Here is a 71321-nt window from a genome sequence, read left to right as displayed (position 1 = left end):
CCAAGAGTTAAACCCAAATTCCATTCCTGCTCCAAGACAAAAGGCCCACTTACACCAGCTCTCCTTTCTTTCTAACGTAGGCCCCAACGTTAGCACCCCACCCCCAGCCACCCTCCCTGTTCTATCACTGAGAACAGGTACCTAAAAGAAGCAACCCAGGAAAAAAAAAAAAAAAAGAGTTTCTTCTGGATCATGGTACAAGGTTAAAGTCCATCACAGTGGAGAAGGCTTGCCGAAATCAATGCCATTGCTGGTGGGGCATGAGCTGCTTGTTCTCGGTCAGATCAGAGAGTTGAAATGAGCACGGAAATGGGGCCCCGGGCTAAGCCCAAGTCCCCAGAAATCTGCCTCTCACAGCTAGGCTCCACCTCCCAAAAGATTCACAACCTCCCAAAACAGCGCCACCATCTGGCAAGCTAATGCTTAAACATGTGAACCTGTGGGGGACATTCCTGCCCAAACCCTAATGGCTCACATGTCTGTTGACATCACCAGCACTTGCTCTTCTGGAAAGAACTAAGCCAAAAATAAAATTACAGAGGGAACCTGTTTGGCAGCTTATTGGGGTTTGTCTGAGTTTATGCACCTCCTCCAAATTAATGCTAAGTAAGGGTTCTTGTGCCATGTGTGGCTGAGTAGAACTCTTCAGCCATTTTGGCTAACTTTACATGTTCCCGTAATAGAAGCAAACTGAAGATCCCCATTGCCTATGACCAAAGAAAGAAACAGAGAACAAGGACATTTGAGCCAGAACAGAAACAGCGGCCAGAGGAGGTCCTGGGCTCCCCCGGGGCTGAAGCATAACCCTCCAAAATGAATCTTATCATCATGGCTTCAATTCATCAGATCCTGGCAAGTTGCAAAACAAGCTGAATCTGCTTGCAAGGGGTTTTCAGTCTGCCAAGGAAAGGGATTAATATGCATAGCCGTCCTTCCAAAACTATCGGGCATGAAGAGCCACGGTAGACGCTTTGTCCAATAAAGCCCTTGCCTAGAGTTCTGCCTAATAGCTCTGTGCTTTAGTTTGTGGATTAGCTTCAAGGACAGTTTATCCCTGCATGCAGATGAGAATGTCAGCCGACTCACCTCCACCCCTGTGTCCTGCACCTGATGGCACACTTAATCCTGCTGCTAAGTCAAATATAAAATGCAAAAATGTCAACCCAGAGGGGTGGATGTGTTGGAGACCAGGAGCTATGAGAGAAAGAGTTAACCTCTCCAGGCTCCCACATCCTTACAACTGTTCCTTGATTCTCCAGCTGTGTTCTTCCACTCTCCATAATGCCCGACTCCAGCCACCTGGCTCCAGTAAGGCAGCTGGTCATTGCCTTGGAGTGAAAAGGCATCTGCTGGGGGCTAGCTAGGTGGCTCAGAGGGTACAGGCATATGCTTCCAAGTCTGGCCATTATAGTTCAGTCCCCAGGACCCACAGGGTAGAAGGGAAAAAAAAGACTCTGGTGGGTTTGACCTACACATGTGTACTATGGCATGTGTGCCCACATATAGACATAAATAAATAGATAAGTAAATAAATAGGGCTGGAGAGATGGCTCGGCAGTTAAGAACACTGACTGCTCTCCCGAAAGGTCCTGAGTTCAAATCCCAGCAACCACATGGTGGCTCACAACCATCCATACGGAGACCTGATGCCCTCTTCTGGAGTGTCTGATGACAGCTACAGTTTACTTACATATAATAAATAAATAATTTTTTAAAGTAAATACATAAGTAATTTAAAAACTGTGTGATGCTTTTTTAAAAGAGAGCCATCTGCTCAGAGTCAGACACTGAGAAGTTTATGCAGGGTTATAACCTCACACCAACCCTGGGAACTGCAGCTTTCTACTCGGCAGAGATAAAAACCAAGGCTGGTAGGTTAAAACATACCGCGCACGCCTTCAATCCCAGCACTTGGGAGGCAGAGGCAGGCGGATTTCTGAGTTTGAGGCCAGCCTGGTCTACAGAGTGAGTTCCAGGACAGCCAAGGCTACACAGAGAAACCCTGTCTCGAAAAAAAAAAAAAAAAAAAAAAAAAAAAAAAAAAACATACCCAAGAATGCCCAGGGGCAGCACTCGCCACCCAGGTGAGGCCAGAAGTGACAGAGAGTAGTATAGCTAACCTGAAATGGATGACATCAGATTCAGTCACTGTCATGGGGCCCTCCCAGAGCCTGTTAAGACCACTGAGCATGAGAGATGTGCTCTGGACTCTGCTGTGATCTAACTAACTCCTCACACCCAGAAAGCTTCCTGGCACATAGCAAGCATTTGGATGACGAGAAGTTATCTCTGTGAGACGGTTGGGATTATGTTAGGCCTTTGTAGGAATAGACATACGTAGTAGATACTTTTCTACTGCTGTGAAAAAATCCCGTGGCCAAGCCAATTTATAGAAAGAAATGTTTATTGGGGACCATGAGGGATAAGAATCCATCCTGGCAGGGAACAGAGTGGCAAGCAGCAGGCTTGGTGGCAGGAGCAGGAAGCTAAGAGCTCACATCTTCAAACTGCAGGCACAAAGAGCAAACAGGAAGTAGGCAAAGCATTTTTACTCTCAACGCCCGCCCCCAGTGACCTACTTCCTCCAACAGGCCACACCTCCTAAACCTTCCCAAACAGTTCCACCAACTGGAGAGCAGGCGTTCGAATTTCTAAGCCCATGGGGGACATTCTCACTCAAACCATATCTCATCGACTGCCTCATATGTACATAACTAGGCAGTTAACGTCTCTCCATTCTTTACCTTTCCTCAATTGGCTCCTCTCTGTATCCCTGGGCTCCACATCAGCATTCCTGAGCACTATCTGCCCATTTCTGAAATGTGGGTAATCAATGGCCATGTATGTCCTGCTCAATGGGGACCATCTGGAGTGTGATCCAGGGTTTAAGCTTTGTACTTCTCCATCACATCACATTCCTAGCCTGTGACTGGTCTGAACGTCAGTGACCATTGTTAAGGCCCAACCATAAAACCAATTTGAGCAGCATCACCCAGATCTTCAACGTGAGCCTTTCGATGGTCCAACATAAGCTGTCAAAATAGACGTCAAGATACATACAACCCTCTTCAGCCCCCTCTCTCCTTTCCTTGACACAGGACCTTGGACACACTGCTTTTCACACTCTGTGTGGATGGCTGTGTTGCAGGAAACATAAGCGTCCATATCATCCCTGCATCTCCAGCCCCCATGCCTCAGGTTCCAGGCTGTGGAGGCATGATAAGGCATCTTCAGCCAGTGCTGATCCGTATTAATGCAGATACCCAGAGAGACCCTACTCATCTATGTGCACAGAGAACCTGACATGAAAAAGAAAACCAGCTCCCAGCCCAAGAGGCTCACAGGGCGCTCATACTGCAGAGACCACACAATCTACATTTAAAACTGGAGGAAGAAGCAAGGTGAGGCTAGGATCCACCACGGCTGCTGTGTGCTGCTACCACTCAGCACCTGCGTCTGTATTAAGCAGTGCAGAAATTCCCTGTGCTCCACGGAGATGCTTCACAGGGTTCCTAGTGCCACCCACAGGCCCCTGGGCCACGCTCAACCCCAGGAAGAAGACAATGCACACCGAGTGGACACTGTGGGCTGGGCGAGGGTATCTAGCACAGTGAATGAAAGATGGAGATGAGACTTGTAAGTGCAGGCTGGGGGTGGGATGTGAAGCACTCTAGGTTCTTTGCGTTCCAAGAATGGCCAAGCTGTAACTCTCTATCACAAGCTGTGAAACTTCAAACAACTCGCTCATCCCTTCCAGGTCTTTATCTGTAACGGGAAGACTGGCCCTGTGTCACAGGGATGCCATGAGGATTGGGCTAACAAATGTGTTAGGGTAAGACATAACACATCATGGCAAAATTTACAATTATTTTTTTTTAAAGATTTATTTATTGATTATATGTAAGTACACTGTGGCTATCTGCAGACACTCCAGAAGAGGGAGTCAGATCTCGTTACGGATGGTTGTGAGCCACCATGTGGTTGCTGGGATTTGAACTCCGGACCTTCAGAAGAGCAGTCGGGTGCTCTTACCCATTGAGCCATCTCACCAGCCCAAAATTTACAATTATTATTATTACTATTACCTAGACCTTGGTCTTTTTTATCATCTTACCAGGGAACATGCCACTCCATCATTTGCCTAGATTTCATCAATTTCTTCAGTGAATACCTTTTGTGTACACCTTGACCTCTGTGTGGCCCAAACCAAGCTCTTTGAAGGCCCAGCTGTCTGTCCCTGAAGCTCTCCTGTGTGTCCATGCCTCCTTAATTCCAGAGCACTCCGTTTCCTCTCTTGTAGCCTTTAATACTGTCTACTTCAAACCGTTCTTCAAAGCTCCCTCTAGAAAGCACCGGTGGCTAAGCCCCATTCCTGTTCCCCACAGCATCGCCTGTTACATAGAGAGTGGCTAAGTGTGGAATAGGCAGGCCCTTAGGACAGAAACCGAAAGAGGAAAACCTTCTCACTAAAGCCTGTTTGAAAAAGATAGACAGGAGGTGATCAGAGAGGTGTCATGTAAAATAGCATAGATGTGTGTGTGTGCGTGTGTGTGTGTGTGTGTGTGTGTGTGTGTGTGTAGGTTAGAAGACAACATATAAATGTTGGTTCTCTCTCTCCGCCATGTGGATTCAGGGGATTAAACTCTCAAGCTGTCAGCCTCCGCAGCAAGTATCTTTATCTGCTAAACCACCTTGCCAGCCTCTAGAATTATTTTTGTAAAACAAACAAGAATTCTTCCCTGTAAATACAACTGAGGGGAAAAGAAAGCCCCCAGTACTATCCACAGCTTTGAAAACCTTCTCTCCCACCTCTGGTCCAGGGTGGGCAGGAGGTTAACATCACCAAACCAGCACCCAACTGCAGCCAGCATCTTCCTGCGACCCTGCTCAGTCCTTCCTGCAGCTAAAAGCACTGAAGTCAAATCTCCCTCGTCCTCCTAAAAATTCCAACACCCCTCCAGCCCTGCTTCACCCCGTCCTCTGCCTCTCTGACACCTCAGTCCAGAGGCCTTCCAAAGGCTCAAGACCATGCCTTCTCAGACCTAGATCTGTGCTTGGGCAACCGCAGGCAGTCCATTTAAGAAGCTCTTCCACACTGAGAAGTTAATTTGGAAAGTACTCATTTCTCAGACTTTTACACATTTATATGTGTACAGATCAGCAGGGTAGAAAAGGCCTGTTTTCATGTCTTCCTGAAGGCAGACACCCCACTTTTGTTTCTGCACAGAGCATGTCCTCAGTGACCGTGTAAAGTCAGTATTCCAGAGATGAGAGAAGAATCAGATGAACGGGAGCGACATCCCAGGACGAGGGACGCAAACTCCAACGTGGGTTCCACTTATTACTTTATCCCTACGTGAAAGTGAGACACCTGGGCACTTATTGCCCACCAGGCATTAAAAAAGAAACTCTGTTTCCTAGAACAGAGATCTTGAGGGTCCACGCTAATGTGAGGTGACCTGGGGAACAGCATCCCACAGCCTGGTTTCCAGTATCTCCAGCTGGAAGCTGCACTGTTGGGTAGAACTGAGATCCACAAGCATCATCAATTTGTAGAGGCTTCCATTATGAGCATTCGTGAAGCAACATGTGTCATCTGCAGAAGAAGATCTGTATGCTGCTGTGGAACTCAAATTTACTGATTCCTTTATTCGGGTCTATAAATTCTGTTTGTCGATTGTCCTACTGACTTACTGCTTTCTCGGGCCTGTGACCAGTGGCTCTTCAGGAACCCCTAGGAACAGGGAGTGGCATACACCCAAAGGTCACCCACATATTTAAGAAACAAAATTCTTTGCTTGGGAGCACTGTCTTCTAGGCACGACATGGTAATTACATGTCTGAGCTCACAGCGGTTGGGATGACCTCCACAGGATAAGGCCATTGGCATCTTAGGAGGGAAGAGGGGCTCTAGAGACCCAACTCCTCTCTGAGGAGTTCTGAGCAGCTCATGGCTACTGGGGGAGGGAAAATACTTTCTTCAGTGGTGTGACCAACACTAAGTTGCCTGTGTTCCAGTAAACAATCTTTCATCCTCTAAGCATCCTAGTGAAATGCACCGGGCCAACGACAACAAAAAAACGACATGAAAGTTGAAAGGGGGGTGTTAGGAAGAGGGAGGGGACCAGGTTGGATGGGGTGGGAACAAGAGAGAGTGAATATAGCAGATGCTTTAGATGTGTGTATGGAAATACAGTGAAACTATTATGTATAATTAATATATTATTATGTTACTATGTATAATTGATATATTCCTACCACCCTGCTGTGTATTTAGCCCGCCATCTTTCTCCTCCCCTTTCTTTCTGTCAAATCTGTGCTATAATGATCGGGTATTTAACTCTCTCAAAATACCAGAACCTGCTCTGCCCCATTTTCCAGGAACATAGTTCTCAATATTGGGGAAACTTTTCTGCAACATTTCAACCTGCTATTCGGGATCCTTTTTCTTGAGTCTTTTGCTCAGTCCCCAGTCAAGGAAGCAGAAACCATTATCCAGAAATAGCCTGATCACGTTAAAGCTTCAAGTCTACTAAACAGTCACAAGTTGGGGTCGGTCCCAGCATCAGCACTGACAGCGAAAACAGGGGCCTGGGTGACAGAGCCCTTCCCTCTGAACTGTCACCACAGAAGACTGTCCCGGCTGGATCTCATTCTTATGGCCGGGCACCAGATGGCTCAGATTCACCTGTGAGGCCAGGCCTGCTGAGAGACTTCGTCTACGTTTGTGTTTTGACCCTTTGGAATCTGCAACCAGAGCCCCTGGCAGCAAACGTCCTTCTCCGCCAGTTCAAGCAAGAAAATGTACCTGCCGTGGTCGTGCTTGCTTCACTAGGCTGCTGGCTTATTTTAAGAACTAAATCTCTCCTGTTACTCTATTTTCCTCTCTCAGGAGTGTGTGCGCGCCAAGACTGATTTGCAGCCAGAGCAGGCAATCTCTTATGTGGTGACCTAGCGCCACCTACTGAATACTCACTTAACAGCAGCCAAGAGGACAACGAGGTCCTTCCTCTTTTGTAAGGGAAAGTTTTCTCCAAATTCTTCTCCACTCATCAGACTTTGCCTGGCAGTCTTGTGCTGTGCTCTTTTTATCTTTAATGTAAACAAGCGACGACCGTGTCACCAACAAGGAAGCTGGGCGAGTTCTTCGCTTGCCAGCCCTGCCCCACCCTTTCTCCTTAGCAGCTGTTGCTTACAAATGATGAACTCAAGGCAGAGAAGCCGATGCGGTCTCCAGGTGTCCCCAGCACAGACACGGAGAGAGGTGGCCCTCCCATGTGACCTGATGCAACTGTCTTGTCTTTATTTAGCCTTCTTGACCATGGTCTCTGAGCTTGGAGTACAAGAATATTCTCCCGGTGCTCTGCTCTTCACGTGCAAGAAAGAGGTAGAAGGTGTTTTCCACAGTAGCCTCTCAACGCCTACTCAAAATAGAAGTCTTATTTCTAATAGATGCAGATGTCTCTCTTGTGCTCAGGTTCACACCAGGGACATCTTATAAAAGCAAATACCATACAAGCTTATACACATGTGCCGGAAGTGCTGCTGGTTGGCTGATTTGGGTCAAAGCTCATTTTGGCTAACTATACAGAGCAGTTCCAACTAACCTCTGTTGTGCTTAGTTTCCAAGAGCAAAGAATTTAAGAGAATATGCAATCAACTTGCACATAAGGAAGTTTCCTTATAACACTAGTAACAGCGCAAAATGGCAGGCTAGCCACATTAAGAGTTACTTAGGCTTAACATTTTACCTAGGCCTTAACATTCCATCTAGCCCTTCAGTTCTACCTAGTCCTTAACAGTTCAAATGCATCCTCTGGTCTCCACATGTATGGCACTGCTATCAAAGGAAATTTTTAAAAATACATGATCATGAGAGAAAAAAAAAGAATAGATAGGCTTCTGGACAGGTAGCCTCTACAGCCCTTGCTCTGATGCTCTGTCCGCTGCATGAAGCCCACAGCCCTTGCTGATCCCCTGTTGCTGCATAAAGCCCACAGCCCTTGCTGATCCCCTGTCGCTGCATGAAGCCCGAGCTGGAAACCCTCACCATTTAGCACTTCCAGCTCCAGACTTCCAGTGCCTTACAGATCTGTAGAGACTGAGATTTCTTGACCTTGGCACCACTGGGTCAAAGCGGTCTGTGTTACTGTGAAGCTGTCTGCTCACCACAAGCATCTAACAGTACCCCTATCTTTTGCTGAGGAAATGCCAGTCGCAAACCCAACCCCCGACTCCATCCTGTTACAACTATCAAAATATCTGCAGGTATTGCCATTGTTTCCCTGGGGTGGGAGGTGCAAAACCACCCCTGAATGAAAACCCTGGGTCTGGAGCTCAGGTTCCTAAGCTTGAATATAAAATGCCCCCCATAGTCTCTTGTATTTAAACATTTGGTCCCAGTAGGTGGCACTGTTTGGGAATATATATATATATATCAGAAAGATTCTGCATGGGTGAATAACGCTGCCCCCAGAAGACGTAAGTTATAAATGATGATCTCAGAGCCAGGCAGGCAATCCCTCCCTGTGAGTTATGGTGAAGGGGGCCCCCAGAGGCACCCAACACAACACAGGCTGCTGCCATTGCTCTTGGTTGCCCTCCAGAACTAGATGGCGAGACCCCATTACTGAAGGCACCTCTCCCTTATGATGCACAACATAGAGAAACAACCCGAGCTGACCAGGGAACTCTGCTGGCTAGCTTACCCAAGCCAGAGGTCCTGTGCCAGTCTCTGGAGGAGAAAAGTCACCAGCAGTCTTACACAGCTGTGATCCTCACTGCACTGACCTGGTGGCTGGAAGTGCTCGCTGGAGTGAATATAGAGACATGACAGCTAAGCAGGTAACCAAATGTTCTCAGGTCGGACGTGAGGCCTGCTCCACAGAAGGAACTTCATCCTGGACATCCTTGGTGCTGTAAACCCGGTCAAAAGCCCAAGACTGAGGCGATCACAGGCCTGTCTAGGGGGTGTGGGCTACCTACTGTTGTTGTTGTTGATGATGATGATGATGATGATATGATGTTGTTTTGGTTTGGCTTGGTTTGGTTTGGTTTAGTTTGGTTTTTGCTTTTGTACTAAGTGGTCATACTATCACACTACCTTCTAAATATGTATGTCTGTGCCCATAGATTCCTGCTGCCCTCACCTTTAGTCAGAGGAGCTTCCTTTGGCCGTGGGTCAAGGTCCATGTAAAGATTCATAACAGATCAAAGTGCCAAGTATAAATAACTGGGCACTCGGCTATAGATGGATCATCCACACCAACCTCCCACAATCCAGTGCTCAGGGAACTTCACAGAAGGGGCAGATGGAATGTCAAAAGCTGGCGACTGGGGGCGGGGGGGGGGGGAGAAGTGTGAAACACTCACTTTTTAGGCATGAAATGGCTGTTGCATGCATCGAATCACATCAGCTGTGGTTACCTGCACAAAATCGAGCCAGTCAAAATTACAGCATGGGCCCCACCACCACACAGGAGAAGCTATGAGGTAACTGCTGAGGGACCCGGCCACTGAACGGTTGCTCATGCCCTAGTGGGTGGTCCACGTACATGTGCGTACGGGCAGCACCTGTTGTGTTCAAGAGGTGATCGATAACAAAAATAAATAAAAGACGCGAAGGGGGAAGGAGAGGGGTCGAGGCCCTAGAGAGAGCTGGAGGAGGCGGTAGGTGACTGGATATAATTTGGAACTCTCCAAGAATAAAAACATCACTTAAACGAGCAGAAAAGATTCAATGGAGAAAGGATTCCTAAGATGTTAGCGCCTGGGGATGCTTCCAAAGAAATACACATGGATGCCAGGTATTTTAGAAGTGGCGCAGCGAGGGGCAGGGGAAATCCTGGAATATAACAAAAGCAAGAGGAAGGTGGATGGAGTTGGGGGCTTACCACTGAGCCAGGTTTTTACTTGGTTCGCCGGAAATGGAGCTTTGAAGTTCCATCGTCTCTTTCTGAGGGAAAGTGCTCCTGGAAACAAACTTGGCCTCTGGCAACCCGGAGGCGCCAGGCCTGCAGTTACGCAGGTCGGTCGGTAAGAGGCGCTGTGGTGCCACTCTAACCATGGCTGAGGACGAGGACCCGCTGAGCCTCCCACACTTGGCCTTGGGACTGTGGCCCGCTGGACCCAGATACCGCCCTGCGCTGTGGCCGACACGTGGCAGCTCCAGCTCGCCAGCCCAGTCTGGCTCCAAAGTCCTGTCCTGCCAAGGGTAAGGGGTGGAGGAGGGACTCCCAAAATGAAAGTTCCCGAGTGCTTTCCTGGTTAGAGCCGTTCTCTGTTTTGTTTTGTTTTGTTTTGTTTTGTTTTGTTTTGTTTTGTTTTGTTTTTTCCTTGGATGCTAGAACACCCTCTGAGCTGGGACACTTGGGGTAAAGCGCCAAGAATCTTTTCTGAACTCATGAATTTTCCCGGGCTAGGGATTTTTCACCCAGATCTCGGGGCCAGGGCTTGATAAAGGATACACAGACTGAAGGCCGTTTGAAGTATGACCTTACGGAATTAAGATGAGAACAACCATAACTCCACTTAGAAAACTCAGAACTAAAGAAGAGAAAGAATGTAAACTCTGTCATTAGGAAGACTTAACTGCTTACAGTGTTTGAACATGCTGGATGAAATAAAATGTATAATTATAATTAATTTCCCCTCTTTTGCTAGTGTGGTTTTAGCTTATCAGACTGTAATGCTATCCAAGGTGTCTCAGGAACTCTGTGTACCCATTTACCAAAAGGGGAAGAGGAAAAATATAGTTCCCAAGAAAGCTTTAATGCATTTTCAGGAGCCACCGCAATCGCGCACAAGGCTGTAACCGAGACCCCCGGGCCCACGCTGTGTGTCAACCGACCTTGCTCTAAGTGTCCAGCCTCCTCTAACACCCATGCTTTAATCTGTGTTAAAAGCCTCTTCATAATAAACCCCAGCTCTGCTCCTTAGTGTCCTCTCCTAAAGTGGTTCTCTGCACCACAGCCAAGCACTCTGGCTTCATCCGAGATGTCTCCAGCCAGAACTCGGCGAGGCTGTTGTGGGTGCCTGCATGGCGCTGTCCCCAGCCACGCCCCAGCATCACCTCAGCTGTCAGGACCACCTTATCATTCTCCGGTCGCTGCTACCCCCGCCCCCGTCCCCGTCCCCACCAGATGGTCCTTGTTTTTTGTTTTCTTTCCCTCCTCAGCCTTTCAACTCCATAAATTTTGAGGAAACGGAACACACGTTGGCCTCACTGTGCCCTTCCGTGAAAGCTCGCTGCATGACTATCCATGATTAGTTCGGCAAGAACTCTGGGCCAGGGAAACTCTCCGCCCCTCCCCACCCCCGCCCAGCTTCCCAGAATTTCAGAGAATCCTTTCACTTCTGTTCTCTAGATCCACCCACCATCGTCCCATTCGAACAGAGTTCAGAATAGGGCTGAAAAAATAACGCTCCACGTTCTGCTCTTGCAAATGTCCCAGAATCCCCCTTCAGTTCTCAGCACCTGGAATCCTGACTCCCGTGACTCCAACACCCTCTTCTGGCCTCCGTGGACATCTGAAAAATAAGAGGTCTGAGATCTCAGAGCTACAGCCTGGAGTTTATTTCTAACCTGCAGAGTACTTGCGAGAACTGTTAATAAGGAAAGGGGTGCGGGTGAACCTAGGAGAGGGGGAGGAGTGGATAAACAAGACCTGAAAATGGAGTTCGAGAAGAGATGGGTAATACTGGGAATCTTCCATAAAGATAGAAGAGCAAGAAGCGGAGAGGCTCCGGAGTGTCGATCCAGTGAGTGTACTTACGGAAGAGAAAGGTAGGGCTTGTTTCTATCAGAAAGAAAAGACCCTCCACAGTATGTTCAGCCCCATTAGAGCGGTGCCCACATCACCTCTAAAAGCCATAGCAGCCCTGGTACACTACACTGTGTTCTCTTTAAACTAAGCATCCATGCTGTCCTGGATGTTGTTCCTGATTTAGAGAGAGACCTGCCAGAATTCTGCTCCCTCTCTTAGTTATATTTTTAGTGGGTACGGATATTTTGCCTGCATGTATGCATACATATCCCATGTATATCAGATCCCCTGGATCTGGAGTGAGAGGCAGTTGTAAGGTGCCTTGTGGGTGCTTGGGACTGAACCCAAGTCCTCTGGAAGAGCAATAAGTGCTCTTGACTTCTGAGCCATCTCTCCACCATCACAGCCACCCCTCCACACACACACCCTATAGTTCTCCATTCCTCCTTTAGTTCAAGAGCTGCAGGCTTACTGTTTTGAGATGGAGCACTGCCTGGCTGCTCTGTGACACTTCCTCACTGTGAAGTCCAGTCAAGAAGCCCCCACCTTCCTTATCTCCCATAGAGTTGTACAGCAAGGCTAAGCAAGATCAGGAGAATTCAAAATGAAGCATACAGAGAGGGCAAACAGAGGACCCCAAATGGAATGCAGTTGTGTTTATTGGCCATTAGCTGAACCCAAATAACAATTGCTGGAGGATGAGAGGCAAGCCTGCTTGTCTTCAGTTCACAAGCTTCTGTTGGAGGAAAGAAAGAGGCCATCTATCTTCCAGAGGGCTTACATAGGAGCCAGTCACAGGCAGCAGCAGAGAGGAGCGAGCTGCTGAAGCAAGCCGGCTGAAACATGCTAGATTCCCCATTGCCAAACACTGAGATCAAAGGATGTGTACGTGTAAGCCAAAGGTAATTTATTACCCCAGGTAGAAAGGATGTCAGGTGGGATGCCAGGCAGGCATGCACACTGGACATGCCATAAGCCAGGTGCAAGGTCCTGTGGGCTGTGGTCTCTCCACAGAAATGCTGTCTACAGACCAGGCTCATGGTTCTTCAGTAGACAACAAGATTTCCCAGGGAGGGAAAAGACCACACAGAAAACAACCCACCGCCACCCAGGCTTCTTGACTGTCTGAGACCCAGACTCAGTATGGACAGCAGTATGCACTCAGTGAAGCATTCTCCTGTCTCAGGTCTCATCAGCCAAGTTGACCAAGAGGTCATGGGCGACTTCTGCCTGCGGCCTGTCTCATCCCGACACCACGGCTGTCAAGATTGGGCTTCCTCTTGCCCTGGGGACGTGGGTACCACATTCTGCTTTTCTTCTTGGTACCAGGCCTTCGAAATGTTTTCTTGCTGCTTCGGGAAGAAGCTGGCTTCTTGAGGGAGCCCTTCTGAGATGCAACCCTGTCTGAGCTAGAAGTGAAGGTTGCGTTGGATGGTTTTCGGGCTGCTTTCTGCGATTCCTCCTTCAGCATGTCCAAGACTGTGGCTGGAAGGTAAGCATGGATTCAGTGAGAAAGGGACACCCCCAGGAAGAAGCTGTAAAAGGAGCCCTAAGGAACCTCACAGCGCCGGGCAGAGTTCTCTGGGCTGGCCTCCAAGTCTGGTTCAAGCAATCTTCCTACCTCAGCCTCCTGAGGAAGTGGTACTGTGAGTGCCGCCACACCCAGCTTGCCATAAGGGAACTGTGATATCAATTGTTTGTATTGACATTGTTTTAATACCCCTATCAGGCCTGGCAGTAAATGCCTTCCTTTGTGGATTGAGATCACTCCAGAGATAAGTGGTTCCGGGCTGTCTGCCTAAGATTGCATCTTGCCTCTTAAAAGTCTTCCAGGACTCCATGTTTTACCATGAAGAATTCCTCACCTCAGGCTCCCTCACAGTAACCTACATAGCCTCCAAACCAGAACCTCACAACTAACTTATTTCTCTATGTCCCCCTCCCATCTGACTCCAAATTTGCCTAGGTCAGAGGGGTTGAGTACCTGTTGCTATATCTCCAGGCTTAGCACAGAACCTCCCACAAAGTAAATACTGAATAATTATCACCAAATGAATGAATACATAAACAATTGCATGCATGCATGGACGGATAACTAGAGGACAGCAGATCACGGTAGAAGCAGGCATCCCACTAATTCCGGTCTGCAGAAGAGATGCATACACTGAGCTACAAGTTAATAGTCCTCATAACCCTTTAGAGAGGAATCAGGACCCCTGGAGCTCAAGACAACTCAGCCATTGAGAGCACTATCTGCTCTTGCTGAAGGCCCAGGATCAGTTCCCAGCACCACCCAGTGGCTCACAACCAACAGGAACCGGGGTTACAGGGCATCTGAAGCCTCATTCTGGGCTCTTTAGGCTCCTGCACACACACACACTCACACACACACACACACACACACACACACACGCACACGCAGTGCACATATACAAATGCAGGCAAAGCATGCAGACACAATAAATATTACAAGAAGAAAACCAGGAAAGTCTGACCCTCCACCCAGGGGATTACCACGTGTTTGCTAAGGATGTGGCTGTACCCATGACTAAGCCAAACCTCAGGAGGGGACTCACCGGCGAGTGGCCGGAACCGGACCTTCTTACTCTTGGTTTTCACGGGCACTGCCTTATATTTGCACTTGCCTGGTGGGGCTCGCCTATAAACACAGGCAGAGAGGGCAGTGTCACAAGATGGTGAAATCACAATCAGACATCGCCTCGGGATGTACATTTACAAGAGCTGGGCTTGGCCCTTTCTTGTCCATGGGCTGGGTAGCTATGGTAGGAGCGTGCGCTGAGCTCAGATGGAAAGGAGGAAGGGTCCCCAGTGCCATCAGGAAACAGTGGGGAATGGAGGTCAGCATGGAGTCTGGTGACAGGCACTACTGGGTCCATATCAGAGTCGCCCAGGACATCTTACAAAGCCTCAATTTATGCATCTATGAAATGAAAAAAGAAATGGTTTTCAATGGCTCACAGGGAAATAGTGAAGGTTAACTGAGAGCTGTGTCTCTGCCACACCATAAGTGACTGGTGAAGAACGGAGTTAAAAAACTAACATTTGGACAAGGTCCAACAGATAGTAAGTGCTGAGCAGATAATGGAGAAGATGGTGATGGTGGTGATAGTGGTGATGGTGGTGATGATGGTGGTGATGGTGGTGATGGTGGTGACAGTGGTGGTGATAATGGTCATGTGATGATGGTGGTGATGGTGGTGATGATGGTGGTGATGGTGGTGACAGTGATGGTGATGGTGATGATGGTGGTGATGGTGGTGATGGTGATGATAATGGCGATGATGGTAGTGATGATGGTGTTGATGGTGACGGTGGTGATGATGGTGATGGTGGTAATGTTGGTGGTGATAATGGTGATGTGATGATGGTAGTGATGATGGTGATGGTGATGGTGGTGATGATGGTAATAATTGTTGCAATGGTAATAATGAATCACTTTAAGAAAAATCCCTTCAAAGGGACAATGGGACAGAAGCTAAGCATAGCCCACCCTCACCAGCTAGCCTCACCTTGCAGTTAAGTTTCATGTCCCCATGTGCAACGCCTGAAACAAATGGGGCTTTGGGCACTGAACTGGAACCTCCCAGCCAGTTCTCTCCACATTCATCGCTGATGTCACTGCCACCCCGTGATGGCCAGTGGCTGAGCTTACCCAGTGTCAGTCTCCTTAGTCATGGCTTGAGGCCCATATCTGTCTTCTCAGCACTCTGGCAACGTGTGCGTGTGCATAAAGCCAGGCTTTGTGACTCATACCTACAAGCCCAGCACTCAGGAGGGCAAGGCAGGAGGACTACCTTGAGTTCAAGACAACTAAATGAGTTCCAGGCCAACCTATAATATGAGACTCCTTTCTCAAGAAAGCCAACAATGAAGTTCACAGTCAACCGTTTCTGACTGGTTGTGTTTGGTTCCTCAGGCTGTTCTGAGGAAAGAGAGGGGCTGGATTATCTCCTAACCAAACTTAACTATAAAGGAACCAAAGGAGCAGGAACTAGGTTCAGCCTGGAAACTATTAGCAGGAAGAGAAGTCCCTTCCCAGGCTAGTTCACCCCACCAGAGCACTCTGAAAGTGGGACAGCTTCAGTAGAGACTGCCCAGACAAGGCTCACCCTGTGGCAACCCACACCCTACTTCTCTGCAGGGCATCTAAGGCACAGCCTTGGGGACCAACTAGACCTCCCCCAGGAACTTCTGAGGTCACACGGGTGGAGAACCCAGCTGTTAGGTGAAGCTGTGCTGGGCCCTGAACAATGGTTAGATCCATTTGTCACATATCCACTGAACCACACTTCAAAGTCGAGAAGCAACCTCAGTGGGATCTGTCTGCACATCTGTCCATGAACCAATTCCTGAGAAGATGACACCAAATCTCACCTTGAAGGATCGACAAACTTGTAAATAGATCCATGTGGCGCATAGGCACTTGGGTAGGAGGTGGCCAGGAAATACAGCTCTCCTAAGGAGACAGGAGGCAGGAACAAGGACACCACATCAGTAGGGCTGAGAGACACAGCTGGACACACAGGAAAAACTAGCTTAACTGAATGAAGCTACCAGTCCTAAAGTGTCGTGACCATCACAGGTGAGCGCTGGATGCCTGACAGCCAGCCCTGCACTGGGCTGCAGGTGCAGGCTTCTTAGGGGGAAGGAGTTCACCTTTGAGCCTCCAGTACGGTTTGAACCTCTTAGAAGGAGGCCCAGTGGAGGACACTCCATGTGTGTGCTGCTGGATCTGTCAGACTGCTCTCTGTCTCCTCTTTTCTCCTAGAAATGTCACCCCAGTAAAGCTCCACCCCTGAGGCTCTTAGGTGCAGGCTGCAGCCTGATGGCAGTCACTTTGCTCTGTCACTCCATCCCTGTTTCCTGTCAGCCTGACTTTGGCATTTTCTTCCTCGGTGACAGGTGACAGCATTGTTGATTTCTTTCTGGCCTTTCCCACCCTATCAGCCTTTCCTCTTGCTCCTCTGCACACCCCCATGCCAAACACCTCCAACCACACCCTCCAGGATCACATTTAGAAAGAGCTGTGCTTCCTCCCAGTCCTTCCTGCCTGGCTTTCGGAAAACATCTCCATTACTTCCTGGTGGAAAAATCTACCTCCCAGCACCCGGTGGTCGTCTGTGCCAGGCATAGCTGTGCTTGAGGATGGGCCTCAGCCTCAGTGCTACCTGGGTAATTCTAGACATGAGCTCTCATAACACCGTTTCTGAGCTGTGCTACCCTGAGAGACCTCCCAATCTACGTAACACCCTGCCCCCCCCCCCCGCCCCATATTCATTCGCTCATAAAAGAGAGTCACCATGCTGCAGGAAGCATGGAATAACATTGAGAGTGGCTTGTCATGGGGAAGGGAGGGAGGATGTGTATGTATGTGTTCATATATGTGAGGTGCACACGTATGTGTCAGCATACAGAGGCCACGGGTTGACGTTGAGTGTCCCCCTTGACTCTTCACCATCTTATGTTTGAAACAGGGTCTGGCTGGGCTGGCTAGCTGCTGAGCGCCAGGGTCCACCTGCCTCTTCCTCTCCAGCATAGAGGTCACAGCACACTACCACACCCAGCTTATACCTGAGTGTTAGGGAACTGAACTCGGGGTCTTCGTGCTTGCAGGGCGACACTTGACAACTGGGCCATCTCTTCAGCCCTCTACTCTTTTTTATCTCTGGAGCAAGTGTCTCAGCAGCTCTGTCAGCCCAACACAATGCTAGCGGGTTACACAGTATTCGACTCACTCACAAGGCTTACGTGACTTCTTAGTAACAAGTATTGTAAATACTGTGGCTTCACATACTGATAGAAGATGTGTTTATAACTGTTCTGAGAAGGGATGGGTCCAGGGAGTCAGGATGCATCCTTCTCTGGATTCAATTGTACTAATTGACTGGAAACACCAAACACCATAAGATAAATGAGCTGCCTTGCAATAGCCACACAAACTCAGGCCACTCTGACAGGAACCTTCTAGAACACACGCGAGCTCCAAAATGGGAAGCAGGGGCTATCTTACTGCATGTTTACTTTATCTGCTACAGCCTATGTAATGTGCATGTTTTGAACATACCCAAAACTTCCAGTTCTATATTTAGGAGAAAATACAAAATTTTATCAATGGTATGGAGTTAACATTTTGAGTATCTATTTTACATCTTACTTGTGAATTTGGAGTATATCAGAGGTGTGTGTGTCATGGCCCATGCATGGAGATTGGAGGAAAGGCTGCAGAAAGCAGATCTCTCCTTGGGTCCCTGGATGGAATCCAGGTTGTCAAGCTTAGTGGCACCTTTACCAGATGATCCATCTTGCCATCCCCTTAATGTCTGTTTCAGGCAGAGAGCTAACTTTAATGCAGCAGGACTTGCGCAAGCATCCTCCTCAAGCCAGCCTTTACTTAGGTCAGCTCGCAAAATGGCCCAGGGATTGCTCCAGCCAGCCATCCACTTAGGCTCTCTTCAGTTAACAGGCAGTGTCAAGGCTAAGTGCTCCAGTCTAGTTCCACGGAAAGACACCTTACCCAAAGCTAGCAACTGAGGGAGGAGACAAAATTCTGCTCTGGAAGAGTCTCAGTGGAAAGGAGAAAGGAGAGCACCTAGAGGCGGCTTCTCTGGCCTCAGGGCTGACCCAGGGCAAAGCCTTGGCACAGTCCCACTTCCTAGAGGACACTAGCTGTGAAGTGACTGTTTCCAAAGGCAGCCTGTTTTCCCCTTCTGACTGTGGTATCTACAGGCTCTGCAAACCAAACCTCCAAAGCCAGGATTCTGTGTCACAGAGAAGCACCTTTCTGGGGGCTTCCAGTAGAGAGGCCCCATCAGGGTGGATGAATGGCTTGCACTGATCCACCCTCTCTTCCCTGAGCAGCCTCTTGTCAGCCTGTGGGGTTTTTTGTTGTTGTTGTTGTTTTGGGGTTTTTTTTTTCTTTTTTCTACTCCTTTAAATGTTTGGATTCCCAATTTGCAACTCTCATAGTCTTTATTCTATTTAAAATTCTTGAATTTTCTAAAATACCCTCTGTTGGGCTGGGACCCCTGCTCGTCCCCTGCACAAGCCGGGAAACTTCTATCTGCCCTCCCTCCCCCAACCTTGCCCACTCTGAGAAAACCTAACCTCCTCGTTTCTGACAACCCACCCAAGAGTGCACGCCCAGGGGCTCAGTTCTGGGCCATGAATGGATATAATCGCAGCTCCTAGCTGGCACGCCATCTCTCCTGCCCTAAGCTCTATAAAAATCCCCTTGCTTCAGCCTGGATGTGTGGCTTCACTAACCTCTGCCTGTGAGACTGGTTAGCCCACCTGAGAGCTGCCTCCTAATAAACCTGCCTTTATTACTTTATATCCGGTCTAATCTGACCGACATCTGAGGAGAAGAAAATATACACCATTCTCTGCTGCTATTGAATGTTCCTGTCAACGTGTCTATCCAGCAGCTAGCTGAGAGGAGAGGAAAGGGAGATGACTAGATTTCCTTATTACCTCCTCAAGATAGGGTCCTGTGAAGCCACCCTGAGGCTCTGAGGGAGAAGAGCTAAACTCAGGGACTCTCCAGGCCCTGGCAGCCATTTATAAAGAATCCCAGGTATCTGGGAGATGCTCAGCGATGCTGGGTTTTGCTCCTTTTCAGTTTCTCTGTCTCTGTGTCTGTCTCTGTCTCTGTCTGTCTGTCTGTCTGTCTGTCTCTCTCTCTCTCTCTCTCTCTCTCTCTCTCTCTCTCTCTGTGTGTGGGAGGGTGTTTTGAGATTAGTCTCCAACTCCCCGTAAGCCAAGGATAACCTTGAGTTTCTGGATTCCCCTGCCTCATACAGTCTTACAGATATGAGCCCAGCGCCTCAGGCACTCTAGCAACAGAGCCACATCCCCAGCCTATGACATCATCTTATTGCCTTTTTTACCACCTAAGCATGGCTAGACAAAAAAGATCCTGTGCATACTTAGGGAAACAAAATGGAATTTCTTTAAAATTTGAAACTTTAACCTTTCAAACTGAAACATTAACTAATGGAACGCTGAGACTAAAAATGAACTCTCTGGGGATTGGAGAGATGGCTCAATGGTTAAGAACACTAACCGCTCTTCCAGAGGTCCTGAGTTTAATTCCCAGCAACTATATAGTGGCTCACAACCATCTGTAATGGGATTCAATATCCGATGCCCTCTTCTGGTGTGTCTGAAGACAGCTACAGTGTACTCACATGCATAAAATAAATAAATCTCTTTTTAAAACATGAACTCTTTGGTTATCTATTCTTAGGAACAAACATGTTCCTTAGACATGTGTACAAACCTTGGCTTCAATGGCCAATGATGCAATGGTGCCTTCTGTAAAATAAATAACCATATACCTTGCTCTTGCTGTCTCTGTCTCTCTCTCTCACTGTCTCTCTCTCTCTGTCTCTCTCTCTCTCACACACACACACACACACACACCTTTTACATCCAGGTCTCTTTCCTTACATACTCTTGGCAGAGTCAGGAAGACCCTAACCCAATCAGCGAGCACACATCTCCTCTTAGAGCGCCCAAGAGGATAAGAATGGGTTACACTTTTAGCCTGGCCCGCTGGGGCCTTGACCACACTCTCCTAATCATCTCAGTCTAAAAGCAGCTGATGGGGAGGACACAGACCTCTCCGAAGTCAGAGATGAGTCCACAGATCTTGAAGTGTTCCTCACAAGGAGCTATATTTTGCACCATGACAGAGGTTGGGGATTGGGGGAACAATCAACAATCAGTCTGTCCCACCACCACCCCATGACACTGAAAATAGTGACTACATCCCCTGGGTGTTGTGGTTACTCATTACCCAGTGTGCTGGGAAACTCACTCAAGGATCGTCATGAGAGAAGTGACAGTGATGGCTTAAATGACAAGACATGCGCAGCTGATAGCCGTGGTTAAGGAAGAGCAATCAAACAGCAGGGGTTACCTGCTTCATCTTCAGCAAAGGAGATGATGAACCTGCTGTATGTGCTGATCAGCCCCGGGAAGGCGCAGGTCGAGTTGCCCAAGCAGATGTCTCGCTTTGTCCATTTCTGGGTTTTCCTATCTTCCTGCAAAGCCATAAGTCGACTAGATGAAAAGGAAAACCTTATGTTGTAGGAATCCGTATTTTCCACTCCACGGTTTTATTTTCCCTCCAAGAAGCAAGGATCCTCAAGAACTAGCACTGAGCGTGGTAAAACACACCTCTAAGAGACAGGGGAATTACCTTGAGTTTGAGACCTATCTGTTCTACATGGTAAGCTGCAGGTTGGCCAGAAATATCAAAACCCTGCCTCAGAACAAACAAAAAACAAAAACAGGGGCTGGAGAGATGGCTCAGAGGTTAAGAGCACTGACTGCTCTTCCAGAGGTCCTGAGTTCAACTCCCAGAAACCACATGGTGGCTCACAACCATCTGTAATGGGATCGGATGCCCTCTTCTGGTGTGTCTGAAGATAGTGACAGTGTACTCATATACATAAAATAAATAAATCTTTAAAAATAAAAAAGAACAAATAAATAAATACTTCCTTACCCACTCATGAAGTCCCCGAAGATGTAGAGTCCATTGAGATTGGGGGATTCACACCCACGGTAGACATACCCTCCAGTGACTGACTTTCCTACCCCATGGCCGTAAGCATAGATGGGCAGAATGTCATCTGTCAGGACCAAGAAAAAAAAAAGGAGCAAAGATCAGAGCCTGAGTGAATAGTTCTAAGGAATCAAAAGTGGACTTCTCAATGCAATTGTCTTATTTAGTTTTGGGTCATTAGTGAGACTGACAATGGAATGCTTCCTTTTCCTCAGCAAACCAATCATGGATGCAACTTCCCTGTTAAACTCTTATCTCGACCCCAAATCCCCTCCCCAACACCTGGTTCCCCAATTAGACTCTCAGGGCAGATATACCAGAAGTCTTGAGACACAGGTGGAGACAGAAGGGTCAACGGTCATAAAGCCAGCCTGGGTTATATGAGACCCTGTCTCAAAAGGACGCTCAGGGAGAGAAAGAAGAAGGGGAGGTGACCGTCAGTCTCTGGCTTTGAAGCAAGTGGGGCTCTCCAGCATCTTGATTGATGATTTTGAGGTACGCGCTTTCTTCCTCTTGTGTATGGGGGATACCATTTTAGCAGAATGTTCCAACTGGTAGACTATTTTTAAAGCCCACCTAGCCACCAAGTTTGCCCTACCAGTAGTTCTTAAAATAGTATGCCTAGAAGACACTCAAGTAACCTCTTTAAAGTACTAGATAGTCCCTATTACCCAGCTCACCCAAAATGTAAATGCATGTGGCTGGCATACACCATATGAATCAAATGGTCCTTTAAAAGTATTGCATTTATGTGTGTGAACATTTGCGATGAGGACAGCTTTCAGGAGCTGGTTTCCCATCACGTGGGTCCCAGGGTCAACGCTGCTCATCAATTTGGCATCAAGCATCTCTATCTACTGAGCCATCTCACCGGCCCCAATCAATATCAGTTGGCTTCATTTTCCATTCCGTAAAACAGAGCAAGTGTTCCAGTGACCTCAGCAAAGTAAATTGCTAGAGAGAAGGGTTTGTATAAACAGAAAGGGCTGAGCGTTCCCAGCAAACAGTTGGCTAAGGCTGGAGGATCATGGGTTCAAGACCAGAGTCAATCTAGGCTTTATTCAGACCCGGTCTCCAGAAGAGGAAGCAAAAGCAAGCTGCCCTTACAGTATTCAAAGTTCCTGGTTTCAATCACCATGCCTGACCTAAAGCTGTACTACAGAGCAATTGTGATAAAAACTGCATGGTACTGGTATAACGACAGACAAGTAGACCAATGGAACAGAATTGAAGACCCTGAGATCAACCCACATACCTATGGTCACTTGATCTTTGACAAGGGAGCAAAAACCATCCAGTGGAAAAAAGACAGCATTTTCAACAAATGGTGCTGGCACAACTGGCGGTTATCATGTAGAAGAATGCGAATTGATCCATTCCTATCTCCTTGTACCAAGGTCAAATCTAAGTGGATTAAGGAACTCCACATAAAACCAGAGACACTGAAACTTATAGAGGAGAAAGTAGGGAAAAGCCTCGAAAATATGGGTACAGGGGAAAAATTCCTGAATAGAACAGCAAAGGTTTGTGCTGTAAGATCGAGAATCGATAAATGGGACCTCATAAAGTTGCAAAGCTTCTGCAAGGCAAAAGACACCGTCAATAAGACAAAAAGACCACCAACAGATTGGGAAAGGATCTTTACCTATCCTAAATCAGATAGGGGACTAATATCCAATATATATAAGGAACTCAAGAAGGTGGACTCCAGAAAATCAAATAACCCCGTTAAAAAATGGGGCTCAGAACTGAACAAAGAATTCTCACCTGAGGAATACCGAATGGCAGAGAAGCACCTGAAAAAATGTTCAACATCCTTAATCATCAGGGAAATGCAAATCAAAACAACCCTGAGATTCCACCTCACACCAGTCAGAATGGCTAAGATCAAAAATTCAGGTGACAGCAGATGCTGGCGAGGATGTGGAGAAAGAGGAACACTCCTTCATTGTTGGTGGGATTGCAAGCTGGTACAACCACTCTGGAAATCAGTTTGGCGGTTCCTCAGAAAATTGGACATAATACTACCAGAGTGTATTAGTTAGGGTTTTACTGCTGTGAACAGACACTATGACCAAGGCAAGTCTTATAAAAAACAACAACATTTAATTGGGGCTGGCTTACAGGTTCAGAGGTTCAGTCCATTATCATCAAGGTGGGAGCATGGCAGTATCCAGGCAGGCATGGCGCAGGAGGAGCTGAGAGTTCTATGTCTTCATCCAAAGGCTGCTAGTGGAAGACTGACTTCCAGGCAACTAGGGTGAGGATCTTATACCCACACCCACAGTGACACACCCATTCCAACCAGGTCACACCTATTCCAACAAGGCCACACCTTCAGATGGTGCCACTCCCTGGTCCAAGGATATACAAACCATCACATTCCACTCCCTGGTCCCCATAGACTTGTTAAAAAACATGAGTCTATGGGGGCCATACTTAAACATAGCATAATGCAAAATGCATTTAGTGCAACTTTCAAAGTCCTCATAGTCTATAGCAGTTGCAACAATGTTAAAAGTCCAAAGTTCAAGGTCTCTTCTGAGATTCATTCAACTTAATTAACTGTAATCCCCAAAGCAAGGCAGGAAACCAGCTGGGCAAACTCCAAACTCTGCATCTCCATGGCTGATGTCAAAGTGGTCTTCAGATCTCCACTCCTTTTTCATTTTTTTTTGACTGCAACAAACTGCTTCCTCCTGGGCTGGTTGCACTCCTTGTTAGCAGCTTTCCTCAGCATGTATCCCATGGCTCTGGCATCTTTGACATCTTTGAGTCTCCAAGGCAATTTCAATGGTACAGCTTCTTCTTTCAGTGTCTGGGATTCCACTTGATCTTTTGGACTCCTCCTAAGGACTGGCATCACTTCTCCATCTCTGTCCTCTGTAGCACTCTATGCTCAGGTTGATTCACTCCATTACGGCTGCTGTTCTTGGTGATCATCCCATGGTACTGACATCTCCAATACACTGGGGTGTTCCACTCCAACTAGGCTTCACCAATAGCCTCTCATAGGCTCTCTTCAGGGTGACAAGCCTCAAATCCTTTGCATGACCCCTTCAATCCTGGGCCATCAACTACAGCTGAGGCTTCACCTTCTCCAATGGGCTTCCCTGGCCTCTCACAGTGCTAAGCCTCAGCTTCTCTCCATGATCCCTTCATTCCTTCACAAGCAGTACCACCTGAGTGATTCTTACACATTACCAAGTCCAGCCGCAGCATGAGGTACAACCTTGGGTATCTCTGGAACACAGCTTCTTTGTGCTCCCAGAAAACAATTTCCAGAAGATTTCACCTCAACGATGCTGGTCTCTTCTTAATCACCGCTAATTCCTTAGCTCCAGCTAACCAGCATCAATTTTCCCAGTAGTTCCTTCCATTCTTAACTCTAGAGCCAGAGGCACATGGCTGAAGCTGCCGAGTTCTGCTGCTTACAGGAACTAGAACATGATCCCCTTGTATTATTACATTATCACTAGCTTTATGTTTTCTAAATCCTTCACTGCCTAAGCTTGGCTATCCTGGTTCTTGCTCTGTAGATTGACCTTGAATGTAGAGATCAGCATGCTTGTCTTATGGGATTAAAGGTGTGTACCACCATGCCTGGATCTAATTTAGCTGGGTAGGATCTTGCCCCAAGGTCCCACTCCCTTAATCTTTATCTCCTAGAACACAAGATTTTGCTCCATTTCACTTCCTGGTACTCCTTTAATACTCAAACCATATATTTTATAGTTTTCCTTTCTAAGCTTGCTATGCTTGTTCAAACTTTCCTTCATAAGACTTAACCAGAGAACAAAGTCTCTGCTGGGCTTTTTTGAAACTTCTTTTGTCAATGCAATTAATCCAAGTCTCATCACCTTAGCCTCAGGCAAACTTTTCAGACAAGGGCAAAAAGTAGCCACATTCTTCACCAAAATACCACAAAACCAGTCTTTATGCCACATTCTGAAATTCTTCTCCTTTGAAATCTCTTGGGCCAGGTCAACACAGTTCAAATTACTCCCAGCAACAAAGTCTTCCATATTCCTACTAGGATGACCCATTAAGCCCCATTTAAAGCATTCCACTGCTTTCCAAATCCAAAGTCCCAAAATCCACATTCTTTCAAATAAAAGCATGGTCAGGCCTATCACAGCAATACCCCACTCCTGGTACCAACTTCTGTATTAGTTAGGGTTTTACTGCTGTGAACAGACACTATGACCAAGGCAAGTCTTATAAAAAACAACAACATTTAATTGGGGCTGGCTTACAGGTTCAGAGGTTCAGTCCATTATCATCAAGGTGGGAGCATGGCAGTATCCAGGCAGGCATGGCGCAGGAGGAGCTGAGAGTTCTATGTCTTCATCCAAAGGCTGCTAGTGGAAGACTGACTTCCAGGCAACTAGGGTGAGGATCTTATACCCACACCCACAGTGACACACCCATTCCAACCAGGTCACACCTATTCCAACAAGGCCACACCTTCAGATGGTGCCACTCCCTGGTCCAAGGATATACAAACCATCACACAGAGGATCCAGCAATACCTCTCCTGGGCATATATCCAGAAGATGTTCCAACCGGTAAGAAGGACACATGCTCCACTATGTTCATAGCAGCCTTATTTATAATAGCCAGAAGCTGGAAAGAACCCAGATGCCCCTCAACAGAGGAATGGATACAGAAAATGTGGTACATTTACACAATGGAGTACTACTCAGCTATTAAAAGGAATGAATTTATGAAATTCCTAGGCAAATGGATGGATCTGGAGGGCATCATTCTGAGTGAGGTAACATATTCACAAAGGAACTCACACAATATGTACTCACTGATAAGTGGATATTAGCCCAAAAACTTAGGATACCCAAGATATAAGATACAATTTGTTAAACGCATGAAACTCAAGAAGAACGAAGACCAAAGTATGGACACTGTGCCCCTTCTTGGAATTGGGAACAAAACACCCATGGAAAGAGTTACAGAGATAACGTTTGGAGCTGTGAAGAAAGGATGGACCATCTAAAGACTGCCATATCCAGGGATCCATCCCATAATCAGCTTCCAAACGCTGACACCATTGCATACACTAGCAAGATTTTGCTGAAAGGACCCAGATATAGCTGTCTCTTGTGAGACAATACCGGGGCCTAGCAAACACAGAAGTGGATGCTCACAGTCAGCTATTGGATGGATCACAGGGCCCCCAATGGAGGAGCTAGAGAAAGTACCCAAGGAGCTAAAGGGAACTGCAACCCCATAGGTGGATCATTATTATGAACTAACCAGTACCCGAGAGCTCTTGACTCTAGCTGCATTTGTATCAAAAGATGGCCTAGTCGGCCATCACTGGAAAGAGAGGCCCATTGGGCTTGCAAACTTTATATGCCCCAGTACAGGGGAATGCCAGGGCCAAGGGGTGGGGGTGGGTGGGTGAGGGACTGGGGGGGGAGTGTATTGGGGACTTTTTGGATAGCATTGGAAATGTAATTGAGGAAAATACCTAATTAAAAAAAAAAACATATAAACACACTTAAAAAAAAAAAAAAGTTCCTGGTTTTGTAAGGCAGCCGCAGAGAGAGAGAGAGAAAGGTAAGAAAGTTGCTGATCTGCTAACCTTAGGGAGCTACTCCCTGGCCTCTGCAGGATGTGCAGCAGAACTTGAACTCGGTGTGGATCCCAGGCTGGCTCTGAATTCACAGGGATTCGAGCTAGGCAACTACTACTGACTAGCAGGGACCGACTTTCAAACAAATATCACCAAAGTGCCTCTGGTGTACCTGATTGGGGCAGCGGAGAGGTACCATCCCATAATCCAACAAGCTACCATGGAGACAGCTCTCAGAATATTCAGATTGTCTCCGCCCACCTCCCCTGCCAACCTAGTCAACTCACTCAAACCACCCAGACAGCACCCTGCTTACCCAAAGACGCATTACGGCAAAGTCTCTTGTCATAACATTCAAACCCTTCCTTGGCTCTCCAGCCATAGTTCCCGCCTTTAACTATAAGGTCGACTTCCTCGAACTTGTTCTGGCCCACGTCCCCACAGAACATCCGACCTCGGCCCTGGTGTGTGACGGGGTCTCCTCGGTCCACAGCACAGCGCCACATGTTTCTGACCCCGTAAGCATAGACGGCAGGGTGGGCACCTGGCTCAGAGACAAACGGATTGTCCAGGGGCACTCGGTACCGCTGGCCATCCACGTCTGCCCCATTCACATCAATCCTTAACACTTTCCCCAGCAGAGAACTTCTGAAAGACAAGATGGCAAGAAAGAGGCCTGCCAGGTGAGCAAGGATACAAGTGAGAAAGGCAAAAGGGTCAGAGGAGAGGACCAGGCAGGCTACTGAGAGCTGACGCCTCCCAGGAGACTGCTAGGAACCCCGCAGGGGAGGGTGACCCACTCAGGAAACTGCTAGGAACCCCTGCAGGGGAGGATGACCCGCCTGGTTCTTTTAAATATATAAGAGATGTTTAAGACTCCCTCATCTCCGCCTCAAAGAGCTCTACCCTGGTACGCGATCCCGTACCATGTGACCCTTAGTACTTTGACGCTCTGGCTTTCTATTTTAATGATGGGTGCTTTCCAATTTGGCCTAATATTGTAAACTTAAAAATAAATAATGGTTTGTTTGTTTGTTTGATTGTTTTTCCCAGAGAAAGCAGTGTGCTGGGGGGGGGGGGGCAACAAACCTTTTTTTTTTTTTTTTTTTTTTTTTTTGACTCTTCTAATGAGTTCGAGTGCTGGGCTGTGATGCGGTATTGCACTGCTGGTGTGAGAACACATTTAATGGGCAGGCATGCACGTGGTACGTAATGAAATCCCTGAATGACAGCATTCAGCAGATACCAGCTTAGTGTGACTGACATTAATGTTTCACTCCTAGCACTAGTGAGAGCAAGCGCTCCCTCGGTGCAAAGGGCAGGATACAGCAACCCTGACAGGCGGCACAGATGGCTCCAATGGGCTCTCATACCAGTGTCCAAGTCGCAGGTTCTGTGTTTTTCGTGGCAGGAAAACGGAAAGCATAAGCCCTACATAGGAATCTTTCATACATGTTTACAGTAGGCCTGGTACTGATGGCATAACAATTAAAACAGATTAAAGTTTCCTCACCCTTTAAGCAAGGATAATATGAGACGCGGTCACTGCCAACACTGTGGGCACTCGATATATCTCAGCTCTTAATATCTGGCTTCTCCTGTGTCTCTGGGCCTCACACAGAGCCTGAGGTATACTGAGATGTAAGTCAAATTAGACGGTTGTTGTCCTCGAGTTTAATTTTAAAATTATTTTCTATACAGCATTATGATAGCTTGCTTGGGTTGTTGTCCTTGAGTTTAATTTTAAAATTATTTTCTATACAGCATTATGATAGCTTGCTTGCTTATTTATTTATTTATTTATTTATTGAAGAAGGGTCTCACTCTGTAGCCCTGGCTGTCCTGAAACTCACTATGTAGATCAGGCTGGCCCCAAACTCACAGAGTTCCACCTGCCTCTGCCTCCCAAGTGATGGGATTAAAGGTGTGTACTACCATGTCCAGTCACATTAAGCATTTATATTAGTTAGCACAGTGTTCTGTATGTATTATTGATAGTAAGGTAACCCAAAGAAAGGCTCCTCTCACTGGCTGCAGTGGGAGGGATTAGATCTTCTAAGTTTGACTCTATGTAAAGGAACAGTGTGCAGGGGGTACACGTGAAAGGAACAGGGGTACAGCCCTCCATACAGCTTACTTGTTCTGAGCATTTCCGAACTTGCCAAAGGGATCCCCAGCCTGCCCTCCGTCCCCAGTGAATATGTACAGATAACCATCCAGGCCAAAGAGAAGCTGTCCACCATTGTGGTTGGAGGCTGGTTCGTCTATCTCCAAGATGACCCTGGAAGAGAAAAAAGAAACTACGCATTGGGCTTTAGCATGGCTGAGACACCCAGAGGTTGGCTGGTCCAAGCCATCAAGATCTGCAAAGTTAGCCCAGCCTGGCTTCAGTCTCCAAGGACCACAATGACTAATAGCCTTAGACAGCTGGTTCTGGACCACACAAGGAAGCTTGTTGAATAGGATCCAGCTACCAAGCAGCCTCCTCTGTTGCTCCTGCTGTATCTATGCCTGTGAGTTGAGTCCCTCAGCTGGAGGTGATGCTCTATGGAATAGCAAGCTGGCCCACCTACAAGTTCCAGCTTGGGGTCCTGCTCTGCCTTCTCTTGGTGACTGACTGTGGCCGGGAAGTATAAGCTAAATAAATCCTCCCTCCTCTACCTTGTCACAGCAACAGAATGAAACCAGAGCATCAACTAGACATGGAAATCTCACACTGAAGGTAAAGGGTCTGGTATCTAGGGCCCACACAATTAATTAGAGGCTACTGATGTGTTTAATGTATTATCTATAATCACTCTAAAATCCCTTTTGTCTGTCAGCCCTTTGTAAACAGGAGCAAGCATGGCTCTAACTAGATTAGGTAAGGTGAGAGCCATATCCCTTAAAGATGCTCCACTCTGAAGTTACCCAGGTTGTCCTCATTCATCAGAAGTGACTTTCCTTAACATGTTTATGTGCATTGTTTTTTCCCCCCTGTGCACCAACCTGCATGCATTACCAGAAGCTGCCAGAAGGGGGAGTCCTATCCCTAGAACCGAAATTATAGAGGGTTGTGATGCTGTGTAGGTGCTGGGGCACTGAACAGAGGTCCTCTGCAAGAGCAACCACGGCTCTTAGCACCATCTGTCCAACCTGTTTCCTTAACATTTTAGTCTAGCACTCGAAAACCAGTGTCATCCTTCGCTACCATCCTAAGAATGGAGGGCATCATTTGAGAACATAGTTTCAGTTCTCATGGGATTGTCTTACCTCTCTGATTTGGGATCTGCTCTGTTGCCGTCAGACAGGGAAACCTTCATCTCACTAATCCGGATTTTCTCCACCTTCCTCTTGCCCAGGCATGAATAATAAATGTAGAACTTGCGGTTGTGGCGGAATTTGGGATGAAAAGCAAGACCCAAGAAGCCTCTCTCATCCCCGATCCACGGTGTGGTCAGCACCATGCTCTTGAGATCCAGGAAGGGCTGTTTCAGGCGGCTCCCATCAGGGAGGTAGACCCACACCACTCCTACCTGCTCAGCGACAAAGAAGCGGTGGGTGCCATCCCCAGCGTGGACCATGGACACAGGGTTCCTCAAGCCATTGGCCACCTCAGCCAGGCAGAGCTGCAGGCAGCCCTGCTGATCCTCAGCCACCACTCCCAGGTTGCGGTTGAGCTGATCATTCCTCAGGACATTGGGGAAGCAGTAGTCCTCGTCAGGAAGGTTGAGGAGGTGGCAGAAGCGAGCACCATCTTTGCCATGGGACTCCCGGAGGCCACGGTCATTGGTTAGCAAGGAGATGGCTGAGTGGCAGCTGCGGTGGAAGGCAGAGCAGTAGTCAGAGCAGAGGCCCGGAAGGTTCCGGAGCGGTGTCTGGGGGTTCTCGGCATCGTAGAGGTGAGCAGCGTAGGGAGAACACTCCTGGAAAAACAATGGGATGCTTGATCAACGTGAGCAAGCAAAGAAAATGGAGAAGCGGGGTAGTAGAGTGTCAGCATTCCGGAAGCTTGTGGACAAATGGTTGATAATTGTTTCTGTGGAACCCAAATTTCTGATACAGTTAATGCACCTGGAGAAAATCCCTTGCATAAAATGTGTGTTAGCATGCGTTAAGTTGTATGTAATAATGGGTTTCATCATGACGTTTTATGTCACATTGTATCATAACTCACAACACCTCTCCTGTCCCCTTCGCATTCTTACCAATCTCCTTAACAAGCACCCTATCTATTGTCCACGCGCGCGTGCATGCGTGTGTGCATGCGTGCATGGGTGTGTGCTTGTGCGCGCACGCACGCGTCTGTGTCTGTGTGTGTGTGCACGCGCATGCGCACACACCCATGTGCGTGTGTATGAAACCCAATGAGTTTTTTAGATCTGTTTGCAGAATGAATGAGGGTTTGTTTACAGGAACAAGGCACCTTATTTATGGTTATACCACTGAAGGAAATGTCTCTACCTCTATGATCAACCATAACTAGAAATAAATCCTGAGGGGTGGGGTTCCATGAGACACCCCCCTTTCTGTGACAGGCTTGCACAAATATAACAGCTATCACTAGCTTCGTTCCTTTTTTAAAAAAAGGTTTATTTCATGTATGAGTACACTGTCACTGTCCTCAGACACACCAAAGAGGGCATCAGATCCCCATTACAGATGGTGATGAGCCACCATGTGATTGCTGGGAATTGAACTCAGGACCTCTGGATGAGCAGTCAGTGCTCTTAACCACTGAGCCATCTCTCTAGCCTAATAGCTTCGTTCTTGACACCTATGATTATATATTAAATGATGGATGTTTTAATAGATTTCTCTTTATGTATGTATGTATGTATGTATGTATATATGTGAAAGTCTATATGAGTTTATGTACACCACGTGTATGTAGGCATCTGCAGAGGCCAAAAGAGGGCGTCAGAGCTGCAGATGGTTGTGAGCCACCATGCGGGTGCTAGGAACAGAACCTTGGTCCTCTATAAGAGCAGCAAGTGCTCTTCACTACTGAAGCGCCTCTCCATCCCTGGGAGAATATTTTTTAAAGAAAATGGTATTGCATTTTTCAATCCTTCCTTTCCTAAAGGTGAAACACGACAACGTTCCTCGCCTATTAAATCTGGGTACCTAGCGCTAGCAGTTCATATTCTATGCTCCTTTGTGTTTAAAACGTTTAACAATTCGAATGTACATAATCAAAATGCGTACTTGATGTGTCTCTCCCAGAAGTTAAGATGGTTAGTGATTTCTTCATACATTAGATATTGTGTTTGATATAAGCAAGGCACTGTGCGGGAAGCACAATTCTAGCTTTTCAGTAACGAGGCTGTCCCATACAAAAGTATACAAGGATTAAATGTCCAAAGGGGTAGCTGTTATTTGACCTCCTAGACTGCAGCAATTTCAGGAAGCAACAGATTTCTGTGGGTGGATCCTCAGCGCCCTGCAGTGATAACAGAAGATGAAAAGAGCAGTTGGATTGAGAGAGAAGGGCCCTATTAGCTCATTCACATATTCCAGGATTTGGTCCCTAATCAGTAGGACTGTTTAGGTTTCGGAAGTATTGTGTCTTGTTGGAGGAGATGTGTCCCTGAGTGTGGGCTGTGGGGTTTCAAAAGGCTCCTGCACTTCGCAGCATGCCTGCACTTCTGTGCCTCCTGGTTGTAGATCAAGAGGTGAGCTCTCGTGTGTTCCTTCACTCCCACATCATGGACTCTCACCCTCTGAAACCATAAGCCACATTAAACGGTTTTTTGGTTTTTGTTGTTGTTTTTATTTTTTTTAACAAGTCACCTTTGTCGTCACAGTGTTTTATTATGGCGATATAAAAGTAACCAACATCTGGTTTAAAGGAGAAAATCTGACACCAGGCAGTGGTAGTTCACGCTTTTAATCCCAGCACTTGGGAGGCAGAAGCAGGTGGGTTTCAAGGCCAGCCTGGTCTACAGAGTGAGTTCCAGGACAGCCAGGGCTACACAGAGAAACCCTGGAAAGAGAGAGAGAGAGAGAGAGAGAGAGAGAGAGAGAGAGAGAGAGAGAATGAATAAATATCTGGAGCGGTAGGGTAGAGGTGAGTCTGTCAACCAAGCACCCAGATCACTTACAGCTCTCACAGCCAAGTACCCTGAGTGACTGGAGTCACTCACAAAGGGACCAGCTGCACTTGTGTGAGTTTTAGAATCCCACTCTTCTCCTTTCCCCTGGCTGGACAAAAGAGAGCAAACCTTTGGTTACGAGGCTACGGAAAGCAAAGAAGCCCAGAGATGCACAGCGCCACCCCTCAGACTGCCTAGTTCATGTCAACAGAGACTACATATCAGAGGAGCCGGTACAAAGCACAAAGCGAGAGGACCCACTTGCCTGAGTGTCAGATTGCCTGGGTCCATCAGCTGGAGAGCGGGAAAAAAGCTGTATGAAGGTATATTAAGGAAATACTTGTAAACAGAAGCTGGCTGCAGAAATATAACCGTCACCCTGGCACACCCGTAGGCATCCGTTTTAGAGCTTGCAAAGTTGTTTTGACTCAGTTCGGGAACCAAACCAGTATTTCCCCACGGTGGGGAGACTCAGACCCTAAAGTGGCCCTACCCTCTACCGTGTGAGCATTGCACCCCTCCCGTGGGTGGGCCCCACAAGCAGCGGTGGGCAAAGGGCACACTTGGGTTTTCAAAGAGCTCACACTTGCTAGAGTTCAGAAAAGCACTGCGGAAATGGGCCCTACGCGGTGCTGTGCTTAACCCTGATGTCCTGTAATCAAGAGGTCCTGAGACCAGAAGCCAGCATAGGATCCAGACGGGTGGGGGTCGTGACAGTCTGCAGCAGCACTGTCAGGATACCACGGTGCTGGGAAGTGGCCTTGTCTATTTCAACAAGTAGATGGGTTTATTACTCTTCAGGTTCATAAAACAAGGGAGCAGCTAAATGTGACTTTCTGGATCCGAGAGGAGATGGGAAGGGAGCAAGATTTTCAGCGGAGGACATCTCAGAAATAAAGTTTCCATGCTGCTCAGAAAACCTCGCGTTCTGAGGCGGAGATGGCTCAGCTACTAATGTGCTTGTTCGCCGGCAAGAAGACCTGCATTTGGATCCCAGCCAGTGCCACAGCACTGAGCCAGAGACAGGGAAGCTTTGGAACTGGCAGGCCAGCCGTCCTACCTGAATCAAGGGAATCCAAGTTTTATAAGCCCTGTTCCAAACAAGGTAAAGAGAGATAGAAGCCACCTAACACTGACCTCGAGCCAATACATACACACACACACACACACACACATGTACACGCGCGCACACACAACACGCACACGCACACATGCACACATGCACACCCCTTGCTCATCTCAGAGTTAAATTTCCAGGAAACCCCTGAGGGACGGTGCCCTGTCCTGAGAACACAGCCCCGAGGCGATGCCACCCAGGTGTCTGTCCTCTGAGTGCTACTGCACTGATTCCTGCCTAGGCTGTCTGTACCCACGCTGAGGAGAGCCATATACTCGAAAACAGTGGCCATGGTGGGATAAAGATACCCTGGGACAGCCACACACTAGCACTAAAATGCCCCAGGATGTCTGTCACATCATTAGAGCGCTTCTTTCCTGCGGAAGCTTCCCTCGTTGGACCCTCTTCCCTAAGACCGGTGCGTGTGCGTGTGCGTGTGCATGTGCGCATGCGTGCACGTGCGCAGCCTGTACCTTCTCCTGTTCAAGCTCAGCTCAGCTAAGGTGACGCCTCCTGCCTGTGGATTTTGGCTGCTGCTGAGCGTGGAGAGGAGAAACTCTGGGTCATTTCCTCCCAGCAACTTGAGGCTCTCTGCATCCAGCTTAGGAGTTCTGCAGACAGGACCCCAACCCCTGCCACCACCACTGTCACAACCAAAGCCCCCATGGCAAAACACCCTCTCAGGCAGGTGTCACAACCCCTCCCCGCCCCACCCCCTGCCCACTGCACAATGCATAATTGCCACAGGGATGCTGTGCCCAGCTTTCTGGTCCTTGTAGGCAGGACGGAGCAGCTGCACTGAGAACCCCATGAACACCTCTTTCATTCTTCGTTGTCTGGAGAAAAAGCCCAGAGGGAAGAGTATGGAGAACCAGGGCACACCCTCACCTCCAGCTCTCCAGGGAGACACCTGGCAGAAGCAGCCTACTCCAGGATCCCTCACTGTTCAGCCAAACACTCTAAAGCCACAAATCGCTTTCCAAACTGACTCCCTCTCCTCCTCCTCCTCTTCCTAGGCTTACACTCAGACCCACCTGGCAAAGGATGTCTTTAATGTAACCTCCACACAGCTCGTGAGCCTTCAGGTCAAAGTAGCTCATGATGTCCCAGTACCTGGCAGCGATGCGGCGGTCTTTGCGCTGATCACAGCAGCCGAAGGAGTCATAGTCAGAGCAAAAGTCCAGGTGCTGAGGAGGTCGGAAGGGTGGTCCATAATCCAAGCACTGGGGGTGTCCCTGCAGCAGGCCCATCCAGCCCAACAAGAACGGGAGGCCCAGGCAGAAAATGCCAGGAGAGAGCCATGGGGCCCGATGGCCAGGAACAGTGTGTGGGCTAGTATGTTTTCCCAGCATTTGGACCTTGGGAATTCTCTACTGCTCCTTCCTGGGTTGGCCTGCCCAGTCTGCCCAAGTTCCCCCTCCCCGCTGCTCCCAACTGCTCTTCCTTCTTTCTCTCCCTCACATCCTGCCCCAGTTCCCTAAGGTGGTTTATTAGTGAAGTTCCTTCTCTGTGCTGGTGGCTAAGCATACCTCGTGACATCAGGGAGAGAGGTGTCCTTACCTAAAAGCGAAGCTGGAGCAGATCTTAATACTAGTGCTGAGGGTTTGGGAGACTACGGGTGCTTAGCCAACCGTGTGCTGGCATCAGTGACCGAGGTGCTAGGATTCCTCAAATTGCACAGAGTTCCCGCCACGTTGGGGGCAGGCCAGGAAATTCCCGCTTGTTTACTGTTTTTCTGCAGGCTGAGCGGCACACATTACAGACGTCTGACAGCAGACTGTGCACGAGGCAAGTGTCCAGGCTCCTGCAGTGCAGAAGGGCACAGAGAGCACTGGTGTGGGTCTGGGAGCATGTCACGGAGAGCCGTCCCAGAGTGTGCCTGGATGGGAGGAAGTGTCATGAATCTTGCATCCCCAGCAAGAAAAACACAAGCAGTCAAGGAAAGGAGGGCGCCTCAATCCCTTCACTCTGCTGCAATAATACCACAAACTGGGATGGGGCTCAGCTGGTAGAGTGCTTGCCTAGCGTGCGTAAGGTCCTGGGTTTGATTCCCCAGTACCTCACAAATCAGGCTGTGCTATGTTCAACTGCCCTTGGGAAGTAGAGACAGGAAGGTCAAAAGATCCAGGTCATCCTTGGCTGCAGACAAGTTCAAGGCCAGTCTGGGCTACATGAGACCCTATCTCAAAAGCACACTGAAGAAAAACAAAAATACCATAGACTTGTTAACTTATAGATAGTATAAACTTATCTCTCAGTTTAGAGACTGGGAAATTCAAAATCAAGCAGGGGGCAAGTCCAGTGTCCAGCAAGGAACTTTTATGACTGTGTCCCCACAGTGAGAGTCAGAACACAATCATCCTCTGAAGCCCCCTCCCAGGCGTCTCAGTCAGGGTTTCTATTCCTGCACAAACATCATGACCAAGAAGCAAGTTGGGGAGGAAAGGGTTTATTCGGCTTACACTTCCATACTGCTGTTCATCACCAAAGGAAGTCAGGACTGGGACTAAGCAAGTCAGAAAGCAGGAGATGATGCAGAGGCCTTGGAGGGATGTTACCTACTGGCTTGCTTCCCCTGGCTTGCTCTCTTACAGAACCCAAGACTACCAGCCCAGGGATGGTCCCACCCACAAGGGGCCCTCCCTCGTTGATCCCTAATTGAGAAAATGCCTTACAGTTGGATCTCATGGAGGCATTTCCTCACCTGAAGCTCCTTTCTCTGTGATAACTCCAACTTGTGTCAAGTTGACACACAAAACCAGCCAGTACACAGGCACGGCAGTCACCCTCCAGCAGGCCAGGAGAGCTCGTGGAGCTTGAACCCGTGGCCTCATACATTCGCAGCACACCCTACCACCCACCTGCATCCCTCAGCTGCTGTGGTTTAGATGTGGACTATTCTCTAAAACGCATACATTGAAAAACTTGGCTCCCAGCCTATGGCCCCATTGGGATGTGCTGAAACCTTCAGAGACAAGGCCTCACAGAAAGGAACTAGGTGCTGAAGGGGTGTGCTCATAGGCAGATTTTGAACCCCAACCTTGTCCATTTCTGTTTCCCAGCAACTGTGAGACAAACAGCATTACTCCACCACATTCCCTTCTGTGGTGAGGAAGAAGTTGCCTCACAGGACCAAGAGCAGTGAATGCAGGACCACGGGCTCAAAGTTCCAAAACTATGGGTTCAAATAAGCCTTTCCCCTGACAATCTAGACATTTTTATGGTAATGAAAAAGCTAGCTAATATTTTAGCCCAAAGCCTGGCTCTTAGTACTAACACATTGACAGACTTCAACATACAAGTTTTTTATGAATAGATTCATTGTGTCCCAGAGAACTCGAAGACCAGGAAGCACAGTAGACCTGACCTTGTTTTTGCCAAATCTATTGTGTATGTGTGTCTATGTGGGTCAGGGGGTAGGGGGTGAGAGGTAGAGGGTGGGGGTAGAGGTGAGGGGCATACCACAGTATGTGTGGAAGTCAGAGGAGCACTTTCAAGAGTATATTCTTGGGGCTGGAGAGATGGCTCAGAGGTTAAGAGCACTGACTGCTCTTCTGAAGGTCCTGAGTTCAAATTCAAGAAACCACATGGTGGCTCACAACCATCTGTAATGAGATCTGATGCCCTCTTCTGTGGTGTCTTTAGTCAGCTACAGTGTATTTACATATAATAAATAAATAAATCTTTAAAAAAATAAATTAATTTTTAAAAAAGAGTATATTCTCTCCTTCGATCACATGGGACCCAGGGATGGAAGTCAGGTTGTCATACTTGGGGGCAGGCACCTTTGCCTAGCCACCCTAACTGGCCCTATAGCTGCCTTAGAAGCATTCTTCTATATACATTGCATCAGTATCTGTTCTTGCTTCATACATGTCTCTGCTACTAACAGCCTTTTTCTTAAGACAGGGACATATATATATATATCCCTGACTGGCCTGGAACTCTCTATGTGGACCACACTGGCCTCAAATCACAGTGATGCCTCCCAAGTGCTGGGATTAAAGGCCTATGCCACTACACCCAACTGGCTTTTAATTAGTTCTTGAGTGGATGGCCATGGAACCCTAAACTTACAGTCCCAAGCCAAGAGGCATGGGCACCAGCATGGATCCATGCAGGTATTTAGTGCCTGAGCTGAGCTTCTACCCAGCATTGTCTGTAATTCCAGCCCATTGGAACTGACATGGCCTGCTGGCCCTGCCTTCTAAAGGTTGACCAAGGGTAGAAGTAAGTGTTATTCTCCTGTTGTAATTGTTACTGACTTGCCTACTAACCTAGGCCTAGTCCTGGAAGCTTCTAGCCTCTGTACAGTCTCATCAAGGCCTGGAATGTTTTCAGCCTCTGAGACTTGCTGCCCAATAAGCTCACCCTTTCTTGGTCTTTCTGAACTCTGGCTGGCTGGTTCAACTCAGCTGTTGTGGCTCAAACTCCTCTCCAGGGTGACTGATTCAATCTGGCTTTTCTCTGAATTACTCTGCTTGGCCACAAACTAACTCTAGCAATCTTTTCTAATCCCCTGGATCCTTCTCATTCTGTGGCTTGTTCTGTCTTTACTTGTGTGTAGTTTGTTCTCTCTTCAATCTGTCTCTTTAAAGCTCTCCCAGTAAAACTGCCTCCTTCTCCCTCTCAACTCTACTATACTGTCTCCATGAACTCTACTGTATTCCTGGACTGGACTCTCTTCCTCCTGTACTGTCTCTCCCTTAAGTACCTTTCCTCCCCTCTCTCTTCTCACGAGAGTTGGGTGTATCCTATTCCATCAAATCCTTCTCTGATTCATTACTTTTTCTGCCACTCAACTGGACATCACTTTCAAACATGGGTGCTTCCTTCTACAAACTAACTTTATCTACATTGTTTGGGGTTAAAGGTGTGTACTAAGGGCATGTCTGTATTCCAGCCAGAGGGATTAAAGGTATGTGCTAAGGGCTGAGCCACACCACAACTAGAAACAGGTTCAAATACCCTGTAACACCCAAGCAGCTCTTCCACTTGACCACATTGCCAGGAGGACATTAAGACCATGAGCCTAGTTGTAACCAAGTCTACACTCAGTACTCTGGATTTTAAAAGCCTCCACAATATTTAAGATACAAACAAACCCCATAAAAGAAAGGGAAGCCAGAGCGGGTAGTCAGGATGACTGCCCACACAGCCCAGCTTTCCAGTTTGTCAGACAGAACACCTTGTAGATTTACCTGGTGGCAGAGCTGAGGGTGGGACCCAGGCTCTCAGACATTCTAGGCAAACACATGGTCCCTGAGCCACAACCCCAGCCTCTGCTTCTGAAAACATAGGTGGAGTCTGAGTCACTGGTGACGGCGCAGTTTCCACGGGGTTGTTTACTCAAAGGTCAGTGCCTATCACTGCTATGGAAGCCTTGGGTGGGAGGAGTAACCCTTGGCCCCTTGTCAGCCAGTGATCTTACAGCCACCACAGCCTAAGCACATGAGCCTCGGCGAGCAGGAAGGCATCCCCCTTCCTGGAGAGGATTTCTTGAGCTTTTATTAGCATTTATGTCTTGGTCTCTTTGTCTGAGGCATATGTCCTCGAAAAGATGAGCAGGAGAGACCAGCATCGCACTGGGCACCCTGATCACATCTCATTTCAGATACAGTTACATCATCCAATCAGACACTTTACAACAGGTCCTCAGTGCCAATACAGGAAACAGGCATCACTGTAATCCAAGTGCTCTGCTGGCAAAGGAACACTGGTAAGACAAAGATTCCAATGTGCTCTGAAAGGGTCAGCTTCGAGTGTGGAGGGAGATGCCTGTAACAAGTACCTGGGAAGCTGAGGCAGGGGATCAGCACGTTGAGGCTGATCTGGACTGTATAGGATGTGGGAGGTGGGGAGGGGGAGTATAAAACAGTGTCCTCCAACGATGGAAGGCAGATCATATTAATAGGGAGGAAGGACAGTGCCGTGGGGACTCGCAGGAAAGACTGGTGACATCAGATACCTGAAATCTTGGCTGGGTAGGGGATTGCTACAGCAGAGGCAGAAAAGAACAGGAAGTGTCTGGTAAATCTGCGCATCACAGGAATGAACCATTACAGCAGCTTGAGAATTGTCTGGACCTTTCAACTAAAACCAGACTGAGGGCCGGTTAGCACCCATCTTTGAAACTGACAGTTGTAAACGACAGGGTTTGCCTGAGCAGCTGTACAAAGCACACAAAGTGAGAGGTTTTCATGACAGACTTCTTGTCTCTCAGTTCTGACGATTCTGAGGTCATGGTGTCGGCAAGGCTGGTTCTTTCTGGGGGCTGAGAGGAGAATCAGTTCCAGGCATCCCTCCCAGCTTCTGGTGGTTCACAAGCAATCTTCTGCAGCTGTGACTTCGAGGCGTGCTACCCAACTTCTGTCTTCATGTTTGGATGCCATTTTCCTGTATGCCTATGTGTCCAGTTGTCCTCTCTTATTTTTATGAGGACACAAGTCATATTGGATTAGGACCCACCATAACGACATTTTCATTTATCATTTTTGTACACACATCTCCAAATGAGGGCATCCCCTGAGCTACATCCCCTGTAGCTTACAGTCCTCTGCAGTCCTCCTCCTAACCATTCTCCTCTCCAGAAGCCTGGGGATGCAGGCTGTCCCTGACCACGGAAAGCAGCTTCAGCAGAGCATCTCCTCACCCCTCATCTCCCCGATCTTCAAAATAGTTCTCAGAAGCAAAAAAGCGCACATCCCATTACCTGCATTCGATCTGAGGGGTCACAGAGGTTCCATGAGATAAGAATCCCACCAGAGGTCAAAGGACAATAAAATCCAGCATTTTGAATTATAGCTCTGATTTCATTCCATGATTTACCAAACTCAGCAATCACTTTTAGTTGTTCTTCATATTAAAAAAAAAAAACAACACAAACAAACCTCTGCACCAGCTGCAGCTAGTTACTGAAGGCACGCTAGCTGACCACAGTCACACTAACAATGGTGAGGTTATCTGTGAATTCAAGGTAGAGCCATGACGGGAGTTGTGAATGAACAATAGGCACGGAGTCTCCTTCACCCAGTTCAGGGCCAACTTCCTAGTTTCTATGAAGATGATTTGCACATCTTTCGCGGGGACTCACATTTAGCAGTCTGTCGTTTCTTTTTCAAAATGTTACTATCCAACAATATTACCCCTTACTGAGAAAATCCATACCCAAGCCCCATGCCACCTACTCAATGGCTGCCATTCTCACATCACCCACTGCTTCAGAACACAAGGACAGCTCCGGTAGACAAGGCGTTTAGACGTGCTGGGACTTAACATGCCAGCTCTTCCTGACTCCATGGTATTTTGGGGTTGTTTGGGGAATGAAGATTCAAGTATAACCATCTGGTATGGAATCTATAAGGCTACTGAATACCAAAACTGTAAATAACTGTAAATAACCTGACTTTAAAGTTCAGACATTAAAATGACTCAGAGGTGCACGAGATGCTGCTCGTGGTTCGTCATCAGAGACAGGAAATTAAGGAGGGATTGAGGGAAAAAAACAAGCACTGGATATGGGAAAGGAACCTTGTATACTACTGATGGCAATGTCAAGTGACGTTTATTATATCGTTGTTGTGATTGTGGTAGTGGTTGTGGTGCGTCTATTACTTGAGCCCTTGCTGGAAAGTACATTGCTGGCTTCCACCCTATTGCCAGCAATGGGGCTGCAATGATCCTTCATTGACAGACATTAGAACCAGGACTCTTTGGCTTGAACATAGACTAGAGACCAGGTGCTCTCCAGAAATCCCCCAAGCCTTCAGTGATGGAGGAGGACTGACTCATGACCTGAGCAACCAGTGCTGGGTTCCCAACTTCCCCAGTGTGCAGACAGTCAGTGTTGGGCTACTCAGGTCGTGTCTGGTTACTAAGTCTTTTTCTGTTATATATTCATTCTGTGGTGTCTTCTCCTCTAGAGAAGCCTGACACAGTAACTATGCAGAGGTAAGAGGTGATAGTGATCATTGTACAGTGTCTGCATCTACCAAGGTATCAAGCTGTAGACCTCAACGATACGCATTCAGAAGTTCCTAGGAAAAACGGTTAAAATGTTTGTAGTTCCTGTTTTTTTGTTTTTTTTTAAATTACGTATTTTCCTCAATTACATTAGTTCCTGGTTTTTAAAGGGTCATCATGTACTCATAATGGACGCTAAGCAGTTAACTGGGTGTACTGTTAATTAGGTAGCAAACTAAATTAAAGCAAGTCAACTTTAAAAGAGAATGCTTGGCAACTCTACAGCTGGGTGCTGCAAACACGACTTTAATCCCAGCACTTGAAGACAGAGGCAGGTAGATCTCTGTAAATTCAAGGTCAGAGCCACACAGTGAAATTCCACCTCAAAACCAAAACAGATAAAACCCCAGGATCCTAACTGTGGTGACTTAAATGAGAATGTCCCCCCACAGGCTCCTACCCTTGAATGTGGGTTCCCAGCTGGTTGACTGTTTGGGAAAAACTGGAAGTGTGGCCTTCTTGAAGGAGGAGGTGTCACTGGAGGTGGGCTTTGAGATTTCAAAAAAAACCCACATCAGGCCCAGTCTCTCCTGATCTATGGCTCTCTGCCACCTGTTTATGCCACCAGTAAGCTTCGAGCGTCTGAACTAAGCACCACGCCTGCCTGCCTGCCTCCATGGTTCCTGCCATGACGATTATGGACTCTCTGGAACCCCTAATTAAATGTTCTTTTATAAGCTGCCTCAGTCACACATCTCTTCACTAGCCCACCAGGTCCCAGGCCCGACTTTTGGCACAGGTTTGCTGTTTCCCAGAGGGTTGACACCCTCAGTCACTTTGACACATTTGTGTTTATGTCAACTCAGTGATTATCTAGAGCAGACACTGTCAGGTGGAGGTAATACAAAGATGTTTGTGTGTCAATAGCATACTACACAACTAACTAAATGGCTCCGGGGACACAGAGGGGACCCTACCAAAAGCCTGGGAGAGAACTGACCTAGTTCGCTTGGGCCAATGACCTCAGGGCTGTGGGTCCTCTCTTCTGACCCTAGCTACCCAGCTGGGTGCTTCACATGGAGCTAGGTAGGCAATAGAGGAGGGGTCTGCATGGTGCCTTCAGAACCAGTCTGCTGTGGTTAGGGCCTGACCCTGGAGAGGTACCTCATCTCTGCTAACTTCACCTTCTAATTTCACCTTCTCAGTGAGGAGGAGTGTGATGGTCTGAAGAACCAGGAGAGTGCCTGAGTAAGAAACCTGGCCAGTGTTATTCACGGCACCATCTTGGGCTCAGTAAACATCACACAACTCCCACAGGGTTAGATCACAGTCTAACTAGACGTACGATATGAAAATTCTAGGCAAGAAAACTAGATGTGGCAGCCTACACATGTAACAGCTGAAGGAGAGGATCATGAGTTTTAGAACAGCCGTGTCTACCCAGGCAGACTTTGTTTAAAAACAAAAGCAAAACAAAACCAAACCAACAACAAAAACAAAGTTCTAGAACAGCAAAGCTTTGTGTAGAACCCCTGCAAGGTCCTCAAAAGCACTAGGATGCACAAACCCTAACTTAGGATTCCAGAGCCGGGTCCTGCTGACCTTGGCCTGTGCTGTGAGGTTTGAAAGTTTACCCCTACGGTGTTACTCTTACAGAGCTCCACACACTCCAACCACCCACTCAGAGAGGCTGGTCCTTCCAATGTGGGAAGCCAGCTTGGCTTAGAGCGGTGCTTGAGACAGACACCCGCTTGCTTCGTTTGCTTTGGATGAAGTTATTTCTTGATACCCTTTCCCAAGAATAAAATACTAATAAAATTATTCACAAAGCGCAACTTGTCCACCTTTATTGTACATTATTTAAAGCTAGCAGGGCTATAAGCCAATGAGGAAATGTGTGGTTTGTCACTTGAACACCAGTGAGCCTTCCTGGAATCCAAGTACTAGTCACTTTAACAATAACTACAAGACAGCCAAGGTCATTCTCTAGAAGCATCCATCAGCACATGTGCTACAGAGCCCAGGGTGTGCTCCTGGAGCATGTCTCTGGCCTTGGGAAGCTGTCCCACTGTGCTTACTTAGTGCCTGTAGGACGCTACTTCATGAGTAGAGATGCTACCGTTGGAGCCTCCTTTTATTGTTTTGTTTTTCGAGACAGGCTTTCTCTGTGTAGCCCCGGCTGTCCTGGAACTCACTCTGTAGACCAGGCTGGCCTCAAACTCAGAAATCTGCCTGCCTCTACCTCCTGGGATTAAAGACATGTGCCACCACCACCCAGCTGGATTCTCATTTCTGAGGGAACATCCAAGTATCCTTTAAGGTTACTTTAAGGCACACCATGCCTTTAAGGTTAACCACATCTCTTCTAACACTGACTCAGATCAGTCCTCTAGAGTCAAAGGACTGGAGTCACACAGTGTCACCTCCTCCTCGACTCTCTACCCTCCACTCAACAGCACCCATTAGTAGCTGTGGGGTGTGGAAATGAGGTTCAGCTGGTAGAGGAACAAACAGGTGGGAGGGAGGCCGAGCAACTCCTCCAGGTCTCAGTGAGGGTCTCAAAGCAAGGCTCCTGCAGAGAGTGACACAGCTGACTTCTAGCTTCCACATGCGCATGTGCACAAGTACGTGTATGTGTATACAAACCACTACACTGTAGCGGTAGCTGTAAAATAAGTTAAAGTCTAGGTGTGAACACCTGGATTTACAATAGTGTATTTTTTCACAGACTTCTTCATCCGCTTGATTTTCTTCTTCAAGGTTTCATGATCTTGTTTTAAAATATACCGAAAATATTTACAACCTAAAAAAATGAAACAAAATAAGAAAAAGTTTTAATATTTATCAAATTATTAAGAATACTTCTACATTTTTATTTTTCTTTAGTCCTGGAACACTAACGATTCTGAACGTAGATTCATCTGTGCCACGTATACCAATGTGGCTTGAGTACCTGTAAAAGCCTCGCCAGTGAAGCCGTACCAAGCTGTACCACTTCACAGACATGGCTCATCCACAGTTATAGCAAGCACATCACCTCCACCCTTCCTCCTAAGCCTAGTCATGGTGATGTGCACATTATATATACCCACTTATTAAGCCAGCCTCCTGAAGGCTAATTTACCCTAACCCAGCTCAGGGCTCCCACTCCCATTCCAGCCACCGCTGCGGCTCCTAAACCCCTAGGCACCCCAAGGGCAGATGAATGAGGCCCCTTCCTAGCCTCAGAGCCAAAAGCTCCATCCAGACAAGCAGGAAACCAGCCACAGACCTTTTCCTAAAAGGATCCCTGCCACAAAAGCTTTCTCACAAGCCAAGTCAGTGTCTGCCTTCCAGTCACTCTTCGCCCAAAAGAAGCTGAAGTGAAAAGCCGGCCACCAGTTCCTCCTAGACTTCCACTCTTCTTCAACCCAATCTTGATGGCTTCTGAAAAGAAACAGGAGAACAGGGGCGTCAGTGAAAGGACATGACTACAGTCAGAATCCCAACATGAGCAGCGTCTAAGGACGACACGGAAGACACTTCCAAGCTGACATTCACGCATGGTCGAGGTAGTAGCATAGGCAAGCCCATGTTCACTCTCTCTAGGAACATCCCATTTCACTGCACAGCCAATGCACTGCAGCAGAGTGATCGACAGCAAGGATGCTGAATTAAAATCCAGAACTGAAATCTCAGATCCTTCATCTCTAATTATATGATCCTGTACAAGCTGCTAACCTTTCTGAGCCTCACTTTCTTGGAGGGTGGAAATGGCTATTTTCTGGCAATTTTGTTAGGAGCAAACTAGTCCAACAGTCCACGCAGAGCCCATAAAGCTCCTCACACGGTGTCTGCTGCCGAGCAACTGTTAGCCATTACCATGATCCCTTAAAGGTACCTTACAATCCTAGATAAAATTACATGCTACAGAAATTACTAGACCCACTCAGATGCCATGGTTACACCAACATACAAATGCATGAGCTTGATGCTGAACCACACAAACTTAAGTGTAAATGTGCATTTAAGGCCTGGGCCACCCTTGTGGTAGAACTTCTAGATTCAACACATGAGCAGTGCACTTCTTGCCCTTCAGGGGCAAGATCCAGCAGGGATTTAAGTGGCTCTAGATCTATACAGTGATCGGCAGTTACTGGGCTAACCTATCACACTGCCGAACTGTGAACGCACTCATCATCCTAAGTGCAGGGACCATTACAATGAGGTGCCAGGCTAGGCTTAGGACACTAGGCGCTGAGTCACTGGGACATTGTAAGCTAGAGCCCTGTAAGAGAGCCCAGACAGCAGCTGTCCCTTTCAGCAGGGACAAGAGGGCAATGGGAACTAAGAAACTGGGCTTCACCAGACACCAAATCTGCTGGCACCTTCTCCTTGGATTTTCAGTTACCAGAGATTTTTAAGAAAAATAAAAATAAAAATAGGTCTTAGGATTTATTCCTCTGTCTTTAGGGTTGTTGGAACACAGTGCAAGAATGGAGTCATGTGGGGGAATTCTGGTGAGAAATCTCTAAGAAAACCAGTCTTGACGACCTCAATTCTTCAAAAACTCAGAACTGTGTTTGGAGTGTGTTCTGTGCCCTCCCGGGTGTAGCGAGAGGAGCGAGTGTACTTCTGCTGCTGTTATCCTATCCCTCTAAGAAAAAACACGGTTTCAGCATGAGTGTCTCATCCTAGTGATTGTACACTTTACTCAGGTGACTCTCCTTAACCCTCAGAGATTAAATTGTCTGATGCTCTGAATAAAGTCGGCAATAGCAGGAGACTTTAGTCTGCCTTGTTTTGAGGCCCTGCTCTCCCAGGTTCATGGAGCCAACTAGAGCAGTAAACACAGGATAAAGTCAGGTCTGAAGCCCACAGCAAGTGCTCTCAGACACACAATTTCCTCACTACCCGGAATGGCTAGGACATTCAAGGACAGCTTAATTCTGGGAGGCCTCTCTCATACACAATGCACGAGAGCAGGGCCACATCTTTTCTCTGATCCAGAATGTGGTGCTGACAACAGGCACTTCAGATGCAGCATGGGACACTGCCTTACCATGCATGTACTGTAAGATGCAGTGTTGATTTTGTTAACATGAAATATATGCATAGAATTCCTGTGTGTTGGGCTTATGATTTTGCATTTCCTAGCTTCTGATACTCAGAAAAAACCCTAAATGTCCTTTACAGGAAATATAAAAACATTAGTAAAAAACTTTAAAAGCAATTGCTAAAATGTGGGACTATTACTTATGATGAACAGTGATAAACGCTGTTTCTCACGTACTCCATTAATATCTGCTTCAGATACTTTGCCAAGTATTTCCAGGCCGTTATGTTCTTATTGCATCCAGCGAAGTCCAGGACTTCAAATAACACAGTCAAGCCCAGTTTCTGGTGTTCTTTTGTCTCTGCAATGGCCACAACAGTCCAAGCTTACAGACAGTACTAGAGAAGAGCACAGAGCTGAGAAGACAGGTCAAGTCAATGAAACATGAACTGCAAGCCTTCTGGTTGGTTAACTGTTTAAAACAACTCACTATGCTCACAGTCCTGGGATGAGCTGAAGGTTAATGACGTCAAGACAGTGAGCCTCTTCTGGAGGTTATACCACCTGCCCTAGTAAATACAGGCTGAGACCTACAGACTCTGCAGCACTGGCTTAAGCAAGCTGACTTCCAAGACGTGTTCTTTACTATACTGCCCTGAGACCCTCAAGGGATCATAAAGAGGCAAATCATACAAACGAAGGGCATTCCTATTTCCTAAGGCTCTCTATTAGGACTAGACGGCAAGTACTTTAAGCTCTAAGCTGTAGATACAAATCTCCAACAGAGCCACAGGCCCTGCAGGTACTGCTCACAATCAACCACAGGTCCTACAGGAGCAGGCAGAGTGCAAGTGAGCTCAACTTCTGAGAACAGGCAACCAATAATGGGTCCTTAGGCCACAGACGGCGGATCCTTCATCTAGACTCTATGCACAGAGCAGTATAAACACAACTTTACCTGATTTTCTAAGCAATGTATGGAATTCTAACATCAGTGTATGGGATGGCACAATCTCATGTAAAATCTGGAAGAGAAAACAGTCTTGTCATTTACATACTATACAAATTCTAGCTTATTTCCACCTAAAATTCTTACTGGATAATATGCTCTCGACAAATGAACTAAACTTAAAAAGTACTTTGATTTTATCCTGTTTCTATCTGTAAGTAACAAGGTATTCTCCAAAAAGTTATTTTAGAAAGCAAAATCCCAGCAGATGGTTCCGAGGGTAAAGTGTTCACTCTGCAAGCCTAGGCCCTGAGTTCAAATCCTCTGCACCACAGAAAAAGCCAGCGGGAGCAGCATGCACCTGTAATCTCAGCACTGGGGAGACACAGGGGAGTCCCGGGAGCTCACTGTCCCAGCAACCCAACCCTAGCCAGTTGGCTAGCTTGAGGTTCAGTGAGAGACAGAGACCCTGCATCACACAAGGTAGCGGGCTGGAGATGGTACAGTGGCTAAGAGCACACGCAGCTCCCAGACCCGGAGGATCTGCCACGCTTTCCTGACCTCCACAGGCACTGCATGTGATACAGACGTACATGCAGGCAAACCATCCACACACATAAATAAAAACAAAGGGAAAAAGTCTAAAAATGAAGGTGGAGAATAAGAGAGACACCTAACGGATTCCTGGCCTCCACAGGTACATGTGCAGGGAGGGTGACACGGGACCACACAACGCAGCACATCTGGTGCAGGGACACTGCTCAGTCAGCGGATTGTTTGTCTATTAAAGCATGGACCTCGCTCTAATCTCTAAATCCTGGCACTCTTGGAGTCTCCACACTAGAGAAGCAGAGCCACATGGATCCTCGGGGCAGCCAGCCTAGACCATGTGCTGAGCTCCAGTGAGAGAACAGGCCTCAGGAAACAAGGCAGGCGAGATGTGGGCGTGCACACCTTTCATCCCAGCACACAGGAGTCAGAGGACACTGAATCGGTTAGTTTAAGGCCAGCCTGGTCTACATGGAGAGTTCTAAGTTGACCAGGGCTAAACAACAAGATCCTGTCTTAAGAAAAACAATTTAAAGAAACAAATGAACAAGATAGGCAGCTCTGCCCCTCATCTCCTTTCCCTCCCCCCCACCTCTCAAATTCATTTCTATTCTCCCTCCCTACCCCTCTCAAAATTCCTGCTAACAAAAAGCAAGGTTCCCTGGAAGACTGAGTAAACAGACTCTTACTTACATGTGTGTATTTTGCCTGCATAGTTAAACATTTTAAACATTTTGCTGCTTTTACAAAGAAAAAAAGAAGAAATTACTAAGCCAGGTATAGTGGCCTAGGCCTGTAGTCCCAACACTCAGGAGGCAGAGACTGGAGAATCAGGAGTTCAAACCCAGGCCAGGCCATAGATGGAGTGTGGGCTAGCCATTCTGTCACATGATGTCTATCTCATGAGAACAAAACCAAGAAGAAAACATGGGGACACGCCTCTAACACGGGGGGCACGCCTCTACCTTAAGAACACTTATGAGCTTCGCCCTCGGTGCCTTCTCTCTCTTGAGAAACTCGTATAAGTAGACGTGGGCATTGGGGTTCGACGGGAACTTCTCATCATATGCATAATTGGTGAGCATCTCTCGGGCTCCATCTTGATCACCAAAGAACTCCAGCATCTGTGTAAAATAATGTCTCAGAGTAATTCTGGAAGGTAACTCCATAAAAAGAAGATATAAGCTTACCGCTAAGAACAGCAACAAAAATAAATAAAAGTAATAAAAATCATGAAGGGACAGCAGCCACACTAGCTCTGTCTTCCAGCATCCCTGCAACTCGCACACGGCAGGGCAAAGATCCACACGGCGTTTCCTTCTTCCCTTGTACTTGGTCCTGGAAAATGTAGAACCTCAAGGGAAGAAAGAACTGCTCCCACAAGACCCCCAAGTACCCAAAGCACAGTAACAACCAAGAGTGTGATCCGCTGTGTCGGCGCCCTCAGAGCTCCGCACTAAGGAGTGCACGAGAATTACACACACACACACACACACACACACACACACACACCCGTCTTGAGGAGGCTCAAGAGGAACTACACGTCCCCTGACAACAAACCGGCAGCTCTGCACTCACTTTCACAGAGCAGCGCCTGAGCCCTAGGTCCTTCTGCAGTGACGGAGATCCTGGGACAGCTTCGTAGCTCCTCACCCTGTATGCTGTGATTTAGGTCCCGTCTTTACCCACTTCCCCCCTACATGCCACCATGTTTTCAGCAAGTATCCCGCCTTTTCTTTATCTGCGATAATAACAACACAGACTCAGACCTGCCATTCAGTTACATCGCTATGCACTTCACAGGTGTCTGGCCATGACAGCTCAGTACTTGCCCTTCTCAGCGCTGCAAACAAAACCTTAACCAAGGCAACTAAGAGAAAGGAGGACTTAGCCATGAGGGGGTGGCACATGCCTCTAATCCACCACCCAGAGGGCTCAGATGGGTGGATCTCTGAATTTGAGGACAGCCTGGTCTACAGAGCAAGTTCCAGGACAGCGAGGGCAAAAAAAAAAAAAGAAGAAGAGGAGGAAGAAGAACAGGGGAAGAGAGGAAGAGGAGGGGAGAGGAGAAGAGAGGGAGAAGAGGAGGAAGAGGAGAAGAGATTTATTTATCTGGAGGTAGAGTTCAGAGGGTTAGATCCATCAAGACAGAAGACAGGGCTGGAGAGAAAGCACGGAGCACCTGTATCACATGACAGTACTCAGGAAGAGGCTGGGAGCAGGACCCTCCTTAGTGACATGCCCCTCCAGTTAGGCCCTAGTACATAAAGATTTCACAATCTCACAAAGCTAGTGACCGCTCAATTCAAGCATGTGAGTCTTTGTGGGACATTTCACATTCAAACCATAAAAAGTTATCCATGGTAAAAGTAAACAAGACTAACCCACATAGCATGTTAATAAAATAAGCAAAAGTTATTAAGACTAAAAAAGAGAAAAAAACCTACTTTCTCTACTAGCCTCAGTCTGCTTAAATGACAAAAATCAAACTAAGACGATCTTGTATTTTGTTTGAAGCAGAGTTATACTATGCATGTAGCCCAGGCTAAGTTTGAGTTCACTACACATCTCGAGCTGGCCTCAGACCTGCAGCGACCCTGCCCCAGGCTTCTCAGTGCTAGCACTACACGCACATCCCCACCCTGGCCTTGGAAAGTGACTCACCTCCACATAACTCTTCACAAAAGGGTCCCAGACCCCGGGCGTTTTGACCAGTGCACAGATATTTGTAGACATCTTGCAGCTCTGGCTGAGCATGTTTCGGGTTTTGGCGGCATAAGCGTAATCATCCTCATCTGCTCAAAAGGAAGAGATTCATTCGGAAGTTCATTTTAGAGAAGCCATAGCAGAGCTCAGGGCTGGTGGGTCACCGGTAAGCTCTGACAAGTGCCAAGAGGACTGGCGCCTCCCACAGAATGCCTCCTCCACAGGGTACCGGCCCCTCTAAAACCAACTACAGACCACAGCCAAGGTTAGCTTAGCAGCTGAGGATCAATTAATGTGAACGATGAAGATCCACACTCTAAACCAGATCAATGAACAGTCACCAACAGAGGCAGAAAGACCTGCCCAAGTTCAGTAACTCTGATGTAACTAAAAACAGCCGTCAATCTAGGAACAGGACTTACTCATCTGAATTTTTAATTAATTTTTAAAATTTAATTTAAAAAATAGCTGTTGAGTGTGGTGGCACATGCTTTTAATCCCAGCAGTCAGGAGGCAGAGGCAGGTGGATTTCTGTGAGACCAGCTGGGTCTACACAGTGAGTTCCAGGGTCCTGTTAACCCTGTCTAACAAGCTTGGCGAAATCTGAGAAAATGGCAAGACATCCTCTCTCACAACTTTTCACTACAGTAGATTTGCATCAGGGCAAGGAAGCAAGAAAACACAATGACCCTATACTGAAAAGGAAGTAAAATTATCTCTATGAAAATGGCACAATCTTGGCCCCCTCCCCCACCCACACACACACACAAATCCATTAAAAACTCCTAAGAGCCTGGGGGCTGGAGACGGCTCAGTAGTTAAGAGCACTGACTGCTCTTCCAGCAGACCAGGGTTTGATTCCCAGCAACCACCTGTTTCTCACGACCATGAACATGTCCAGTCCCAGGGGACCTGATGTCATCTTCTGGCCTGGGCAAGCACCAGTCATGCATGTAGTGCACAGCCATATGCAGACACTACACATAAAATTAATTTTGAAAAACTTTATAAGCTTAGAAATAGGAGCAGAGCAGCAGATGAGTGACATGGAAAAGCAGATCCGTAGCAGTACTGAGGTTTAAAGGAGGAGGTCACCAATCACCAAGCTCATCAGACGGGACAGGCAGGGCAGGGCAGAGCAAGCGGCAGCTGTGCCGGGTGCAGGTCCCCGGCTGCTCCCTCCAGAGGCTGCTCCAGAAGCTAGGGTTTTCACCTCTATGACTGTTGGTTTTTTGTTTTGTTTTGTTTTGTTTGGGGGGGAGGGGGGGTGTGGAATTTCGGGGGAGGGTCTCACTGGCTGTCCTGGAGACCAGGGTGCCTGAGACTCAGCGATCCACCTACCTCTGTCTCCAGAGTGCTGGAATTAAAGCTACCACCACAATCTTACCTGGGGTTCCCTGTGACAGAATTACATCATAATAGCAAGGACTCTAAAGTAGTCACCACTGAAACGACCTATCCTGTGTGTGGAAATGGTTGTGGGGTTTGTTTTCTTCATTAAAGACGCCTGAGATTAGGTGATTGAAAGTTCCCCCCATTACCAGACCCACAATCTTACAGAACAAAGCATGAACTGCATGAAATGTGGGACATCATCTACCTACGAGAGTGGTGCACACCACAGCCCAGCCACCACATAACCTGCTCAAGTCCTAGTACCACCTCTAAGAAAAAGTAAATAACAACTTGAACTCAGTCAATTCACTCCAGTGTTTTTGTCTGCTTGCTTGCTTTTTTGAGACAGGATCTTGTAATACAAACCACCTAACCTGAAACTTGAGGTAGGCTCAGCCTCCCCAGAGCATGGATGAGCTCAGTGGTCTGTGGTCCACACTGCCCCACTGTCCCCTCATCCTCAGAAAGCTGGGCTTCTGACTCACCAAGCTTTGACAACTCCATCTTCTTTCTGGACCAAGTGTAGTACTCTAGAAGCCCTTTGTAGGCCTGAACAAGGTTGAGCAACACTTCCTGAGAAGACGACTTTTCTCCATACCTCCACGTCTCTGCCTTGCTTAGGTTCCTGTTCGCATCCTCAAGCATTCCATGATGTAAAAGATACAAGGCGTGCTGTAAGGAGATCTGCACCAATAAGAAAACCCACTGTCACTGAAGTCATTACACAACTATCAGTCAGAAAACTCAGGAAAGACGTAACACATGCTGGCCTAACCCTGAAAATTGTAAAGTAGAACCTTCAGGTAAAACTGAAGGCTCAGCTGGGCGGTGGTGCACACCTTTAATTCCAGCACTCAAGAAAGGCAGAGGCAGGTGGATCTCTGAGTTTGAAGCCAGCCTGGTCTACAAAGCAAGTTCCGGGACAGGCATGGCAGCACAGTAAAATAAAAACAAAACAAAACAAAAACCTCTGTCATGTACATTTTTCAGTTAAGCAAGGAAAGGCACGTGAAACAACCAATACTATGCAATTGATGTAAAATTTTATAATGTAGAATACAGTGCAACATAGTGAGAAAACTAGGCGTAAGGCCACATTACAAGCCTGATCTAGTCAATCACTCAATGCTTCCCCTTCACGCTTCACAGGAGGCAGGTCAAGAGGAAATAACAAGCTGTTTACACACCTCCTGCCGGCTTGGTCCACAGAAGACAACAGTCTAACAACTTTATACACACTGAATGCACTCAGAGCACATCCTGCCAAGGTGCGGTGAAGAATGGATTTAGTTCAGGTGGGAAAGCGTGACTGAAACAAAAGCAAAAATAACCACAGAGCTGGGCCTAATGAACTCATCTGTAACCCCAGCACCAGGAAGGCTGAGGTAGGACTGTGGGTTTGAAACTAACCTGGGCCACACAGCAAGGCCCTGGCTAAAAAAAAAAAAAAAAAGTGGTGGTAGTGGGGGTTGGGAGTGGGCTAGAGAAATGATTCAGTGGGTAAACTATGCTGAGAACACTAAAGCATGAGGGCCAGGGTCTAGCTCCCCAGAACCCACATAACAAGTTGGGTGCACATGGGATGGATACTGGACCCCAGAGCAAACTGGCTAGTTAGATTGTAAGCCAAAACCAGTTAGCTCTGCTTAGCAAGAAACTTGCTTCAATAAGAAAGGTGGAGGATGACCAAGATCCCAGTGTCAACCTCAGACCTCCAGACTTACACACACACACACACACACACACACCACACCACACCACACCACACCACACCACACCACACACCACACCAAACACACACATCAGAAAGTCAAACACGTAACAACGAAACCAAGCTCCAGGAATGCAAACTTTAAGTTTTGCAGGTCATATGGCTTCTGTCCCATTGCTTAACTTGTGACCAAACTTACACAGCTTTAAAGTCTTGAAAAAACAAAAACGAATAAATTATTTATAAAATTACAAAAGAACAATAGTGCTCTTTAGTTAAGAGTATATACAGAGAAGGGCTATAATATTGCAATAATAATATTGCAATGTTCTCAGTTCCCTTTGCAAAAACCTATTATTAAAAGACAAGAATTCAGAGAGAAGGTTCTATACAAACATCTGGAATGTTACATTTGAACATGTTCAAGTTCCTAACTTGTTCCACAGGTTTGCTTTGTTTTGTTTTGTTTTTTCCAAAAATGCCAGCTCAGCTCAAGCAACTTCAGCAACTGTAGGATCTGGCCTATGTGCACAGTGAAGCACAGCCTCAGCTCTGACGGCCAGAGGCAGACTGAAGCTTGCAATCAGATCACATGGAAGGAAGATGGTTAGAGACAAGGAGTGAGCATCCTCACAGCAGGGCTCTCCCGTCTCTCCTTTACCAGCAGCTCACAGGCATTTCCTGTGGTTTCCCATCTTAGCACTGATACAAGCAATTAACAGCAAATACACACTAAAAAAAATCTAAATTTACAAGTCTATATTCTCACCTTTAAATAATTCAAGACACCAATATTTTTCATCCGGTCAGCGAAGCTATTAAAAGTCTCCACATTGCTTTTGGGGTGGTAAAATAGAATTTCACTTCCAAGCTTCCAAATGATCTATCAAAGCAGAAACAGCAAAATAATAAATCCTTACCCAATCTAGTTTCTTCCTACAACATTTTGTTTTTCCTGATTATAATATTTAAAAGCAACCTATAATTACTCTCCATGGAAACCAGCACTGGCAGGCTTTTCCACACTTCCCCTAGTAAACCAGCACTCTTAACTAGGTGATAATCATTACAGCTCAAAATACCGGTGTACTGGTGTCGCTTCTGTTGCTGTGATTAAACACCACAGCCACAGCAACTTTTACAAGGAAGTGAGTATTCAGGCTTCCAGTTCCAGAGGGCCAGACCATGGCGGCAAGAGCAAGAGGCTCACAGCTGGAATGGCAAGCATGAGGATCGAGCAGACTAGAAATGATAAGGATCTTTGATTCTGAAAGCCTCTGGTGACAGACAGACTTCTTCCAGCAAGGATCTACCTCCTGAACCTCCCAACAGTGCCCCAAAAGGGAACCTACAGGGCATTCTCATCCAAACCACTATACCAGGTAAGAACAGCAGTGTCACAGTTAAATTAGTGCTCTCTAAAAGGCTCCATTAAGATGCATATTAATCCTGTCTAAGGAGAGCTAGTCCTTTGTCCTGCCTTGTGAAGGGCTTTGCTGCTATGCGTTGACAAATTGGACGGCTTTTTACTGCTTTTTTGCCAGTTATCTGAACATGAGAGGCTGTAAGGTGTGAGCTATGCGTGCTGGCTGCCCTACGCCCAGACTGAACCAGGGCCTCACTTGAACATGAGTATCAGACAATGAAATAAAAACTTATCTTGCCCAGACTATATAATGGCTTGGAAATGCATAGTTTCCTGAAAGATCCCAATAAAATACTTTTAAAAGTACTTTAAAAAACAAACAAACAAAACAAACAACAAACAAACAAAAAAGATGCATATTAAATGTGAACCTAACCTCAGCCTAAAATGGGTAGCTCAGAGACGGGTTCCCACAGGGCCCGCTCCCTGGCACCACCCCATCCCCATGGAAACGCTGATGCAGACATGTCCACATCCCTGCAATCTCATCACACTGAGTGTGTGTGCTGTGCGTTTAGTGTGTCAATCAAAGATGATTAGAAAGGACAAATTGTAATGATGTATTGTTCTCAGACCACACTTTGATGACAACTTAAGCCCTGCTTTCTTAAGGGAGCAAATGTCTATTTCTCTCTCAACCTAAAGGAAATTAATAAAATCGGGTGTCTTTGGTACAAAGAAAGAAAGAAAGAAAACCTTGCCTCTGCCTCTCCCTGCAGGGGCTAAGGTGTGAACCCCCACACCTGGCTTTCTAGACAACAGGACATCAGGAGTGCTGGCAAAACGTGGGGATGGGTTAGTCACTTAAAGGGGCCTTGAATGAGCGTGGAATGGCTAAAGAAAGATCCTTCCAAGGAAAGGAAATGACCTTAAAGAGTCCGCCTGACCTGTTCCTGTAAAGGTAGGGCAGTGAGGCTAGAGAAGAAAACCCGAGGAGAGGAAGGAGAGGAGGCCAGAGACACGTGGGAAGGACATACACAGCAGAGGGGAAGCCATGAGTGTTGTCCTAGGAGATAAACTTAGTGAGTGAATAGGGACATGCAAATCATGACATGAGGAGACACTACTGCATAACTTCAAGGATCAAAAAAAGAAAAAGATGCCGGGCGGTGGTGGCGCACGCCTTTAATCCCAGCACTTGGGAGGCAGAGGCAGGCGGATTTCTGAGTTCGAGGCCAGCCTGGTCTACAAAGTGAGTTCCAGGACAGCCAGGGCTATACAGAGAAACCCTGTCTCGAAAAAAACCAAAAAAAAAAAAAAAAGAAAAGAAAAAGACAGGTACAGCCAGCTCATGCTTCCCAGCCTCAGGAGGAGGCTAACAGAGGACTGTCTGGCTTAGACAGAGAACTGCAGGAAACCTTAGGCTGAGGCCAGCATGGTATCCAGATTAAAAAAAAAAAAAAAAGATAATAGTGTCAATAAGAATGTGGAGAAACCATACCGTCAAATATTTCTGGTACAAATAGAAAATGGCAAAGACACTTTGGAGGTACCTCCTTCCAGCCTAGCAAGGCTGGCTGTGGTGGAGCCACCTGCTGTGCTGCTACCTGCTGGAGGCCCAACCTGCCTGAGGCAGAACAGTTCTCTTCCAAGAATTTTCCAGAGTGCACCGAACTGCGATCTTCTTCGGGAGTTCCCACTAAAAGGCTGACCTATCTACTTCAAAGGAACTTTGCATGGCTAGGGATGGGCCTCCCCTCTTCTTTATAAAGCGAGTTTGCTGACATTAAAATTGAACCTTGAGCAGACTGACTAGCTTGGTTTCATCTTTCTCTCGCGCCGTTGTCGGCTAGCTCCCTCTTCTCTTCCAGATTCCAAGATGCTTTTCCAGACTAGAACCCAGACATGTGAGCACAACACTTTGGTAAAAAAGTTTGGTAGAATGTTAAGAGATTAAAAAATAAGCTACAATTCCACGCCTCAGTATTTATCAAAGAGAAATTAAAGAAAGCACCACGCAATACCACATACATGAACAGTCAGGGAACCCTCTGATGAATGCATATATAATATGTGGTAGTCCACACAATGGAAACTGACAATAAAGGAATGGGCTAGGCCAGCTTGGTGGTATCATCCTAGTACCCAGGAAGCTGAGGCAGGAGGATGAAAGGCTACTGTGGGTGAGCAGTGCTGTGTCCCACAGATGGACACTTGTGTACCTCAGGGGCAGCCTGTCTCTTGTCGGTGTCTGAGTCCTCCAGGGTCTGCAGGTAACTGTGCATATACTCTGCAGCTTGCTGCCACTGGTGCTTCAGCAGGGCTTCCTGGATAAAGCTTAAACAAGCACTTGTCGTCTGAGCAAAATCCTTCTTCTTCTTCCCTCCAGTCACTGTAGCAATGAACACAAGGACAGTCGCTCGACCTGACTCACTCCAACTCAGAGTTCAATAGACACAAGGTTTAACAAGGGCAGCGGGTCCTACTGACCTAGTCTTCCCCAGTACCAGGCCTGCTGACTTAAAGCAAGCCCTGCCACACAGTGTTGGTTTTAGGCCTCCCAACCCACAATAGAATGCTGACAGGTAGTCCTGGGTAGGTCTTACACAGGCAGCCACCGCTGCTATGCATTCGGTCTTCTCATACTCTTGAAACTAGCTCACATAGAAACTCAAAGGAGAATTAAAAGCCCAGGCTGGCCATGCAGACACATGACTGTGCTCTGAGAGCTGTGGAGGCTGGCAGGACTGAGTCCAAAGACAGCATGGACAGCATAAGGAAAGTCTGTTTCAAAAACAAACAGATGAAACACCTTAAATATGAGATGTGCTACCAGTTATTTAATAAATAACTTGGATAGTCTTCCAAGGAAACAGCCCCCCCCCCCCAGTGTTTAAAATGGGAGAAAGTCACCAATGCTATCCAGTGAAATATGGTCTTTATTACCTCCTAATGCTCTAAAACCCCTAGAGAGAGGATCAAGTTTCCAGTAATTCAGTGATAGTTAGGTGCATAAACATTAGAAGAATCGTAAGGTCTGTGAAGCACTAACACTCTCCATGGGAACGGTACTTGGGCTTCGTCACACCACTGCATTGCACTGTAAACTTTTGCCTTCTGACAGGTCCTGTTTAGGCAGCTGTCTTTTTCCTTTCCTTTTTCTGTTTTTGTTTTGTTCCTGGTTTCCTGGTATTCACATGGCCCAGGCTGATGTCAAGCTTGCTCTGCAGCAAAGTATGACCTATTTCAAAACACCTGGGATTACAGGTGTGCCTGACCACCCCTGGCTCTGGGCTTTAGCTTTTCAGCTGGATACCCTTATTTAAGCAAGTAGCTAGGGACCAGCAGTGCTTCTAAAACACTGTGGGTGGACACTGGCGAGATGCTCAGGTTAAGATCATACTCTTGGGCCGGGCGTGGTGGCGCACGCCTTTAATCCCAGCACTCGGGAGGCAGAGGCAGGTGGATTTCTGAGTTCGAGGCCAGCCTGGTCTACAAAGTGAGTTCCAGGACAGCCAGGGCTATACAGAGAAACCCTGTCTCGAAAAACCAAAAAAAAAAAAAAAAAAAATCATACTCTTAAAAGAGGGCCTGAGAACTCAGTTCCTAGCACCCTTGTCAGCTCACAATCACCTATAACTCCAGATCAGGAAATCTGACACCCTCTTCTGGCCTCTGTGGGCACCACATACATGGCACACACACATACATAAATAGTCATTCACATGAAAACCAAAATAAATTTAACATGCACACACACACAATTAAACAGTCAAGGCAGAGGCTGTGGCTCAGTGGCAGTACAAGTTACTTCCAAGGCTCTGGATTTAATGCCAGTACGCCCCAAACAAAACATCAATGTTCATGTCCATATCCTCAAGCACGCTGCTCCTTCCTAACACCGACCTTCTGGAGAGCTGTGCCAGTGCTCACGGCCCAACAGTCAAATGTGCATAATACCTGCAGCAATGATGGTGTGCAGAATGAATGGTTCCTACACTGCCCTTTGCAAGTCAGATAATTTTCACAATCTATGTAGAACTGCAGAGACACTGGAAACTTTTTTGTTTTCCTTTTGGTTTTTCTCTGGAACTCACAAGATCTGGTAGCCCTATCTAGATCTGGTAGCCCTATCTCCTAAGAAGTAAGGCATGTGCCACCATACCTGGCTTTGACACTGGTAACTTAGGTTTTTTATAATTTGTTTTTTTGTTTTTGTTTTTTTTCTACAACAGGGTTTCTTAGAATAGCCCTGGATGTCCTGGAATTCACTCTGAAGGCCAGGCTGGCCTCTCAAACTCACAGACATCCACCTGCCTCTGCCTCCCAAATGCTGAAATTAAAGGTTTCCACCAACATTGCCCAGCTACACTGGTAACTTTTAAGAGCTCATCATGTAACTTCAGATATACTGGCTAAACTTATCACCATTCACTTCCTCATGGGACCCCCAAACTTCTTAGAGAAACTGAAACAATCGTAATAGAATTGATGTTGTCTTTCCTCCATAGAGAAATAAAAATGCAGAATAGTCAAACTGTGTGGTGCACACCTGTAATCCCACCATGGCTAGAGAACTGAGTCTGGGTATAGCAAGACTCTGCCCAAAAATCAAGTGTGCGTGTCAGAGGGAGGGGGATAAATACCGAACAGTTACCATGCATTTATAAAGTAGCTCAGGAAAACCTGGCACCCTTATCTATCTTGCTGAGATAAAATTAAAATTAAAATTTACTCTAATACTTAAGTCCCAACAAAAGTTACAGCTATATCTCAACTCAAAACAAACTTTAATACTTACAATGTACAGACATTAAGAGTACATATGCAGTGATAGACACTTACTTAAAAGCAGTACTCTAAACCTTCTATCTAGCTGACTGTGGTGACACCCGCCTTTGATCTCAGTGCCCAGGGGACAGAAACATGTATCTGTGAGTTCAAGGCCAGCCTGGTCTACAGAGTGAGTTCCAGGACAGCCTGGGCTACACAGAGAAATCTTGCCTTGAAAAACCAAATTGATTAATTAATCAATTAGTTAAAAACTTCCATCTATTAAAAGCTTTTTCTCAATTTTTGAAAATTAGTAACAGAATATATTACATTTCTATATGATTTAGATTTACCAGATCTATTGTAAAAGTAACAATTTCTGCCGGGCGTGGTGGCACACGCCTTTAACCCCAGCACTTGGGAGGCAGAGGCAGGAGGATTTCTGAGTTCGAGGCCAGCCTGGTCTACAGAGTAAGTCCCAGGACAGCCAGGACTACACAGAGAAACCCTGTCTCAAAAAAAAAAAAAAAAGTAACAATTTCATTTTAAAAATCCATCATGTGGTGAGAATGTTATCATTTGGAACTATTAAACTTAACAATGTATAAAACACCTGAAAACTGCCAAGACAGTTTACTGAGTGCTGTGAGACACTGCACATAGCAAATCGCATAGGGGACATGTAAGTAGAACCATGATGACGACTACAGCCCCTCAGCTGGGCATGGTGATGCGTCTGTCACTCCAGCTATCACATGACAAAAGCAGGAGACAGCTGCACATCTGAGGCCAACCTGGTCTGGGGAGCAAGTTCCAGGTCTGTGAGGCTGGTCAGCAAGACCCCGACTTGACAGGGGCTGTGGGTGGAAGAAGTCCACAGCACAGACCAGGTACTTCCTGGACCATTTAATGCCAACTCTTAAGCAGCCGGGATCCTCAGCCGAACTGCTCACGTGTTCCTCAGACTAGCAGTACTGGAATTACCTGAAAGCTAATTAGAAATGGAGACGACTTCGCTTCAGCTGGCTCTGAAGCAGACTCTGCATTTAACAAGAACTAAACAAGCTCCTCAAATCGCCAACAATCGCAGGCAACTAGCTTAATATCAGCTCAAATAACTAGCTTTCACTCGCCTAATGGAGGGCTGCTCTCGGGCCAAGCTCCAGCTGCCTCCTCGAGGTCGGTTAAAAGTACAGGAGCTGAGACTGGACACACCTGATTTGCTTCCATAATCACTATTCAGAGTTTAATTTCTCTGTGCAAGGCGGCACAGCCTTGAAAGGTAGCACTTGGGAGGCAGAGGTAGGCAAATCTCTGAGTTCAAGGTCAGCCTGGTCTACAGAGTGAGTTCCAAGACAACCAGAGCTACTCAGAGAAACCCTGTCTCAAAAAAAAAAAAGAGTTTAATTTCTTGGCAATCCAGAATCTTCACATGAAAAATGCCATTTATTGAGGATTAACTTACTAACGGCAGTGCCCCAATCACCACGCCTTTATACAGTCTTACGGAAGTTAACTCATGGAAAACCCTGTCTGCATCTACAGTAGATGAAAACAAAGGAAAATGCACCTCAAACACACTCCACGCAGCAGAAGTCCCCTCAGCACGCCCGATGCACGTGCTCCTCAGTGAGGCCCCAGCGCCTTCAGCTCTAAGGCCCCAATATTTTGCCCATGCTAAGGTAGAAGTGCTTCCTTTTTGTCTACAGCTGTAAGAAAGAAAGAACCTCTCATCTAATCTTCAAAAGATAAACAGACACCAAGGTTACTACCTGTAATCCCAGCACGTGGAGGCCGAGGCAAGAGACCAACCATGAGTTCTAAACCAGTTTGAACCACATAAGTGAGTTCAAGGCAAACCAGGGACAAAGAGCAAGACCCTGTTTCAACAACAAATAAAGTAAAATATAAAAATAAAATCATAAAATTAATTTTTAAAAAGGTGTCAACGCTGTATCACTTACCTACAGCTTCAACGTGCTTGTGAAGCCATGGGAAATGCATTCCCGTCTTAGAGACCACCGACGTTTCTTGGTTATCCTCAGCCACAGCCAGCTTTGTCAATTCTTCATCAAAATCACTAATCATCTACTCCAAACAGAGAGCGTGAGTGAGCTTCAGCTCATGCCAACCCACAGGGAACGGAACCGTACAGAAAAGGAGCTACCTCTTTGTGTAACAAGGATCATTTGAGTAGCGACTCATTGTACCTGTCAGGTTTGTTTTTTTAAAGTATGCATTCAATCTGTTTAGGTCGGCAACAGGTGAAACTATAAAGTTCCACTTTAAAAAAGAAAAAAAGAAGAGTGGGGACTGGAGAGACGGCTCAGCAGTCAAGAGCACTACTTGCTGTTCTTCAAGAGGACCTGGGTTCAGTTCCCAGCACCCATACAGCAGTTCTGAGCCTTCTGGAACTCCAGTTCCAAGGCATCCAACCTCCTCAACAGACACACAGCAGTGTGCATAAATGTGGCAAACACTCATACACAGAAGATAAAAGTACAATAAAAATCGTTTTTTAAAAAAGAATACTGTACAGCTATGTATCAAGTACATACAGAAACGACACATCCTTAATTGCAAAGTAAAAAACTCGAGCTACACAAAGAAGCTGAAGAATACATAACACGTACAGTAACAGCAGTTGCTAGCATGCGGAACTTAACTACATAAATAGCCCATAAGTTATCTAAGGTAATCGTAGCAACAACCGTATTTCCTTCCAAGTTAGGACTGAGAAACGGTGAAGACAAAAAGTCTGGGAAACACAAGGCACACAGACGAGCCGGTATGACAAAAACGTAAGGGGGTCGGCAGCGGGCCATGGCAAAGAAATGACTCGACAAAAGCAGCCACATGCCACTGGGCTTGGATTTAAATGTCAAAATGCTCAACACCCTTGTTCTGGGTATCTATCAAATACTGAAGCTACGAATTCCACTGAACGCGTCCCTCCCTTCTGCAATCCCACAGCATTACCCTAGTTCAGTACACCCTCAGCCTTATCAACTGGCGTTGCTTTGTTTTCTGCGGTGCTGGAGATCGAACCTGAAGCCTGCTGACAAACGATTTCTTTCTTTTCTTTTTTTGGGTTTTTTTGGTTTGGTTTGGTTTGGTTTTTCCGAGACAGGGTCTCTCTGTGTAGCCCTGGCTGTCCTGGAACTCACTCTGTAGACCAGGCTGGCCTCGAACTCAGAAATCCGCCTGCCTCTGTCTCCCAAGTGCTGGGATTAAAGGCGTGCGCCACAACCGCCAGGTACGATTTCTCTTTTTAATATTACACTTTGTTTATTGTCGGAAGAAGCCACGGCGCATAATCTAGAGGGGTTTTTCAACCGTGTAGATCCGGGAATCGAACTCACCCGGCTTGACAGTAATTGCCACTACCTGCTGACCCATCTCCCAAAGAGTTGGCCAGCCTCAAATTTTGTTTCTCCGCCTTAAATCCAGATTAGGCCTTTAAAAAAAAATAATCAATCTCAACCGTTCCGCGAAAAAGCTTGAAATAGCACCTAAATTAGAAATCGACCTTACCACGCACGGTAAGGAGACTTAACGCAAATCCTTCCTTGGCCCTCAAAGACTCAAACTGGCCTGGCGGGGGTTAGCGTGGTGGCGGTTGCCACGGTAACCAAAAGTTCGAGGTCTCTGTAACTTACGGTCTCAGAGCCCAGGAGCACAGAAAGTCAAGAGGAAACCGCAGAAGGAACAAGCAGGAGGCTCACACACCTTTTCCTGTTCCACTGAAAGCACAAGGCGCACGGAGCCCCCGAGCCGCTAAATCCAAGCTCCAGAGTAGCCGAACTCCACGTTGCTCGCCGCCACAGAAAACCTGGTCCGGAAGCAGTTAAGGAGGGCTTCCTGCGAGCTTGCGCAGAACCAGCCTGGCAGGCATTCGGGTAGTGCGCATGCGTGGCCACGCCCCCACAGGAGGGTTACCTGCGGGAAAGCTGCAGACCCTATCCAGCTCTTAAGACGCTTCGGGACGAGACCCGGAAGTGGATGTTGACTTCCGCCTCCCCCTTGGTTTGGCCCAGATTGACAATTTAGCCTGAGCCTTAACGAAATTGGAAGATTTCCATCGCAAAGTCGAGTGTGACAAGGGGACGCATAGCCGATCCCAGTTGCTGTTAGCATCTGATTTAAGTGACTTGATGCCTCAGTTTGAGCAAGAATCCATTTTTCCTTTTCAACGTGGATTGTTGTAGGGATGGGTGTGGATCCCACTTTCGTGAGAGACATTCACAGCCATGTCTTAATTCTGGAGATAGAGAATGGGATTGTTAAGCCCTTTGAAAAGGACCATGGAGAATGGCAGGAGATGTATTTTAAAGGGCTGATCCGTTAAATGAACAGACTGTCACCAGTGGTGAGAACACGCATTAATGAGTAAAAGCTAAAGGGAGACAACTTTAAAGTTATTGGAACTAAAATAAAAAAGAACGTATTGAAGGCTGCCTAAGTGATGGCATGGACTCCTCCGGAACTCTGAATTTACTGCTAGAGAACAGAATCTGAGTATCATAGAAACCTACGGGTGTATAAAAAGACTTTGTATGAAGAGGTTTTTTTTTAATGCAATGGGTATTTTATTCTGTGTTTTCTATGTAAACAATATTCAGTGCTCATAGGCACTGGAGAAAAGTTATTTATACAGTTCTTTGTATCCTTGCCCTTACTCTGTTTCTTTTTGTTGCTGAGTTTTTGTTTTGTTTTATTTTTGTTTCTAAGACCATGTCTCAGCATTGCCCTAGCTGTCCTAGAACTTAGTCTGTAGACCAGGATGGCCTCAAACCCAGAAATCAGTCTGGCTTCCAAGTGCTGGGATTAAAGGCGTGTGCCTCTATGCCTGGCCTTTAAACCTATACTCTTAACGACAGGCAAAGCTAAACTAAATATGTGACAAAGGAGGGGCAGTCACACACAAACACACACACCAAGATAATGATTAGCTTGTCATCTGGAATCTTAATTTATCAAAATGACTCAGCTGATTTTAGTCATGCTCATAAAAATGGGGGAAAATACTAGCAGTAGTGGTGTGTGCCTTTAATCCCAACACTCAGGAGGGAGGCAGGCAGATTTCTGAGTTCGAGGCCAGCCTGGTTGACAGAGGGAGTTCCAGGACAGCCAGGGCTACACAGAAAAACCCTGTCTCAAAAAAGGGGTGGGAGGATATTGTGATGTTGAAAGATCCTGACAGAATGTAAAAGGTCACAGAAGCCCTGAAATTGGCAAAATAGATTCATTGTTAGCAGAACTAGCTTCACTGGTTTAGAAAAATAGAGGTGCACAATGCTCTGGCCGCTCCTAGAACCCGTGTGTCTGCCAATGTTCTGACCGTTCCTTGAACCCATGTGTGTGTGCCCACTGATGAAGTCCATTGCCAGGTGTTTGTGATATTGGTTGCTGGGGAAGAGTCGGAAAATCTCCACAGCAACCACAGCTGGGGCCAATCCGGGGTTGCTGCACCTGCACCAGACTCTTTCCTTGTACTCCTCCCATACCCATTTCTTGAGAATAGATATTGTTTAGATCAGGAAATCCCATACTCCCTCCTTCTCCTTTCCCCCCTGAGGGCCTATAAAAACTGGGACCCCTTTCCCCTTGGGGTCGACTCCTCTTCCCCTGGGTGGGATATGAGTCGTCCCCAAAGCTCTGGCTTTCCCCAAATAAAGTCTCATATGGTTTGCATCAAGCTTGGTCTCTCGTGAGTTCTTGGGGGTCTTCTATTATCCTGAGACTTGAGTGAGGGTCTCCCTTCAGAGGTCTTTCAATGTCAAAGTTTTCAAACATCTCTTGACATTGGGAGATAAAAGTGAGACCATCCATTCTCTCTCTAGTCCTTATATACCACTTCCGGTTCATACCACTTCCTGTTCCCACAGCACAGTTCTGGATGAAAATGTCTGGAGAAGGAGCCTGCACAGCAGCTTTCTACAGCAGCTTTCTAGACTCCAATCTTAAAGAATGTATATTACAACGGGGAGGAAAGTACAACTGCTTTTCACTAAACTAGCAATTTAGTCATGGTGATGAACTACATCTTCTGGAAGCTTTGAAAGTGTCTCAGAAAATATTATTCTTATGAACCTTTACTGGATTAAAAAATGAGCTTCATTCAACCAAGCAATTGAAAACATCACAAATAACTTTCACTCCATCACAAAAAAAGAATGTGGCAAAAAATAAAAGCATAAAGTCAGAACCAACTTGCATGGCAGTTTAGAGAAGACCTTTATTCAACTACAACTTTCCTGAAGTATATGGGTTAGGATCCTACCCTAGGCTGAGACATGGGGAAAAACTGCTCTAGAAGGCATGACTTCACCTTTTCCCTCCTTGTTTGGTGCCCTGAGCCACCATGGAAAGAAACCCAGGCTAGCCATCTTGAGAGAGAAGCCAGATGTATAAAGAGCTCCTGGCATATTAGCACCATACGCAAAGTGCAGGGCCTTGGTTCCAGACACATGAAGAAGATAAAAAGGTGATCACCTCAGATCTTAGAGCAGTCATTGGCTGAATGCAGCTATGTGACAGGTTCCAGTTGACCAGAGATGTATCAAAGTCAAGCTAAGCCCCGCACAAACTCCCAGCTCAAACTGTGCATGATAAATGGCAGTTATCTTTAGGCAGTAAGTTTAAGTTTGTCTGTATTTACTAAGAAGATATGACAAAAGTGTCACTCTACCCATGCTAGCCCTGGGCTTTAAGATACCTTACACGTTTGGCTTTTATTATTAAGGAGGACATCTGTCAACAAGTTTGGGATACATGACTAGATAATTTAACTGAGAAATAGGTTTATTCTAATCAGTTTAGCTACCACAACACAGCCATCAGAAAATGGAATGAAGCCATTTCAACCCAACTCATGGTTGAAGACAGTCATGTGAGACACCCCAACCAGTAATTCATAGATCATTCAACTAAGTCCATAGAATAGATAGAAATTAATGATTTTTACACATTAAATTTATTACATAATATAAAGTAAGTGTTGATCTGTTTCCACACGGAGACGTCAACTTTTACTCTGGAGTTCGTTTTAGCATTACTGGAAGCAAGGTCCTGTTGCTGCTGTCTCTGTTTTCATTTCAGTTTTGAAGATTTATATTGGGCTGGCAGGTTTTTTTTTTCTCTTTCAGCTCTTTAAACATTCCCTTTGACTTTTAGTCTCATTTCTGATAAGATTAAACTTTAACTGTTTTTACTGATTGGCAGTGTTTTACTTGTCTCTGGTTTGCTTTCATTTTTCTCCCAACTTGAATATTTATCAGCAGTAGTATACTGATCTATGTGTGATTTATTTTTTATTAGACTTTATATACACTGAGTCTCCTAGACCCATCAGTTTCTTGTTTGTTAGTTTGAAAAAATGTTTAAACATTTTTTGCCTTCAGTACATTTTTATTCAATTATATCCTTGCTTTCAGACACTTTGGGGACTCCTAATTATATGTCTGTAATTCCACTTAGTATTAAGAGATATTAGTAATAGAAATTCTGCTAATTTTTCTCGTTCTGATCTTTAGACATGATAATTCCTGTTAGCCTATTTTCAATTAACTCTTTGTTGACTGGAAGTGTAAAAATCTTCTGACAGCCTGTTTCCTTATTTTTTCACTTAAAATAATTTTAAAGATTTATTTATTTATTCTTATTCATACAAGTACACTGTAGCTGTCTTCAGACACACCAGAAGAGGGCATCATCAGATCCCATTACAGATGGTTGTGAGTCACCATGTGGTTGCTGGGAATTGAACTCAGGACCTTTGGAAGAGCAGCCAGTGCTCTTAACTGCTGAGCCATCTCTCCAGCCCTAAAATACTTTTCTTTTAAAAATGTATTTATATTTCATGTGCATTGGTGTTATACTCATATGTATGTCTGTGTGAGGGTTACGGAGAGTTGTAAGCTGCCACACGGGTGCTGGGAATTGACCCCTGGTCTTTTGGGAAAACATTCTTTGCTCTGAACCACTAAGCCATCTCTTCAGCCCCCAAATAATGTTCCTTATTTCTTATAATTTTTTGACAAAAAAAAGTTTTCACTACTATGTCAGCATGTCCTATTTGTTCATTATAACTGATTCCCACTAAGCCTTTGGAGTAATTCAACTTCTTTTTTAAGACAGGGTCTTGCCATGTGGCTCTGGCTGTCCAGGAAGTCACTGTGAAGGTCAGGCTACCCTCAAACTCACAGAGATCCACCTGCATCTGTCTCCCAAGTGCTGGGATCAAGGAAGTGGGCCAGTACTCCCAGCTTATGGAGTAATTTAAATTTTATTTCAGCTAAGTCTAAAATGTGGATCACCTCACAGATCCCTTATCATTCATGACTTTCTGTTTTTTTGAATTTCGATTTTTTTTTCCATTTGTTTTTGCAGTCTGATAAGGCTTAATTCTATTGTGAACACTTATAGACTATAGGAAGTTTACATTGTCTTTTCCTAAGGGGACTGTAATGGTTAATGTTAATTCTCAACCTAATTGCATTCAAATGCCTCGTCAGAGAGTATCTGATGGTGTTTCCAGAGACAGATCATTAAGGCTTTCAACTAATCAGTGAATTGGTTCTTTAAGGACTTCCCATATTATCATACTGAAAAGTGGGAGGCAGGGACCAGTGGTAGCAGCCATCTCACCAGCCCCTAGAGTTAAATTTTAATCATAATTTCCTAGTGCTATGGCCATATTTAATATGCCTTATCAGAACTGAAATATGTTACAAAGTTAAAGTAAATTTTGGAGTTCAGAGACTTTGTACAAAGAAAAGGATATAAAATAGTCCACTAATAGCTTTACATTTATTGCAAGTTGAAATGACATTTTGGATAGATTGGGCTAAATAAATCCAACCTGCTCTAGCTTAATTAACCTTCTGCAGCAACAGGCAATGATAATTTGAGGCAAGGTAGAAGAATCCACAGCCTACATGAATTCATCTTTTGTCAAAGACTTCAGTAACTCTACAGCTATCTGCTTCTGTTGAGACTCTGATAGGTTAAGGTTAGTCTCGTTGAGGGTCCAACTGTGTTATGGAATCTGTTTCCATTAGGTTTTGTAGAAATTACTTTTCTAACTGATGTGACAAAATACTTGAGAAGTGGGGCTAGAGGGGTGTGGCTGGTGAGACAGGGCTGGAGGGGCAGGGCTGGAAGGATGGCTCAGGAGTTAAGGTCACTTGCTGCTCTTCCAGAGCACAAGAATTTGGATCCCAGCAACCACACTGGGTGGCTCACAACCACCTCTGAGTCCAACTCCAGGGGATGGAACACGCACCCTCTTCAGGCCTCCAAAGGCATTGCATGCATGTGGTACACATGCCCACACATATACAACACACATATAAATACAATTTTAAGAAAAAACTACAAAGGCGGTTTAAGGAGGAAAGAACTTATTTTGGGCTGACAGTTTGATGGTACAGTCCATTTGTGCTGGGGAATTTGTGTCGGTGAGGGTGAGGCCGCTGTGCACATTTTGTCAGCAGTCCAAAATCACAGAAAGATGTGTTCTGGCTTGCTTTTTGTTTATTCGATCCAGGACCCCAACCTGCTATCCACATCCAGGGTGGGTCTGTTAAATCCTGGAGATACCCTCATAGACATACCCAGAAGTGTATTTCTGTGGCAAATCTAACTCTCCTCAAGTCGGCAGTCAAGATTAGCCATCACAGATTCCTTGGACATCATCCGAAGTTCCGACAGCGACCAATCACAGGAAGCCCAGCTTCTCCCACATCCAGATTTCAAGCTCACTTTATACCTAGATTCCACCTGCTTCCTACAGCCAGCATTTCAAATCTCCTTTATTCAGGTTATGGGTTTGGCTCTAGCATTTTTAATAGATATACTTTGTTCTTTTTCATTGGGTTGATTTGGTTTTTTTGAGACAGGGTTTCTCTGTGTAACTTACTCTGTAGACAGGCTGGCCTTGTACTCAGAGATCTGCCTGTCTTTGCTTCTGATTGCTGTGATTAAAGTCATGTGCCACCACCACTACCTGGCAAGATGTTCTTTGTTTTTATCCCCTGATCCACATGCGGACAAGTGCCAGAGAAACTACATTAACCTATTCGTGGCTCAGAGTGCACGGTCCTTGGAAAGCAAATGTATTCCAAATTAACTTTTTTTTTTTTTTGAGGTAGAGTCTTAGTATGTAGCCCTGGCTACCTTGCAACTGCCGGCATGGAACTCACAAAGATCTCGCCCCTTGCCCCTGCCCCTGCACCTACCCCTTCTCCTGTTCCTGCCTCTTCTTCTGTCTCATTGCTGAGATTAAAAGTGTGTGCCACCATACCCAGCCTCATTTAGAACCAATATTATCATAGAACATTTATGATCAGAGAGAACCAGCTCTCCTGATCAACAAGGCACCTTTAAAGACTTCCCCTAAGGATATCCTGGTAACTGCTGTCCGAGGAAACATTCTTTCCTAGAGGAGGGGCTCGTGAGACTCAGAAAGTAATAATCTTTACGTTTCTGGGAAAGCTGAAACTTCAGGATTCACTGAGGTCTCCTCCACAAGGATATAGAGACAACATGAAGATGGAGGTGCCTAGAGGAGACTTTCCAACCCAGCAAGGTGCCTGCAGGGTATGTAGAGAGCTCCAGGAGTGCAGCTTCGAGACTTAATGTCCTTGTGTGGGAGGGCTTTCAAGCCAGGTAGCTGCCTGTGGGTCACCCATGCTGCTGTAAGTAGCCTCAATAAACTCATTGGTTTACCAA

At 46.5% G+C, this 71321-nt stretch overlaps 2 protein-coding genes across 6 annotated transcripts; both read right to left on the bottom strand.

Moving 5' to 3' along the window:
- Positions 1–12666: 12666 nt before the first annotated feature.
- Positions 12667–35493, bottom strand: Hhipl2 (HHIP like 2). Its single transcript, XM_021162831.2, has 9 exons — positions 35176–35493; positions 30203–30855; positions 29088–29231; positions 27267–27598; positions 21298–21424; positions 20707–20849; positions 16161–16242; positions 14342–14424; positions 12667–13250 (listed from the first exon to the last, which is right to left on the bottom strand). The coding sequence occupies exons 1-9, from the start codon at positions 35491–35493 to the stop codon at positions 12979–12981; spliced, it is 2154 nt and encodes a 717-aa protein (XP_021018490.1). The 3' UTR covers positions 12667–12978.
- An 8428-nt stretch (positions 35494–43921) lies between these two features.
- On the bottom strand, positions 43922–64458 carry Taf1a (TATA-box binding protein associated factor, RNA polymerase I subunit A). 5 transcript variants are annotated; one of them, XM_021161206.2, is made up of 11 exons: positions 64317–64458; positions 62552–62675; positions 58037–58206; positions 55218–55331; positions 53223–53421; positions 51301–51431; positions 49602–49760; positions 48097–48163; positions 47376–47499; positions 45375–45529; positions 43922–44906 (listed from the first exon to the last, which is right to left on the bottom strand). In XM_021161206.2, the coding sequence occupies exons 2-11, from the start codon at positions 62673–62675 to the stop codon at positions 44788–44790; spliced, it is 1362 nt and encodes a 453-aa protein (XP_021016865.1). In that variant the 5' UTR covers positions 64317–64458; the 3' UTR covers positions 43922–44787. The 5 variants fall into 5 exon arrangements, with proteins under 5 accessions (XP_021016865.1, XP_029337941.1, XP_029337939.1 ...); XM_029482081.2 differs by having other exon boundaries at positions 45414–45529; XM_029482079.2 differs by having other exon boundaries at positions 64247–64444.
- Positions 64459–71321: the final 6863 nt, after the last annotated feature.

The sequence above is a fragment of the Mus caroli genome, unplaced genomic scaffold (assembly GCF_978045245.1).
Source record: "Mus caroli unplaced genomic scaffold, Mus_caroli_1 scaffold_1, whole genome shotgun sequence".
NCBI classification, from domain to species: domain Eukaryota; kingdom Metazoa; phylum Chordata; class Mammalia; order Rodentia; family Muridae; genus Mus; species Mus caroli.
Note: the sequence above shows the minus strand (reverse complement) of the source record. Positions and strands in the feature narration are given on the sequence as shown.

Bases quoted from the DNA above. Each gene is read 5' to 3' on its own strand.
- Hhipl2 (XM_021162831.2), bottom strand. From the start codon at position 35,493: ATGCTGGGAAAACATACTAGCCCACACACTGTTCCTGGCCATCGGGCC. The intron at 27,599-29,087 runs GTAAGCTGTATG...CTTGTCTTTCAG, and splicing joins TTCGGAAATGCTCAGAACAA to AAGTTCTCTGCTGGGGAAAG. The intron at 13,251-14,341 runs GTGAGTCCCCTC...CTTACCTTCCAG, and splicing joins CCGGTTCCGGCCACTCGCCG to CCACAGTCTTGGACATGCTG.
- Taf1a (XM_021161206.2), bottom strand. From the start codon at position 62,675: ATGATTAGTGATTTTGATGAAGAATTGACAAAGCTGGCTGTGGCTGAG. The intron at 55,332-58,036 runs GTACACAAGTGT...CTGCTTTGATAG, and splicing joins AGAGACAGGCTGCCCCTGAG to ATCATTTGGAAGCTTGGAAG. The intron at 51,432-53,222 runs GTGAGTCAGAAG...CCTTTTGAGCAG, and splicing joins GATGGAGTTGTCAAAGCTTG to ATGAGGATGATTACGCTTAT.